Source organism: Vigna angularis, chromosome 11, assembly GCF_016808095.1.
Source record: "Vigna angularis cultivar LongXiaoDou No.4 chromosome 11, ASM1680809v1, whole genome shotgun sequence".
NCBI classification, from domain to species: domain Eukaryota; kingdom Viridiplantae; phylum Streptophyta; class Magnoliopsida; order Fabales; family Fabaceae; genus Vigna; species Vigna angularis.
In genome coordinates, this window is record NC_068980.1 from 18,353,727 (window position 1) to 18,405,481 (window position 51,755).

Below are 51,755 nucleotides of genomic sequence, written 5' to 3' on the forward strand. Positions count from 1 at the left end.
GTTAGCCTAACTGCCTAGGTAGTTAGGGAGAGCGGGAAGAAACTTGTATAAATAGTTTTGGGTCTAATTGTAGAGGGAGTTTTGGGAGAATAAGAGTTTTGTCAGAAACTTGTTGTCTTGAGAGGGGGAGGTTAAGCTCTTTGTATTCGTTTCTTTGATTGAAAGTCAATACGAAGAGGTTATACATCATTCTGTGTTGTGTGATTTGGGTGTATAGAGTGTGTTTTTCCATAGGTTCTTGATTAAAGAACCTATCATTTGGTCCGACCTACCGGATCAGAAAAGGGCGGGAATCAGCGATGGGGAGCGAAACGGAGGGGAGACTAGATAATCTTGAGATCACCGTGGAGGGAATAAAAGAGGAGACGACGGCTATACGACGCGACTTACAACAAATGATGAGATTGATGAGCGGAGGGCAGAATAATCAGGACGGAGGTTCTGAAAGGAGTAGTAGGTCGGTGAATGATAACCACGAGAGACACGATAATGGGGGCATACAACATAATTGGCGGAAGAGAGTAGACTTACCGGGGTTTGAGGGCCAAGAACCACAAAGCTGGATCAACAGGGCAGAGCGCTTCTTTGACATACATAATGTGTCGGAGGAGGATAAGGTGGAGCTTACTTATATTAGTATGGAGGGTAGTGCAACTTATTGGTTCAAAATCTGGAAAGATAAAACCAAGAACCGTTCTTGGCGGGGTTTGAAGGTAGAACTGATAAATCATTTCGGAGGGGGATGTCGTGGGATTGTGTATGAACAATTAGCGACTCTGTGTGAAGAAGGATCGGTGGAGGAATTTACCAGAAGCTACGAGATGTTATTGGGACAGACGCAAGGCTTGTAGGAGGAACTTTCATTAGGCTTTTTCTTGGCAGGATTACGTGATGACATTAAGGGCCAAGTACATATTAGAGATCCCAAAGAATTAGAGGGTGCGATAACGATCGCACGTGATGTGGAGGACGAGATATCTAGAGCGAGAGGAGGAGGTTGGAACGGCGTAAAGCTAAACGCCGTGGGTCCGCGAACTTCGACCACTGTTGTTGAAGAGGAGGTTGACCGACAACTGCTGAACCGTTCTGGAGGAATGGAGGGAAGTGGGTTGAACCGAAGGGAGGTCCCATTGACGAAGAATAACAACAGAGGGGGAACAGCCGGAGGGGGCGATAATCGCGGAAGGATGGTAAGGAATTTGCCTTATCCCGAATTCCTTAAAAGACGAGAGGAGGGACGATGTTTTCGTTGCAGGGGCCCTTTCGCCCCAGGTCACCGTTGTTTGGAGAAGAGCTTGCGAGTACTGCTCTTGGCGGAAGACGAGGAGGACGAAGTGACCAAAGGAGGGAATCCAGAGGAGAAGCCCCTAGAACTATCAGCGTGTTCAGCGGAGGGGCTGTCACCACCCAAGACCATGAAACTGACGGGGATGATCGGCGATAGGAGAGTAGTGGTTCTCATCGACAGTGGGGCCAACCATAATTTTGTTAGTCGAAGGGTGGCAGAGGAATTGAAGTTGCCAGTGACCGACACACCACCTTACGCAGTGAGCCTTGGGGACGGACATCGGAGAATGTTGAGGGGACGCTGCGAGAAGGTTCAAATATGCTTGGGGAAAGCTACGGTGGTGGAAGATTTGTACGTGTTCGAGCTTGGAGGCGTAGATATTATATTGGGAATCGTTTGGCTGGCACAGCTTGGGGAAGTGGTAATAAACTGGACGGAGATGTCCATGGCTTATACAGTGGAGGGTAAGAAGGTACGGGTACAGGGGGACCCAGCGTTGTCCAGACAGCTGGTGGAACCCAAGGCTTTGTTAAAATTAGTGGATGTTGAGTCATGGGTCTTAGTGTGGGATTTGGGCCAGGTGGAGCAACAAGGGTGCGACGAGTGTGTTGGGGAATTGACAGGGGAACAGCAGGCTGACTTGAGGGCAGTGTTGCAGGCGCACTATGGGGTATTTCAGGAAAGATAAGGTCTACCCCCGTCTTGAGAAATGGAGCACCGAATCACCCTTAAAGAAGGAGTGAACCCCGTCAACGTCCGGCCCTATAGATACCCCTATTTGATGAAGGAAGAAATAGAAAAACAAGTGGCTGATATGTTGAAAGTTGGGATCATCAGGCCAAGCAAGAGCTCATACTCCAGCCCGGTGATATTGGTAAAGAAGAAAAACGGAAGTTGGCGCTTTTGTGTTGACTACCGGGCCCTGAACAAAGCAACCGTTCCCGATAAATACCTCATTCCCGTGATAGAGGAGCTATTAGACGGACTACATGGTGCCAAATACTTCTCCAAGATCGACCTGAAGGCTGGGTATCATCAAATACGGATGGAAGATAAGGATGTTCCTAAAACGGCGTTCCGCACACACCAAGGCCACTTTGAGTTTCTAGTGATGCCCTTTGGGCTCACTAACGCACCTGCAACGTTCCAAAATGCGATGAATAATCTGATGCAGCCCTTCCTTAGGGGTGTGTACTAATCTTCTTCGACGACATTTTAGTGTACAGTCCTACGTGGAAGGATCATATGGAACAGCTGGGACAGGTGTTGCAGTTATTGGGGCAACAGAGGTGGGTAGCTAATCAAAGAAATGTGAATTTGGAAGGCAGCAGATTGGATATCTAGGCCACATAATATCTGGAAGGGGTGTTGAGATGGACAAGGAGAAGATCAAGGCGGTGTTGGAGTGGGGAGAACCGAAAAATCTGAAGGCCTTGAGGGGGTTTTTGTGCTTAACCGGTTACTATCGGAGGTTTGTGCAAGGATATGGGAAAATAGCCAAGCCTCTAACCGAATTACTTAAGAAAGGGAAGTTTGAGTGGTCGGAAGCAGCCAGAACAGCGATGGAAGCACTCAAGACAGCCATTACAACAGCACCAGTATTGACTCTGCCTTATTTCAAGCAGGAGTTCCATTTGGAATGCGATGCATCGGGAGTTGGTGTGGGGGCGATGCTCATGCAGAACAAGAAACCCATTTCTTTTTTTAGCAAAGCTCTATCGGAGGGGTCGTTAAGTAAATCCATATATGAAAAAGACCTTATGGTCGTGGTAATGGCCATTCAACATTGGAGGCCATATCTGCTGGGTCGGCGATTTGTGGTGCATACCGATCAACGTAGCTTGAAGTATTTGTTGGAACAGAGAATTACCACGCACAATCAACAAAACAGGATAGCCAAACTCATGGGGTACGACTTTGACATTGTATATAAAATAGGAAGCTCGAATAAGGTTGCTGACGCCCTTTCGAGAAAGGGGGAAGGAGGTTTAGATGAACTCGAGTTGCAGGCTATCTCTAGACCGTATTAGCATGATTTTCGAGAAATATTGGAAGAAGTAGGAGAGGATGAGGCACTCAAGAAAATAGTTGATGACCTTAAGAAGGACCCGAATTGCCACGCGTCGTATACATTAGAGAATGACCGGCTCCACTACAAAGGAAGGATAGTGCTTTCGGCTAAATCTATTTGGATCCCCAAATTGTTAGCGGAGTTCCATGTAACAAGCACAAGTGGGTATTCAGGGGTGTTTCGAACTTATAGAATGATAGTGCAGTCATTCTATTGGGAGGGAATGAAGAACACGATAACAGAGTTTGTGGCTGGGTGTGTGATATGCCAGCAACATAAATATATGGCTGCGTCTCCCTAAGGTCTATTACAGCCCCTCCCTATTTCGCAGGCAGTGTGGGAAGAAGTGAGTATCGATTTCATCGTAAAATTGCCTAAATCTCAGAGCTTTGATGCAATATTGGTGGTTGTGGATAGATTAAGCAAATATGGCCATTTTACAGCGCTGAAACATCCCTACTCAGCGAGAACGGTAGCAGAGATTTTCGTTCAGGAGATAGTCAGGTTGCACGACATCCCTTTGTCAATTGTAAGTGACAGGGATCCCCTATTTCTTAGTATGTTTTGGAAAGAACTCTTTAAGATGCAGGGAACCCAACTGAAAATGAGCACTGCCTACCATCCAGAAACTGATGGTCAAACGGAGGTCTTGAACCGCATTGTAGAAGGATATTTGAGATGTTTCTGCTCCGAGCAGCCCAAAAATTGGAAGACGATGTTACCTTAGGCGGAATACTGGTACAACACCAGTTATCAGGGGGCGGCAAGGTGCTCTCCGTTCGAGATCGTGTATGGACGGCCTCCTCCGTCCTTGAGTAGGTTCGTTCCAGGGGAGACAACGGTGGAAACGGTGGCACAGGATTTAATAACGAGAGACAAGGCTCTAAGACAATTAAAATTCCATCTACGTAGGGCCCAGGAGGTAATGTCTAATCAAGCGAATAAAAAGAGGATAGAAGTGGATATAAAAGTAGGAGATTGGGTCTACTTAAAAATTAGACCTCATAGACAAGCTTCTATGCCCGTGCGGTTGCATCCCAAGCTAGCAGCTCGATATTATGGACCCTTCCAGGTGATTTAGCAAATTGGGAAGGTTGCTTATCGCCTACAGCTGCCAGAAACAGCCATGATACATCCTGTCTTTCATGTTTCCCAATTAAAGAAAGCGGTGGGGGAAAAGAGAATAGAAAAGGAGCTGTCAACTGAGCTACAGGCAGAAGGACCCAGCTATTGGCCAGTGAGGATTCTTGAGAAGAGAACAAGGCAGCAGAGGGAAGAAACAATGCAGCAAGTCTTGGTGGAGTGGCAAGACGGAGGGAGAGAGGAAGCTACGTGGGAAGACGTGGAAACCATGCAGGATCAATACCCTGAGTTCAACCTTGGGGACAAGGTTGTTGAAGGAGGGAGGAGTAATGTTAGGCCGTTATTAGTGTATGAGAGAAGGAAGAGATATTAGTTATCCTAATTGCCTAGGCAGTTAGGGAGAGCGGGAAGAAACTTGTATAAATAGTTTTGGGTCTAATTGTAGAGGGAGTTTTGGGAGAATAAGAGTTTTGTCAAGAACTTGTTGTCCTGAGAGGGGGAGGTTAAGCTCTCTGTATTCGTTTCTTTGATTGAAAGTCAATACGAAGAGATTATACAACATTCTGTGTTGTGTGATTTGGGTGTATAGAGCGTGTTTTTCCATAGGTTCTTGATTAAAGAACCTATCATAAATTCAGTGCCTTAGTTTGTGTATACAGAGCTATCGACTAGTATTTGTTCTTCGCTCAAAAGAAAAGATTGCATACACTAAACAAAGAAATATAAAGTGAAAGGACATTTTAAGTGGCAGCTCACCATATGCCTCTGAAGTTGTTTTATGCACTTCATGAAATTGAGGCAAAACTCGCAAAAGTACAGTCTCAAACAGTCATTGTATTCTGGTGGGAATGGGGAGAAGTACCATGTCTCGATCTCATATCTTCCTAGCTCAATAGTAGCTTATGAAAATTGTTAGAAATTCAGCTTATGATGTTCAAATTTTTATAGAGGAAATAACTTCTCCGAAATAAGTGAAAAAAAAAAACCGGAGCTTATGATTATAAATCACATTTTATGACAGGTAAAAATGACCTATTATAACAAGTGGACTGGGGTCATTGTTCTTACAGTTATAATAGGTCTGTGTTTTTTTATGACATAACATAAAAATAGCCTATTATGACGACTTTCTGTCACCTGTCATAATATGTCAAAGACAAAATTTCATTTATCAATCATAATAAATAGAATTTTTTATAACGTAACTGGATTTACCTGTCATAATATTTGAATTTTTATGATCGTAGATATTTTTACCTATCATAATCTGATATGACAGATAATTGTTCACATGTCATAATACATGTTTTTGAAAATTAACTTATTAAAGTATACATTATCATATACGTTATAAAAACTTGTTTAAAAAAATCGTAATTACATCAAATCAATTTTCTGTATTATCATTTCATCCAATCAAATCAAATTTATAATCAATATATCATGAAATCACCATATTCAATTGTACTAATAAAATAGAATTCATTTCAAACATTAAATTGTCTAATAATATTTAATACATTATTTATATATATAAATATATATTAAATCCAAATATTACATTATATACTAGTAAATTGTAGCTAAGTTTCTACAATTTACTAACACTTAAAACAAAAAAAGTTCACTTAGTTCTAATATCTTTCATGTCAGGATCTTCCAAAGAGCAATGCTTCCCAACATCCAAATAATTATTGCACGGACAACAGCAACTTTGATTTTATCCAAGCAACAGACTAACTGAATTATAACCTTTTAAAATTTTTAAAATGCAAAAGTATAAAGTTCATTCATCAATGAACAAGCAATGTACCAAAAGATTGCAAGTGCTAATCACTTGAAATCTCATACACGAGACAATCCATATTGTATCTAGAATCAAGTTTTAACTCAAAATAATAATAATAATAATAATAATAATAATAATAATAATAATAATAATAATAATAATAATAATAATAATAATAATGAATATCATGTGGGAGATGATATTGTACAAAACAATACCTTCTTATAACTAGATGGTTCTAATTTTATAATTGATTTGATAGATGTAATTGCCTGAATTAGCACACCCTGTTCTGCACCAAGGATCTAATAACCTACAATTACTAACACTGGAATGTCTCCTACAACTTGTAATAACGATTCTGCGTTTAGTTGAAAGGATGGTTTCGGATGATAATTTACCAATCTCATGAAGTTACATATAAAAGACTAGTTCATACGTTTCTGAATCTATAAAGAATACTCAGAAAAATATAAAGAAACACAGGAAAAAAGGATAATGTGAACAAGTTGCAGACTATATTGTAATATCATGTTAACAATGCTCAATAAAAATTGATTCCCTCAGAAAAAATGAAAAAGGTATTCAACATAAGCATAAAACTAAAATCATTATACAAATTTGTGATAGCTCGTTAATATTTATACAGGATTCGTTTCATAGAGTTTATTTTACTTCACAAATTGAAGCTCAAAATACTGAGCAGTTCTTATTTATATCATGCAAATAAAGCTTAAGGGATACAGGCATACCTTGTAAAGTATGGAATAGAACCCTTTTCACATCAACCTGAATGGACACAAAATAGATTAAAAGTATGGAATTTTATCAAAAGTAAATTTTTATCTTTTTATGCATCCAATAATTTATTTATTTACACAAATAGAAGGCCTTAATACTAGGTATAGATTTGGTAAGGTATAGATTTTTTAAATGAGTATTTATTTTATAGAAAGTTATATTTTCATTGGTACCTGCAGATGCCATAGATGTCAATGTGAGAATAACTTTAGCTAAGGTCATATGGTTTCCATTAATACCTGCAACCCATAAATCCCTTCACTGAAACCCTCACAATGCTAGAGTTCATCACAATTAATAAAACAATTGTAATTCTAGATTCTCATTTATATGTCAATTGTTGATTCATATTTTATTGTCAATACCCAAAAACACACTCAATCAACAATACAGTTATAATATTTTGGAATATAATATACTCATCACATTCAAGTAATTGAGGGCTAATCTCATTGTTCTTTTAAGTGTTCGGCGTATAGAAGAAAAGTAAAATAGTAGAGGAGCAAAAGATGGAACATGGTGGAACTTTGCGTAACTTTTCAGAACGAAGGAAAGGAACTTATTTTATTCAATATAGCAATAGTACATTTATAATAATTTAAATAAAACAAAAAACACCCATGTAACCAAGATTTCAGCAAAATGTGGATAGAAAAACTGACTTGCTCCTAAAGTGTAAGAACCAACTTATTGACTTAGTCCTATCTAATAAATTGAAATAAATTAAAACAAATTAAGGCAGTTACAAAAACATAACTTTAACACTCCTCCTTGCCTTTCGTACTGCAAATTCCAATATTCTGTCTTAAGAATTCAAATTTGCTGATTGGAAGTGGCTTTGTAAACATGTCAGCTAATTGATCTTCTGATTTGCAGTAAACAATGTTTACTTCTCCATTTTCCTGCATCTCCCTCAAAAAATAGAGCTTGATGTTGAAATGTTTAGCTTTTCCATGACACACTGAATTATTTGCAATTACAATTGTTGCATAGTTGTCAACAAAAATCTCAGTTTTATTCTTCAGTTGAATACATGAATCACATAAAATCTTTTTTAGCCATAAAACTAGATTTACAGTTGTTGTTGCTGCTATGAATTCAGTCTTTGCATAAAATTGTGCTACAATCTCTTGCTTCTTTGTACACCATGAGAAAACTCTTGAACCTAGGCTAAAACAATATCCTGAAGTACTTTTCATGTCATCATTAGATCCAACCCAATCACTATCAGAAAATCCATACAACATAAATTCTTTACACTTCTTAAATTTAATACCATAATCAACAATGCCTTTTACATACCTCAGTATTCTTTTTGCTGCTCTTAAATGCATTTCACTAGCACAATGCATAAACCGAGATAAGAGACTTACAACAAATAGAATGTTTGGCCTTGTTGCGGTGAGATACATTAGACATTCAATCAAGCTACTAAAGTATCCTTCATCAGCTTTATCAGCACCATCTTCCTTGGTGAACTTTTCCCTTTGATTCATTGGTGTGTTATTGCTTTGCACTCCTCCATTTTAAATTTCTTCAATATTTCCTTTGCATATTTTCTTTGGCAAATGAACACTTCATCCTTACTTTGTGTGATCTCAAGTCCAAGAAAATAGGACATGAGACCAAAATCTGTCATTTCAAAGGCTTGCATCATTTCTTGCTTGAACTCCTCAACTAGCTTTGTGCCATCTCTTGTCACCAAAAGATCATCAACATAGAGGGAAACTATGAGAAGGCTATTTCCCTTATGTTTCACATAAAGAGTGGACTCAGATAAGCCTTTTGTGAAGCCTATGTTTAATAGGTGATAATTTATCCTACTATACCAGGTCCTTGGCGCTTGTTTTAGCTCATATAGGGCCTTTTTAAGTAGATAAACTTTATCTTCTTCACCATGCTTCACAAATCCCCGGCTGCTGCACATATATTTCTTCTTGTAGAACTCCATTTAAGAAGGCTGATTTGACATCTAATTGGAATATTTTCCAGCCTTTTTGCACAGCTACAGTTAGCACCAATCTGATTGTATCTAATGTAGGCACATGAACAAACGTGTCAGAATAATCAACACCAAAAATTTGTGCATACCCTTTAATGACGAGCCTAGCCTTGTATTTTTTGATTCTGCAATTTGCATTAAACTTTGTTCTAAAAACCCATTTGACCCCAATGAATTTTCTGTTTTTAGGCCTGTCAACCAGTTCCTACGTTTTGTTTTTTTGTATCATAGACATCTCCTTCTCCATTACATTTTTCCATTTTGGGAGTTTTAGTGCTTCCAAACAGCTAGCAGGTTCACAAATCGCTACATTACATCTTTGATTGTGCCCCTAATTGGAGGTTCATCTTTCAATTCATTCTGCAACAGCTTTGTGGTTTGCTCTTCAGGATGATTATCTCGTATATTGTGAAAGGATTCAGTTGTGCTTTGTGAGTTCTTCCATTCCCATTGCTGACCTTCATTGAAATGTACATCTCTAGTGATAGTCATCTTTCCAATTTGAGGATGATACACTTTGTAGGCTTTTGAAACTATACTATATCCCACAAAGATGCCCGGAATTGCCTTCTTGTCAAGTTTATCACGCTTAACCTGAGGAACATGTGCAAAAAAAACACAACCAAATACTTTAAGAATGGTTAGAGAAGGCTTATACTCATACCAAGCCTCAAATGAAGTTTTGTCTTTCAAGGCTTTAGTTGGAAGCTAGTTTTGCAAGTAAATTGTTGTATTAGCTGCCTCTTCCCAAAATGTTTTAGGTGGCTCCTTCTCATGCAACATGCATCTAGTGATCTCCATTACCGATATGTTTCTCCTTTCACTAACCCCATTTTGTTGAGGAGTGTAAGGAGTTGTTAATTGATCCTTCTTAGGAAGTTAAAGGTATACGTCAGAAGGAATAAAAGGGGAGGAAATTAAAGGTGGGAAAGGAGGTTAGTTTGTTAGTAGAGAGAGAGAGTATAAATAAGAAACATAATAGAGGGAGAGAGGGTTATCAGATATTTTTGCTTGGGTATAGACTGGACATCTTTTCCAACGGAGGAAGGAAGGCTTCCTTGGGGAGAGACACTTGTATTTCTTCTTTCTATACATTACAGATTGAATAAAATACATATACATACATTTTATCTTCTGTTGTTTAGAGTGTGTGTGAGAAGAAAGAATTTTGTTTTAGCTCCCTGAATAAAGGAACCTAACAAATTTGGTCTGACCTGGTAGATCTGTATTGGAGGGAAGAAGAGCGAGGAGAGAGAGGTAGAGAAGAAGAATGAAAGGACGAGTGATGGCAATTGAGTAGATGGTGGAAGAATTGAAGGCGGAGATGTGATCGGTGACTCACGAACTTTAATCGTTTAGCCGCGCTCTCGGACAACGCTCCAAGAACCAGGATCGGAGCTTCGAAGGAAATCGCGATTCCGTCAATGCCGAACGTGAGAAACGACCACCGGAAAGCTCGGAGGATGAGTCAAAAGATGATCGAGGCGAAGTACAACGCACTTGGATGAAGTGCGTTGAACTAGATCTGTCAAAACAAGTAACCCTAAAATGATATTAAACTCCAAAGACAATTCAAAATAAAAAAATTAGCATACAATCCAAGCATAATCCAAAAACAAGCACAAAAGGCGAATAAATAAGTTTTAAATATTGATAATTTTTGTATCACTTGTCCATTTATAATATTAGAGTCTTGAATAGACAAATCTATAATATTTTTCTCTCTTGAAACATCTTTTGTTTATTCCCATCTACATATAATAAAAAAATGCTAACTAATAATATTGAAACACAAAATAATAAATAATTAAATTAAATTAGGTGGGTTGGTGAGAGAACCCAGCTCACCACGGGTTCAACCTGGGTGAGCCAGGTTCTAAGTGAGCCGGGTTGAAAACTAACCCGCATAAAAAGAAATTACATTTTTTTAAAACCCAACCCGGCTCAAACCCATGGTAGGTCAGGTTGGCTCGCGGGTTACAACCTATTTTGACAACACTACGTTGAACTACCTACATTTGAAAGTATTGATCCTATGGGTTGGATCGCAAAAGCTGAGAAGTTCTTCGACCTCCAGAGCGTGCCGGAGAAGGAGAAGATGAAGCTCGTTTATATCTGTATGGAGAGAGGCACTAGTTACTAGTTCCGCTTTTGACGAAAGAAAACCAGACATCCAACTTGGAAGTTGTTCATCAATGCGCTGACGCGGAGATTTGGCGAACTGAATAGGGGCACCGTTTTTTAGAAATTGGCCGTCGTGCGAGAGAAAGGGAGCGTTGACGAATAATCCAGGAGTTCGAAATCCTAGTGGCGCAAGCATCGGGAGTAAGTGAAGAACAAGTTCTAGGATACTTTTTTGCTGGATTGCAGGAGGGACTGCACAATATGGTGAGACCGCACGATCCACGCGACTTGTTGATGGCAATAGAACGAGCTCGAGACGTAGAACAAGTTGGGCTGGTATCGCGAGGGAGTGGCGGAATGGTAGGAAAAGGAGGGGCGACTCTAGAAGCACTTCTAAAGGAAAAGGGAATTGAAGTCATGGCGTTAGTTTGGAGCTTGAGCCAAAACTAAATTGATGGAAGGGGAGACAGAAGGGAGTGGCTTATCTCATGGTGAGGAGGCAAAGTTGGAGCAAATTCTAAGTAATTTTGAGGGGGTATTTAAGGACCCCCATGGATTGTCGCCTGAGAGGAGAGTAGATCATAGAATTCCATTGAAAGAAGGCAGTAAACCTATAAACGTGAGGTCATACCGTTACCCCTATGGGATGACAACTGAAATAGAGAGACAGGTGGAGGAGATGTTGAATCTGAGCATTATTAGACCCAATAGTAGCTCTTATCCTAGCCTTGTAATATTGGTGAAAAAGAAGGATGGAAGTTGGAGGTTTTGTGTGGATTATAGGGCATTAAATAAAGTAGTAGTGGCTGAAAAATATCCTATCCTAGTCATTGAGGAGTTGCTGGATGAACTCTAAGGAGCATCTTATTTTTCAAAATTGGATTTGAAGGTTGGGTATCATCAAATAAGGATGAAGAGTGTGAAGATATTTCTAAGACTGTCTTTAGGACTTATAAGGGGCATTATGAATTTCGTGTTATGCCTTTTGGGCTAACAAATGCCTCAGCCACCTTCCAAGACATGATGAATTCAGTTTTAAGACCCTTTTTTAGGAGATTTGTATTGGTATTCTTTGATGATATACTTGACTATAACAAAACATGGGAGTAGCACTCACAACATCTAGTGAAATTCTTGCAAGTGTTGGCTGAGCATAATCTCTTTTCCAATAAGAAGAAATGTGAATTTGGCAAGAAACAAGTGAGATATTTAGGGCACAAAATATCTGCAGTAGGGGTTTAGATGGACAGAGAAAAGATTGCAACTGTTTTGGAATGGCTAGAGCCCAAAGATATCAAGGAGCTACGAGGTTTCCTTGGGCTGACTGGGTATTATAGAAGATTTATGAGAGACTATGGGAGGATGGCTAGACCTCTAACTGATATGCTGAAAAAGGGAATGTTTAAGTGGTCCACATAGGAGCAGAAGCCATGCAAAAGCTTAAAGAAGCTGTAACTACAGCCTCGATATTGGCTCTGTCTGATTTCAATCAAACCTTCTATGTAGAGTGTGATGCCTCTGGTACTGGAGTTGGGGCAGTTATGTCATTGAGAAAAAAACCTATAGCCTTCTTTAGTAAGGCTTTATCTGAATCTTCTCTGACCAAGTCCATCTATGAGAAGGAGTTGATGGCGCTTGTGCTTTCTATACAACATTGGAGGCCATACTTATTGGGTCAGAAATTTGTTTTTTGTACTGATCAAAGGAGCTTAAGATATTTACTAGAACAACATATTACAACCCAAAGCCATCAAAATTGGCTAGCTAAGCTCCTTGGGTATGACTTTGAAATAAAATACAAGACAAGGGCTTTCAATCAGGTGGCTGATGGGTTATCAAGAAAAGGGGAGGAATGACAGGAAGGAGACAAAGTCTTACATATGATATCCAGACCATATCGATTTGAATTTCAAGAAATCATGGAGGAGGTGGAAAAGAATGATTGTTTAAAGAAGATTTTGGAGGAAATAAGGGTGAATCCTAATTCCCATCCTACATATACCTTGGAGCATGGGAGATTACATTAAAAGAGGAGGTTGGTTTTATCGGCACAATATGTCTGGATACCTAGATTATTGGCAGAATTTCACAGTCACAAGAGGACATTCAGGGGTCTATACGACCTATAGGAGGGTGGCACAATCTTTGCATTGGGTGGGAATGAAGAAGACAATTACAGATTTTGTGGTTGAATGCCTCGTATGTCAACAACATAAATACTTGGCAGCATCTCCCCAAGGTCTTTTGCAGTCATTACCCATCCCGAAAGCAATATGGGAGGAGATTAGTATGGACTTTGTAGTGAAATTACCCAAGTCTTATGGGTTTGACACTATATTAGTGGTGGTGGACAGAATCAGTAAGTATGGACATTTTATCCCAATTAAACACCCTCATACAGCAAGATCAATAGTTGAAGTGTTTGTGAAGGAAGTGATTAGACTTCATGGGTGTCAACACCCAATTTCGTCCGGGTGACTAAATAATATAGTTTTGATGAAATTTATTTTGTTTTATTTTATGTTATTCTAATTTTATTTTATGATTATTTTACTTTGTTATTTTGAGTTATTGTATTTGAGTATGTTATTTTGAGTTATTGTATTTGAGTCTATTTTATTATACTGTGTTTTATTTCATTTATTTTATTTTAATCTTATTTCAAAAAGAAACAAAAAAAAGAATGTCAAAGTTCAACTTTCTCGGTCTGCTTTCTTTTTCCACGCTATCTCCCATTCTTGTGCAAATCTTCTGCTGCGCCATGCATGCATCGACACTGCCTTTAGCTAGCTTACCTTAAGAGGAATCACAGCAGGGTAGAGTAGGGGCTGTTGCAGGAAGCGACCATTGAACAGGCCACGCTTTTGGCTTTGGTTTGATCTGACCCGTGAAGATAGCTAAGGGGGAGAGCCATTTTGGGGAGGATCACAGTTCATCTTGGGACTTCCATATCGCGTCTCACACATCATTATACCGGAGCCGAACTTCAAACTCTTGGAGGCGGCTCACTTCCAACACCATTCCCCCAACCTTCACCCTCATGCACTCATTTTCCTAGCCTCTGTCCACTCCAACCCTTTGTCTTACTCGCAAGCCACCATCAACCGCTTGAGTCTCAACTAGGCCTTGACTCCCCTCACCCAAATCAACATCCTGTTCAACTCCACCCATCGATCACCAAAAACCCCAAGAGCCACACCCAATCAAAGCACGGAAACTGAGGGAGACCTCATCGCCACGGCCTAAAGGCAACACTGGGAACACTTTACTCTTGATTCTCACCACCATAATCATCTACAAAAGGATTTGAGGCACGAGGTTAACAAAGAGCAAAGAGCAAACCAAGCTTCAAGAGGTAAACATTGTCTTGCGCATCTACCATCATGTTTTAGTGAATTTGCTGCATTTGATCTCTTAGCTTTTACTTGTTGTTGTGCACATTACTTGCTATGTTGTGTATGATTGTTGTGTGAATCCATTCTCCATCACCCAATCTTCAATCATCATCCATCCCCTACTGCAACTCTCACTCGCCTAAGCTCCAAGAGAATCGGAAAATCCCTCATACAATCCTGATTCCATTCCTCTGCAAGATAAGAAATCTAACCCCAATCATCCCGAGTTGATTATAGCTACCATAAGTCGAAACAGACTAGGAAACTAAGCCTTCACACCTCCTTTCATCTCCAATCACCAACGAAGGAGTTGAATCCTTGAGCAGGAAACACATACACAACAGAAACCAGAAAACCTATCCTTTGCTGATTCATCATCTTCCTAGCCCAAATCCTTCCTGTTAGAGAAAATCCCAGCAACCTCTACCCATAAGTCAATTTTCATTGGTGGTGACGGGATTGCAACACCGTAAACGGCGACCTTGGCGGTGAGGGCGGTGAGCCTTCGAACTTAGGGTTCGATCCACAAGAGGAGGAGAGGGTGAATGTTTGAACAGATGTGAATGGGCACGATTCCTCCCAGCATAGGATCGCAGAGTTTGGCTTTGTGAGCAGCGGCGACGACAGTCGGTTTCGTTGGCGGCAGCAACGGCCCTCACTGGCAGCAGCGAGGATGCATCGCGGAGGAACGAGAATGCTTCCTCCCTCGCGCGCGAAGAAGCGGAGAAGAAAGGGAGAGCAGAAGCATGGCGCGGCAACCGGTGGGGTCTGTGGTGGCGATCGGCCCACTGGTGGCGTCCTGGTTTTGCGGTTGGCGGCGGCCGGTTTGGCGGAGGTGTTGGCGCATGTGTAGAGGAAGCAAACCCCTCCCTAGGTCATTGTCTTCGAAGCGAGAAGAGAGGGAGGGCGAAGGCGTTGCGGCCAACGGTGGCCACGGTGAGGCGAGGTCTCGCTGACGACGTCGAGACGAGGTGTCGCCAGTGGCGCGGTGGCCGGTTTCGGCTGAAGAGGTGGTGAGCCTGCGGAGAGAGTAAGAGACCTTGGGTCCCTGGAGAGTGCGTGAGCTGAGGGAGTGAGCTTACGGGAAAGTGTGGGATCTGAGTGGGTGAGGAATGGAAGGGAAATGCTGAAACCCTAGGAAATTCTAGGTCAGAAAAGCCACCCCGGGCCAGTGCTAGGCCAAGCCCAGAGATAAACGCTCGTTTTTCAGCCTTTAACGAACGCTCGTTATTCCCCTTGTCCGAACGCTCGTTATTCAGCCTTTTCCGAACGCTCGTTATTCCCCTTGTTCGAACGATCGTTATTCAGCCTTTAACGAACGCTCGTTATTCCGCTTGTTCGAATGCTCGTTATTCAGCCTTTAACGAACGCTCGTCATTCCGCTTGTTCGAACGCTCGTTATTTAGCCTTTAACGAACGCTCGTTATTCAGCCTTTTCCGAGCGCTCGTTATTCCCCTTGTTCGAATGCTCGTTATTCAGCCTTTAACGAACGCTCGCTATTCCCCTTGTTCGAACGCTCGTTATTCAGCCTTTAACGAACGCTCGTTATTCTGCCTTTTTCGAACACTCGTTATTCGGCCTCCTTTCACCTCGCCCGTTCGTCGTCTCCCCAAAGAGCGCTTGTCATTCAGCCTCCTTTCCCAACGTCCGCTCGTCATTCTGAATCCTTTACCAGCGTCCGTTCGGCACTCACTTGGGCCCCCCGTTATTTGCTTTATTTACTTATTTGTTTTTTTTATTATTTCTTTCATTTTGTTTATCTTATTTCATTTGTTTTTCTTATTTTGTTTCATTTTTTTATTTAGTTATTTTATTTTTATTTTTATTTTTATTTTGTATTTTGTATTTATTTTATTTTTATTATTTTTTTATTTTTATTTTAATAATACAACGTTTATAGCTTAAATAAAAGAAAAAACAAAAATATATTTTTAAGGTTTAGGCACATGTGTGATCGTTCGCATCGTCCTTGTGCTAAAACCTTTTCTTCTTCTTTTCTCAAATAATAATAAAATATTTTTAAGGTTTAGGCACATGTGTGATCGCACGCATCGTCCTTGTGCTAAAACCTTTTCTTCTTCTTTTCTCAAATAAAATAATAAAATATTTTAAAGGTTTAGGCACATGTGTGATCGCACGCATCGTCCTTGTGCTAAAACCTTTTCTTCTTCTTTTCTCAAATAAAGTACAAAAATACGTTTTAAAGGTTAAGCACACGTGTGGTCGCTCGCATCGTCGTTGTGCTAAAAACCTTTTCTCTTTCTTAAATAAAAAATACCAAAAAATATAAAATCTACAAAAACTATAAATATCAATACTTTCAAACGAACAAATAATATTGCTAGCCAGAACTACGTGATCCTTGATTCTCCATCAAAAGTGGAGATACGTAGGAGCAAGGCTAGTCTTTGTCAGGTTCACTTCCCCAAAAATCCAAATTTATCCATCATCAATTTCTCAAACAATTCATCAAACAAAATTTTCAAGCAGTTTCTAAAAGAACTACGTAACCCTGATTTCTCGTTCTAAATTAGAATACGTAGGAGCAAGGTTAATCCTTGTCGGGCCCAAAAAACAAAAAAAATATATTTTGTTTATTTAGAATTTTATTTTAGGGGATAGTTAAACATTTTGAAAACCACATCATATTCGTGCATTTAGTTAAAGGTACTGCCTTAGGGCAGGCGTTGTAGGGTGCTAACACCTTCCCTACGCGTAACCGACTCCCGAACCTAGAATCTGGTTTTCGTGGACCGTGTCTTATCATTTTATGGTTTTTCCGTACTTTTCCAAAATAAACTATGGTGGCGACTCCAAATCTCTTTTTCTAAAACCCGTTTTCTTTTTTGGATTGTCGTCCCGTCGCGATTTCCGGTTGCGACAGATGGCGACTCCACTGGGGACTTTTAGAGAGTCAAGCCATTTAATTAGATATGCTAATTTGATGTGGTTTTTCTTTCTGTTTTCCTTTCCTTTTTCTTTATCTATGTTTGATATTTATAATAATTGAATGTGAGTTGTTTTACTTGTTCTTTGAAAGAATTGTTGAATTTGGAACCCTAGGGTAGAAAACATGTTTATATCTGCCTGGGAATTTTTCTGGTTGTTTTGCAGGTGAGGATTTGGGTATGCATTGCATTCTCCCTTCACACACACACTTTGTGCATATCATGAGTGGGGCCCTATACCGGGTCTGAGCGTAACTTAGAATTAGAGGAGTTGTGTAGCGGTGTCACTCTAGGATGTACTTCCTGTTTGGCTATCGTGAGAACTCCAGCTAGAGTCTGTTCTCTTCACTTATGTCTCCTCATCTAGTTGATTACTCGACTGTTGTGGAGATGCTATGAAGGGGGCCATAGCTCTAGTGACCATAGACCTCTAAGCTCAGGGAACCATCCTTGTGAGATTGCATGTACCTAACCTTGAATCTTGACCGTTGAACCTTCCTAGGGCACAAAGGGAAGTGTGTGTTGTCTTGTAACCGTTATTTTTGCTTAATAAAATTAAACGCTTTGTACATATCATTATGCGTCTTTCTCATGCATTTTTATGGTCTTGCTGTTGGTTCTAGGCAGGAAGTTATAAATTTGTGACTAAGCCCTTGAGGTAAAATGGAAATTAACATGAGATTGGAAGTTGACCGGCCTTCAAGTTCAAACATTTTAAAGGAAAGGTTAGCCATTGAAGCAGAAGAAGGAAATATGAATGGTCTGAGAGAACTGGTAAAGAAAATGAAGACATCCCAAAAGGATGCATTCAAGAAAGAGTATGGGAATTTGTTGAGCCTATTAGAGGTGGAGGTCCAAACATCAGCAATTACTACTTTAGCCCAATACTATGATCCATCACTGAGATGTTTCACTTTTCGGGATTTCCAATTGGTGCCAACAGTGGAAGAATTCGAGCAAATCTTAAATATACCTCTCGAGGGAAAAGCCCCATACAACTACCTTGGGCAGTATACCCCTGTCTTGCCGCTAGCGAGGATCATGAAAGTACATCCTATGGAGTTGGAGAGCAAGTTCACAATCAAGGGCAAAGTGAGGGGCCTTCCTCAAGGATACCTAAAGGGATACTTGCATCGTTTGGCTGAAGAGGAAAACTGGGAAACATTTATGGATGTATTGGCTCTTCTCCTCTATGGTGTCATGCTTTTTTCTAATGTCAAGGATTTCGTCGACTATGCCGCCATGAACGCATTTGTGGGATACAAAGAGTGCTGTGAGAATCCAGTCACTGCTATCCTGGCTGAAGTTTATGGGACCCTTAATCGTTGTTATGAGTTAAAGGGAGGAAAAATGTTATGCTCTCTACTAGTGTTGTATACGTGGTTCATCTCCCGTGTGAGTGAGGACGCCTTGAATGCCACGTGTCCCATGGATGAGCTACTGCAATGTAAACCAAATGTGAAAGGGGCAAATGAATGGGCGCAACTTTGTGCAAGTTTAAATGAGGAGCAATTAAATGGTGTGTCCCTTGGCAGCGTAGATCGCAAATCATATATCATTGCGGGAGGTACCCTAATGTACCCCTCATGGGTATCAGGTGTTGTATTAATTACAATCCTGTGTTAGCACAAAGGCAATATGGGCGTCCTATGAGAGGATCACATACACCTGCATCTCTTGCCATATTGCAGATCTATTATGAGGAAGGAACCTTTCTTGAAATGCTTCATCAAGTTAGGAATGCTTGGGGCAACATTGTTCGTGCAGAAAGGGACCCCAGACCATGGACTATTGATGAAGGAATTCCTTACAGTCATTGGATTGCAGAGAGGGTTAGGACAGTGAAGTTGCCTTTCGAGTTAATTTCTCCTAACCTAGATTATGGAAAACAGTTTCATGAGGCTGAAAATGAGGAAGTAAAACTGTTGAAGGCAAAACTCGAGCAAATGAAACTAGAAAATATCAAGTTGACCAGTAATCTTCAGAACCTACAACATGATTACGTGAATCTCAAGCAAGATAGTGTGGAAAACAGCGAAGCATACGAGGAGTTGTTAAGAAGACAAAAGCAAGAGCTGGTAGCGGCCAACATCGAGCTGACCTTGAAAGACCGGGAATATGGTATAATTGAGATATCAGAGCGTGTTATGAAGCAATTGTGTGACCAATTCCAGAGGGACAAGCAAAAAGCACTAGAGGAGCTGCACAAAATGCATATTAGAATGGACGACGCCGAACAACAGGCGAAAGCAGCGGTGACAAAACTGAAGAAGGAACGTTGGCACCGGGCTGAATCAGAGAAGAAACATCAAGAGTTGATGAATCAGATGAAGGAGTATACCGTTGAACAAGGGCGAGTTATAGAAAACTGGAGGCGAAGTTTCTCACAACTAGCCTCCCTTGCTAATGAAGCCATTAAGGATATCCCTAAGTTATTAGCTGATGCTGAATCTGTAATGCCGATCTTTAACCCGCCTAAGAAGGTCGAAACTTTCCTCAATTACTGCAAGAAATTGATGAGAGAAATGAGGAATGTGATGGCTAAAGCTCATGATAGTTGATCATGTCGTTGTGTACCTCACATGTGGTGAACTTAAATGTTGTGAATGAAATGTACTATTGACTTTGTTTCATGTTAATTTCCAGATTATACATTTGGCAATGTTTTCACATCTTTATAACTTCTTACTGTAGTAATTGCGTTACTTTGTCTTTTCTCTATTTCTTTTCGTTAATTTTTTTCTTTTTCTTAATTTATTTCATCTAATGAAATTCAGTTTTAAAAATAACAATACGGCTAAGTCTCCAAGACACCCTAAAGGACACGAACCAGTGGCAAAATCATGGAGAACCAAGGAGAAGTTCAAGAGGGGGTGGAAGCTGATATCCAACAACTAAAGGGGCAAATGAGCCAAATCCTAGAGACCCTAAATTCTCTACAAAGCTCGGGAGATTTGTGTGCACCACGACCACAACAAAGAGTTCCAGAGGCACAAACTTTCCCTTCTTATGGTCTTCCCCCGAATTACACTCCACCCTCAGGAGTGGACTTGGGACATCTTGACACTCAAAAGGCTGAAGATAACGCCGTTGAAGTAGAAGACGAGTTTGGGGCAACCACTTTCACAATTCCTGGGAAGACGATCCAACCAGGTATTGAGAGCATGATAATGAAAAAACAACCCGAGACAAAGTCTTCTTCATCTTAGGTCGTTACACCAACAGATTTTAAGGACGACAAGAGCAAATTAGAAGTCTTTGAGAAGAGGTTGAGAGCCATAGAGGGCGAAGGAAGTTTTGAAGTTGGAGATGCTAGAAAACTATGCTTGGTTCCTGATGTTGTGATACCTCCAAAGTTCAAGTTGCCAGAGTTTGAGAAATATCGGGGAAATACTTGCCCAAAGAGCCACATAACCATGTACTGTAGAAAAATGGCAGCTTATGCCCATGATGAAAAACTTTTGATTCACTTCTTCCAAGAAAGTTTAACTGGCGTGGCTCTAACTTGGTACATGCGCTTAGAAACAACTCACATCTACTCATGGAAAGATCTGGTTGATGCATTCCTAAGGCAATATGAATATAATAAAGATCTGACACCTGACAGAGTACAACTGCAGAATATGGTGAAGAAAGAGTCTGAATCATTCAGAGAATATGCCCAAAGGTGGAGAGAAATTGCTGCTCAAGTAGAACCTCCTCTGAATGACAAGGAGATGACTACCATATTTCTAAATACTCTACAACCACCATTTTATGAACTCATGATAAGCAGTGTCTCCTTGAGTTTTGCTGATATAGTAGTAATTGGAGAAAGAGTTGAGGGCAGCATGAGAAATGGAAAAATTGCACTAGGTCCAAATCTGGTAGCGAATTTGAATGAGTATGGTCCTAAGCATAAGCAAAATAGAGAACCAAAAGCAAATTCGCATTTTACTGCCTATTCCCAGATGTCGCGTGCCTATGGGTCCAATCGAGCCATGGAGTAGAGAAATTACAATCGGAATGAGAAGGTCGTCAATTTCACTCCTATCCCCATGACCTACACTGAGCTACTGCCGAATCTTCTCCGCAATAACCTCATAGAGGTTTGTCCAACCAGGCTCGTACGACCTCCATACCTAAAGAACTATGACACAAATGTTAGGTGTGATTATCATGAAGGAGCATGTGGACATTCAACAGAGGCATGCAGGGCTCTAAAGCATAAAGTGCAATCTTTGATCGATTCAGGATGTTTAAAGTTTGAAGAAAGTCAATCCAGCCCTGAGGCAAGACGTGAGTTCCCCTCTACAAATGCCATGGACAAATAAAGAGGACGCTAGGACTATATAGGAAAGCATAGGTTATTGTAAAAGGTGAAATTGATGTTGTTTGGCTCATGTTTTGAATTTTCTTGCTATGAGGGCTATGCTCATTGATATCACGTTTCCATCCATTACTTTTAATGTGAACTTTCATTACGAGGTATCTCTAAGGTCTACTGGAAATCATGTCCAAATAGGGTGTCACGGAGAAAACAAAAGCTGCAAACAACAAAATAAAAAAAAATGAAGGCAATCTTGAGTCACTCGTCTTTCTTGTAAATTGTCAAACTCTTATTTTTCGAAAAATAGCAAAAAAAAGGAAAAAATGATAAATCAAAAACAAAAGTTGCAGTGTCAGATTTTTCCGAGGTCAAATGTTGAATCAAAAATAACAATTTGACGTTTTTTTCGAGACATTTGTGCGCATGTTGCTTGAAAACTTTCACCCTTCACTTTTCCAAAATAAAGGATCTTCCCTAATAAACATTGTCACTGCCCTCAGTAACAAAAACCTTTACACTGGGGCAGATTGGCATGGCCAACATTATCCTCGTTTGCGCTAGTTGAGTGATCCCTGAATCCATTGAGGCAAACAAAAGAACAAAAGAATTTTTAAAAAAAAAGAATAAGTCCCCTAGATTAAAAACCCGAAAGGGCGGTCTAAAAAAAAGGGAAAAGAAAAAACGACTCACGTTGAGGTCATCCAGTCGTGGAGTTAATCTTTTGAAAATAAAGCAATCAGAGTTCAAAATGATGTGTGGCCTTCTTCTTGTCTTTATCTAAAAGAAAAAAATATATCCATTGTCACTCCGTTTGAGCCAAAAACAAATTCTTTTTCAAAAAAAATTTCCCAAGCAAGGGTTATCGTCAGTAGGAGTCAACTCGGTGTGCAAATAATGAGCACTCAATGATCAAATGAAGGGTTTTTCATCAACCCATACCACAATAAACGAAAAAAAAAATAAAACGGAAAGAATCACAAAGTGTTGAAACGAATGAAAAAACGAAGTTCAAGAAAAAAAAGCAAAGTGCTCAAAAAGTCAAATAACTGATGCGATGCCTAGATGATAACCCTTGTTTCAAAAAATAACCGACAAACATTCATTTGGGCCTTTATATCTTTTCTTTCAATACCTTTTAGCCCCTAGCCACGTTACAAGCCTAATAAAGTCCACATAGATTGGATAATGTTTGCTTAAATTTTCATAAAGCTTAATTTTGGGAGAAGGCGAAATGACTTTCAGTGTGTCGTAAAAAAAAAGTTGAAAATGAATGAATGAAAACTAAAAAAAAAGAGAAAAAAGTAATGTCTCAAGAATAGGGGATCTTCCTACCAACCAGTCAGATGCATACCAAAGAAAATGAAACCAATTTGGGCCATCCTTTTGGCCGATCCTTTCATGCCCACCGCCTCTTCCAAACGGAACCCCATGCCAAACACAAAAAATAACAACAACAACAAAAAATGGGGAAGCTTGGTGGACCTCACCACGCATTTTTCCTTGAAATTTATCAACCCATAATCTCAAAACTGGGGCAGCTTTGCAGATCTTACTTGAATTTTTCACCCAAATTATCATGGATTCATCATCATACTCATTATACCAAACCGGGGCAACTTTTTAGATACCTCGTGTTTCGCTTTGGCACTCATCTTCTTTAAGGAGTGTATGAGGTGACAAGCCCGCATGGCTATCCCATTCTCTTCTGAACCATTCTAAACAGCTCCCATTCTTCACTTGTCAGTAAATTCAAGCATGTGTGCGTTGATGTCTCGGAAGAAAAACTCAAAATGTAATAATCTCAAAGTTAGATCTCAGATGTATGACATTCCTCACTTTTATAAAGCGTTGAAAATAATGACCAGTTTGATGATTGCAAGTAAGACAATTACGAAAAAAAAAAACAAAGCAGATGTTTTTCATATGTGCATAACATCAGTTGCCATCAATCCATCAAAAAAAAATTTCGGATCGAAACTCTCTGCATTCATATGAATGGTTGTCGATTTCTTCTTCAAAAATACAAAAAGAATAAGATTCAGATGTTCTCTTTCAAGCCATATTGTTTCATGTCGATCAAGCTTTTTCTCTCATATTAGAGTCTTGACATCCTAATCCTGCAATGAAGGTTTTCAACACCTTGATGTCTTTTCAAAAATCAAATTTCTGTCAAAATTACAAAACATTTCACAAATTTACAAGTTTCAAGAATTTCAAAATTTGAAAGCCCAGTTTCACCTGGCCCCCAAGCCTAGTTTCCATACTGGCCCACCAAGCCCAGCTCGCCTGGCCCCCAAAAGCCCAGTTTTCACACTAGCCCACCAAGCCCAGCTCGCCTGGCCCCAAAGTCCAGTTTCCACACTGGCCCCAAAGCCCAGTTTTCACACTGGCCCCAAAGCCCAGTTTCTACATTGGCCCACAAAGCCCGGTTTCTACACTGGCCCACAAAGCCCAGTTTCCATACTGGCCCCCAAAGCCCAGTTTCCACAGTGGCCCATAAAGCCCAGCTCGCCTGGCCCCAAAGCCTAATTTTCACATTGGCCTCAAGCCCAGTTTTCACACTAGCCCCCAAAGCCCAGTTTCCACACTGGCCCCCAAAGCCCAATTTTCACACTGGCCCCAAAGCCCAGTTTTCACACTGGCCCCAAAGCCCAGTTTCCACACTGGCCCCAAAGCCCAGTTTTCACACTGGCCCCAAAGCCCAGTTTCCACACTGGCCCCCAAAGCCCAGTTTTCACACTGGCCCCAAAGCCCAGTTTTCACACTAGCCCCAAAGCCCAGTTTCCACACTGGCCCCAAATAAGGATGAAGAGTGTGAATATATTTCTAAGACTGTCTTTAGGACTTATAAGGGGCTTTATGAATTTCGTGTTATGCCTTTTGGGCTAACAAATGCCTCAGCCACCTTCCAAGACATGATGAATTCAGTTTTAAGACCCTTTTTTAGGAGATTTGTATTGGTATTCTTTGATGATATACTTAACTATAACAAAACATGGGAGTAGCACTCACAACATCTAGTGAAATTCTTGCAAGTGTTGGCTGAGCATAATCTCTTTTCCAATAAGAAGAAATGTGAATTTGGCAAGAAACAAGTGAGATATTTAGGGCACAAAATATCTGCAGTAGGGGTTTAGATGGACAGAGAAAAGATTGCAACTGTTTTGGAATGGCTAGAGCCCAAAGATATCAAGGAGCTACGAGGTTTCCTTGGGCTGACTGGGTATTATAGAAGATTTATGAGAGACTATGGGAGGATGGCTAGACCTCTAACTGATATGCTGAAAAAGGGAATGTTTAAGTGGTCCACATAGGAGCAGAAGCCATGCAAAAGCTTAAAGAAGCTGTAACTACAGCCTCGATATTGGCTCTGTCTGATTTCAATCAAACCTTCTATGTAGAGTATGATGCCTTTGGTACTGGAGTTGGGGCAGTTATGTCATTGAGAAAAAAACCTATAGCCTTCTTTAGTAAGGCTTTATCTGAATCTTCTCTGACCAAGTCCATCTATGAGAAGGAGTTGATGGCGCTTGTGCTTTCTATACAACATTGGAGGCCATACTTATTGGGTCAGAAATTTGTTTTTTGTACTGATCAAAGGAGCTTAAGATATTTACTAGAACAACATATTACAACCCAAAGCCATCAAAATTGGCTAGCTAAGCTCCTTGGGTATGACTTTGAAATAAAATACAAGACAAGGGCTTTCAATCAGGTGGCTGATGGGTTATCAAGAAAAGGGGAGGAATGACAGGAAGGAGACAAAGTCTTACATATGATATCCAGACCATATCGATTTGAATTTCAAGAAATCATGAAGGAGGTGGAAAAGAATGATTGTTTAAAGAAGATTTTGGAGGAAATAAGGGTGAATCCTAATTCCCATCCTACATATACCTTGGAGCATGGGAGATTACATTAAAAGAGGAGGTTGGTTTTATCGGCACAATATGTCTGGATACCTAGATTATTGGCAGAATTTCACAGTCACAAGAGGACATTCAGGGGTCTATACGACCTATAGGAGGGTGGCACAATCTTTGCATTGGGTGGGAATGAAGAAGACAATTACAGATTTTGTGGTTGAATGCCTCGTATGTCAACAACATAAATACTTGGCAGCATCTCCCCAAGGTCTTTTGCAGTCATTACCCATCCCGAAAGCAATATGGGAGGAGATTAGTATGGACTTTGTAGTGAAATTACCCAAGTCTTATGGGTTTGACACTATATTAGTGGTGGTGGACAGAATCAGTAAGTATGGACATTTTATCCCAATTAAACACCCTCATACAGCAAGATCAATAGTTGAAGTGTTTGTGAAGGAAGTGATTAGACTTCATGGGTGTCAACACCCAATTTCGTCCGGGTGACTAAATAATATAGTTTTGATGAAATTTATTTTGTTTTATTTTATGTTATTCTAATTTTATTTTATGATTATTTTACTTTGTTATTTTGAGTTATTGTATTTGAGTATGTTATTTTGAGTTATTGTATTTGAGTCTATTTTATTATACTGTGTTTTATTTCATTTATTTTATTTTAATCTTATTTCAAAAAGAAACAAAAAAAAGAATGTCAAAGTTCAACTTTCTCGGTCTGCTTTCTTTTTCCACGCTATCTCCCATTCTTGTGCAAATCTTCTGCTGCGCCATGCATGCATCGACACTGCCTTTAGCTAGCTTACCTTAAGAGGAATCACAGCAGGGTAGAGTAGGGGCTGTTGCAGGAAGCGACCATTGAACAGGCCACGCTTTTGGCTTTGGTTTGATCTGACCCGTGAAGATAGCTAAGGGGGAGAGCCATTTTGGGGAGGATCACAGTTCATCTTGGGACTTCCATATCGCGTCTCACACATCATTATACCGGAGCCGAACTTCAAACTCTTGGACGCGGCTCACTTCCAACACCATTCCCCCAACCTTCACCCTCATGCACTCATTTTCCTAGCCTCTGTCCACTACAACCCTTTGTCTTACTCGCAAGCCACCATCAACCGCTTGAGTCTCAACTAGGCCTTGACTCCCCTCACCCAAATCAACATCATGTTCAACTCCACCCATCGATCACCAAAAACCCCAAGAGCCACACCCAATCAAAGCACGGAAACTGAGGGAGACCTCATCGCCACGGCCTAAAGGCAGCACTGGGAACACTTTACTCAAACAAAAGGATCTGAGGCACGAGGTTAACAAAGAGCAAAGAGCAAACCAAGCTTCAAGAGGTAAACATTGTCTTGCGCATCTGCCATCATGTTTTAGTGAATTTGCTGCATTTGATCTCTTAGCTTTTACTTGCTGTTGTGCACATTACTTGCTATGTTGTGTATGATTGTTGTGTGAATCCATTCTCCATCACCCAATCTTCAATCATCATCCATCCCCTACTGCAACTCTCACTCGCCTAAGCTCCAAGAGAATCGGAAAATCCCTCATACAATCCTGATTCCATTCATCTGCAAGATAAGAAATCTAACCCCAATCATCCCGAGTTGATTATAGCTACCATAAGTCGAAACAGACTAGGAAACTAAGCCTTCACACCTCCTTTCATCTCCAATCACCAACGAAGGAGTTGAATCCTTGAGCAGGAAACACATACACAACAGAAACCAGAAAACCCATCCTTTGCTGATTCATCATCTTCCTAGCCCAAATCCTTCCTGTTAAAGAAAATCCCAGCAACCTCTACCCATAAGTCAATTTTCATTGGTGGTGACGGGATTGCAACACCGTAAACGGCGACCTTGGCGGTGAGGGCGGTGAGGGCGGTGAGCCTTCGAACTTAGGGTTCGATCCACAAGAGGAGGAGAGGGTGAATGTTTGAACAGATCTGAATGGGCACGATTCCTCCCGGCATAGGATCGCAGAGTTTGGCTTTGTGAGCAGCGGCGACGGCAGTCGGTTTCGTTGGCGGCAGCAACGGCCCTCACTGGCAGCAGCGAGGATGCATCGCGGAGGAACGAGAATGCTTCCTCCCTCGCGCGCGAAGAAGCGGAGAAGAAAGGGAGAGCAGAAGCCTGGCGCGGCAACCGGTGGGGTCTGTGGTGGCGATCGGCCCAGTGGTGGCGTCCTGGTTTTGCGGTTGGCGGCGGCCGGTTTGGCGGAGGTGTTGGCGCATGTGTAGAGGAAGCAAACCCCTCCCTGGGTCATTGTCTTCGAAGCGAGAAGAGAGGGAGGGCGAAGGCGTTGCGGCCAACAGTGGCCACGGTGAGGCGAGGTGTCGCCGACGACGTCGAGACGAGGTGTCGCCAGTGGCGCGGTGGCCGGTTTCGGCTGAAGAGGTGGTGAGCCTGCGGAGAGAGTAAGAGACCTTGGGTCCCTGGAGAGTGCGTGAGTTGAGGGAGTGAGCTTACGGGAAAGTGTGGGATCTGAGTGGGTGAGGAATGGAAGGGAAATGCTGAACCCCTAGGAAATTCTAGGTCAGAAAAGCCACCCCGGGCCAGTGCTAGGCCAAGCCCAGAGATAAACGCTCGTTTTTCAGCCTTTAACGAACGCTCGTTATTCCCCTTGTCCGAACGCTCGTTATTCAGCCTTTTCCGAACGCTCGTTATTCCCCTTGTTCGAACGATCGTTATTCAGCCTTTAACGAACGCTCGTTATTCCGCTTGTTCGAACGCTCGTTATTCAGCCTTTAACGAACGCTCGTCATTCCGCTTGTTTGAACGCTCGTTATTCAGCCTTTAACGAACGCTCGTTATTCAGCCTTTTCCGAGCGCTCGTTATTCCGCTTGTTCGAACGCTCGTTATTCAGCCTTTAACGAACGCTCGTTATGCCCCTTGTTCGAACGCTCGTTATTCAGCCTTTAACGAAGGCTCGTTATTCTGCCTTTTTCGAACGCTCGTTATTCGGCCTCCTTTCACCTCGCCCGTTCGTCGTCTCCCCAAAGAGCGCTCGTCATTCAGCCTCCTTTCCCAACGTCCGCTCGTCATTCTGAATCCTTTACCAGCGTCTGTTCGGCACTCCCTTGGGCCCCCCGTTATTTGCTTTATTTACTTATTTGTTTTTTTTATTATTTCTTTCATTTTGTTTATCTTATTTCATTTGTTTTTCTTATTTTGTTTCATTTTTTTATTTAGTTATTTTATTTTTATTTTTATTTTTATTTTGTATTTTGTATTTATTTTATTTTTATTATTTTTTTATTTTTAATAATACAACGTTTAGAGCTTAAATAAAAGAAAAAACAAAAATATATTTTTAAGGTTTAGGCACATGTGTGATCGTTCGCATCGTCCTTGTGCTAAAACCTTTTCTTCTTCTTTTCTCAAATAATAATAAAATATTTTTAAGGTTTAGGCACATGTGTGATCGCACGCATCGTCCTTGTGCTAAAACCTTTTCTTCTTCTTTTCTCAAATAAAATAATAAAATATTTTAAAGGTTTAGGCACATGTGTGATCGCACGCATCGTCCTTGTGCTAAAACCTTTTCTTTTTCTTTTCTCAAATAAAGTACAAAAATACGTTTTAAAGGTTAAGCACACGTGTGATCGCACGCATCGTCCTTGTGCTAAAAACCTTTTCTCTTTCTTAAATAAAAAATACCAAAAAATATAAAATCTACAAAAACTATAAATATCAATACTTTCAAACGAACAAACAATATTGCTAGCCAGAACTACGTGATCCTTGATTCTCCATCAAAAGTGGAGATACGTAGGAGCAAGGCTAGTCTTTGTCAGGTTCACTTCCCCAAAAATCCAAATTTATCCATCATCAATTTCTCAAACAATTCATCAAACAAAATTTTCAAGCAGTTTCTAAAAGAACTACGTAACCCTGATTTCTCGTTCTGAATGAGAATACGTAGGAGCAAGGTTAATCCTTGTCGGGCTCAAAAAACAAAAAAAAAAATACTTTGTTTATTTAGAATTTTATTTTAGGGGATAGTTAAACATTTTGAAAACCACATCATATTCGTGCATTTAGTTAAAGGTACTACCTTAGGGCAGGCGTTGTAGGGTGCTAACACCTTCCCTACGCGTAACCGACTTCCGAACCTAGAATCTGGTTTTCGTGGACCGTGTCTTATCATTTTATGGTTTTTCCGTAGTTTTCCAAAATAAATTATGGTGGCGACTCCAAATCTCTTTTTCTAAAACCCGTTTTCTTTTTTGGATCGTCGTCCCGTTGCGATTTCCGATTGCGACAATGGGATACCTATAACCATTGTTAGTGACCAAGATTCCACCTTTTTTAGTGGATTTTGGAAGGACATTTTTCACTTGCAGGGACCACGACTGAGGATGAGCACTGCCTATCATCCAGAAACGGATGGGCAGACTGAAGTGTTGAATAGGGTGTTGGGAACATATTTGCGTTGTTTTAGTTTCGAACAGCCCAAGAGTTGGAGTTTGGTCTTCCCTCTGGCTGAATATTAGTACAACATCATTTACTAAGGAGCATCCAAGTGCACACCCTTTGAAACAGTGTATGGAAGACCCCCTCCCACAGTGACACGCTTCATACCTGGAGAAACAGTGGTAGAAGTAGTTGCCCAGGACTTGTAAACACATGATGAGACTTTGAAGCAACTCACATATCATATGGCCAGAGCTCAAGACCAGATGACACACTATGCCAATAAGAAGAGGGTGGAGGCCAAGATCAAGGAGGGAGATTGAGTATTCCTTAAAATCAGACCTTATAGACAAATGTCTATGTCTACAAGACTACACCCTAAGCTCTCAACAAGGTATTATGGACCAATCCTGGTGGAGAAACAAATAGGACCTGTTGCTTTTCGGTTGCAGCTACCAGAAACATCAAGAATACACCCTATATTCCATGTTTCCCCGCTAAAGTTAGCTATAGGAGAACATCAGGTTAAAGGAGCCCTACCAACTGAACTACAGGATGACAGACCCATATACACATCTCTAAAAGTGCTACAGCGAAGAAATCAGCAATAGTAAGGGGAGGAGATAGCCCAAGTCTTAATACAATCGCAAGAGGGCAGTTTGGAAGGTGCCACTTAGGAGGAGGAACACTACATCCGACAGCAGTTCCCTGACTTCAACCTTCAGGACAAGGTTGATGTTAGAGAGGAGGGCAATGTTAGGAAGTTAAAGGTATACGTGAGAGGAATAAAGGGGGCGGATTAAAGGCGGGAAAGGAGGTTAGTTTGTTAGTAGAGAGAGAGAGATTATAAATAAGAAACATAATAAAAGGAGAGAGGGTTATCAGATATTTTTGGTTGGGTATAAACTGGACATCTTTTCCAATGGAGGAAGGGAGACTTCCTTGGAGGGGAGGACACTTACTTGTATTTTTTTTTTCTATACATTACAGATTGAATAAAATACATATACATACATTTTATCTTTTATTGTTTAGAGTGTGAGTGAGAAGAGAGAAATATGTTTTGGTTCCCTGAATAAAGGAACCTTACAATGCTCAATCCTTGCTTCTTTACAAAATTGATTGAATTTTGTTGATGTATATTCCTTCCCATTGTCTGATCTTAGAATTGAATCTTGTAGCCACTTTGAGTTTCTACCATTTTCTTGAACTTCATAAATACTCCAATCACTTCATGCTTGAATTTTAAGAAAAAAATACAACATATTCTTGTAAAATCATCTATGAATAATAGAGACTACCTTGTAGTGATGGTGTTCTTTGAGGTCCTGCTACATCAGTGTGAATTAGCTGCAACTTTTGAGAGGCTCTCCAAGCTGATTTGGGAAAAGTCTTTATGTTTTGATTACCAAATGAACAAGCATTACAATTTGGCAAATTATCATAAAGTATTGGTACACCTGTTGACATGTCATTCTTCCTTATTTTTAGCATTCTTTCAAGGTGACAATGACCAAGTCTCTTACGCCAGAGTTCTGTGGGACTGAATTGAGTGTAATAGGTTACTTGCTCCTCCTCTATTAGTTCACATGAGAAGCTTTTACCTCTCATATGAATCTTAGAACTTCCCGGCCAGCAATGTCATAGATAAGACAATAATGATGTTCAAAGGACACTTTAAATCCCTTTTTCCATCAACTAACCTACACTTAGCAAATTTTGGTCAATGTCAGGTACATAAAGAACATTTGAGATTGTTTTTGTACCTAAGCTCGTTGAAATTACTATGGTTCCTTTTCCTTTTGCAGAAATATAGTTATCATTTCCTATTCTGACCTTCGAGACTTTAGTGGGCTTCACGTCCTTTGGTTGGTACACCCATTGTCAATCAGTCAGCATTCTGAGCTACTCTTTACTGAAAAACACGGTGCAGAAAAAATATGATCTTCTTCATCTTGCTCAACAACTTGGGCATTATCTTCATGTTGTTGAAGTTTGCTTCTACAAATTATAGCTTCATGTCTAAGCTGATTGCATTTACTACACTTTGCGTCTGGTCTTTTCCAACATCTAAATGGTGATGTCCCATTTTTCCGCAATGTTGACAAGGTGGATAATTTTTCTTTTTATCCTTGCCTTTGTTTGTCATGTTTTCGGTGCTTGTTGGTTGATTGTTCTTGAAGTTTTTCTTCTGCTAAAGAAATCTTAGACAAATCCTTTGTGGTCTCTAGAGTGGTATGGATGCCTCATATCTTTTTGGCATTGTTACAAGGATTTTTTCGATAATTCTACAATCAGAAAAATTAGTACCAAGTAATCTTACCTTGTTAGCAATGCCAAGTAATTTGTCTGAGTATTCTTTAATTGTCTCAAACTCTTTCATCCTTTGAAGCTCAAATCCCCTCATCAAGTTCAACACTTGCATGCCTCAAATTCTATCATCTCCTGCATATTTTTCCTTTAGATAATCCCAGATTTTTTTTGTTGTATTTAAAGTCATGATTCTAGTAAAAATGGTTGTCGAAACACCACAAAGAGACATATTTTGCCTTTGCTTTCTGGTTTTTTTCTCCTTATGAATTTTGATCTGGGCCATGGTGGGATTGTCTGACAGCAGAAGTACTTCGAAATCCTCTTCAACAGCTTTCCAAAGATCCAAAGCCTTCAGGTAAGCTTCCATTTTTACAACCCAGAGATCATAGTTTCCCATCAAAGACAAGAGGTGTTGCTTGGTTGAAACTTTTTTTAGAACTTATTTTCACATGTTTATAAGAAGACTGCTCTAGATACCAATTTGTTGGGCATATAGAAGAAAAGTAAAATAATAGAGGAGCAAAAGATGGAACACGGTGGAACTATGCGTAACTTTTCAAAATGAAGGAAATGAACTTATTTTATTCAATATAGCAATAATACATTTATAATAATTCAAATAAAACAGAAAACACCCATGTAAGCAAGATTTCAGCAAAACGTAGAAAACTGACTTGCTCCTAAATTGTAGGAACCAAGTTATTGACTTAGTCCTATCTAATAAATTGAAATAAATTAAGGGAGTTAAGATAACTTTAACATTAAGATATATGTTGGACCCCATTCATCCTCTCAAAATAATCCTTGATGGGCTCTGTCTGGATGACTCATGAATCTTTGTCCAGATATATTTATGGAACAACCATTCTAACCATATTCTATTTGGATAAGATAAATAAAAATATCATTTTACATTTGGATGAAAATCAATAAACGATGTTGTTGCAGAATGGGTTTCTTGTTTAAGTTTATTCATAAAACAAAAAACAACAAAAAAAAATAAAGAGAATTACTAATGGTGCAGTGAAAGGTTTGGATGAAATAATAAATAATTGCTTGGTATGGTGCATTCAGTTGTAATAATTGAAAAGGCTGCACCAATACTATTTTCCTATGGTTCTCTCACGGTTTTATACCAATGGAAAAGTTGCTCTAGCCATTTTGAAATGACTGAAAGAGTCAAGTTTCTCTCCTTATAATGTAGGTCCATACATAAAATTAGGTCCTTATTATTTAATCCATGAAAGCATAGTAGGGACTTGTGGACAAGGATGAAAAGAAAACAAAACAGCATTGTCTCATCCCTTCTAAGCTTTCATGAGAATAACACTAGCATGGCCAAAGAAGATGTTTATGCGATCAAGGGTCATGAACATATCTGTACCAGATGGACCGGGCGGTCATAATGATATGGGATAGTTAATCTGGCTGGACGATCATAGAATTATCTTCACTCTGACCGGACGGTCAAGAACGAACGACTGTAAAAACTCTGTAGTCATTTACGCAAAGATTAAGGTAAACAACGATTAAAGTCATTGGACTGAAATTGGGCCATGATTAACATCTCACTAATCCCATATCCATGGCGAAAACTATAAATACAGGTCAAAGGTAAGAGATAGATGGTTCGCATTTAATGTGCATTTATTACTGTTACATTGAATTGTCGAACGGTACACATACTGACTTTGACATCGGAGAACCTTTAACATGTACACCTCCAGACGGAAGAGCGAGACAGGGGACCTAGGAGCGAAACCGGACAATGAAAGACAGCAAATTGTGAAAGTCTTTGGTAACTCGACCTTGCAACTAAAACAATATCCAAGCAGAAATTTCTCTGCACATATATCATACTTTAAACTAGATTTGAAGGTTGTTGTTAGTAGAAGAAGATTTTACTTCAATTTCTTTTGCTTCAAGTCTTTAGTTTATGAACTGGTATGATGGCCATAGTTCAATGATGAATGAGAACCAAAATTCTTTAGTATTCCACGGCTAGAATACTGGTTCACTAAATCTACACCTAGTGGAAGAAATGTTGAAAACAAGACAAGTTGATTTGGTGACTCTCTATGAGAAGGAAGTGAAGTACTTTTACCAACAATACCACCCACCTTGACAACAATTAAGTCAATTTGGCTCTCATTGCCATATTTCATAACCTGGTACAGAAAATTATTTACAACCAAATAGAATAACAAAAGGAAGCATACATAAGACCCATTGCACAAGCACCAAACATCAATGTTATGGAAGTATAAACTTTTTACTCAGTGATAAGAACTATATTCAGTGGATTCATGAGAAGTAGCAACAAGAATTCTGAGCATTGATTATGTAATTTTAGTTGTGGCAGGCTTCAAGTTCAATGGAAGGAAATACTATAATCAAACAAACATCTTTAAGATACAGAGTTTCTGTTAACCAGCCAGTCTTATTATTTTTCTTTCTCAAAATAAACAAAAGATAAAACCATCTAAACATTGCACTTACATAAAAAAGATGGTAGACACTTTCACAACCACTAAATGTTTATAAATTATAATAAGCTACATAACATACATGTCTCAGATGGAAATTTCGTCTAAGAATTCGTCAATTAGTGATGTTGTCCGCTTGGGTCTGCATTTTGCTGCTCGAGGAGACCCTTTTCCCTGTGGTGGGGGGATTTGAATGTTCTCCTCTTCAAACTCTTGAAGTTCAAGCGCAGTTGAGATTCTCCACCAGTTCTATCTGTGTGATGGATATAGGCATATAAAAGAAGCAAAATCAAGCATCCTAACAAGCTCAATACTCTGTATCTAAATACTATAACAACTTCCACCAATTAATCATTCTAATCAACAGATTTACACCCTCATGTGTCAGATCATTAAAAAGAAAAACCTAATAGGTACACAATAAAAGCAATAGAATAATCAGAAACCAGGGAACAAAGGCAAGTGTGAGAAGAAGGTCTCTGACCTTCTACCACCCGAACTGTGGAACAAGCAAAACACCCCCAACAACCTATATCAGCTTATTTTGTAGGCTACAATTGAGATAGCTGCTATTTTGAAACTTTATATATAACAGGTATCTTCAATTACGAATGATAGAAATCAATCAAGATTAATGACATTCATAATTAACAATAAAAATCCATAGGTGTCCTAAACAAAACATCTAAACAAATAGCAAGCAAAGTCAAATAAGTTTCCTAGATAGGAATCCTCAGTTTTCAATCATTATCTTCTAATTCAAGGTTCCTTCTTTACAGTTGTAAATTTCATTTTGCATAATTGAAAACCCAAAATTATGATGCAAAATGTCCTTATGCCTCTCTTCATAGCATGTTTTACAACAACCACACTAAACCACTTCGCTACGCAAAACCCTAGAATAGGTGGAGCCGCACCAGAACATGATGCTACTGTTTCAGAGCTATTAACATCCTAATTTTATTACAGTCCTTCATTTCCAAAATATTATCCTCCACTGCACCGAAAGAATATATAAAAAATGTCTGTGAGCTCATGCAGACATGAGTTCGATTCTTACGTATGAATCCAAAGAACTTGGGTACCTTTGCATTGCGTCCAAGTTGAGACACCTCAAAGTAGAATGAGTACCCAATTCATCACTCTACGTCCCCCACCAATTCCCAACATCACAAACCCAAACACCAGAAAAATACCAACACCAGCCCCTCTTTACCAAAAAATTTTCATCCCTTCCCATGTCTACAGACACCCTTCCGCCGTACTCTTAGAACTCTGCACTTCCCTCAAAGAGCTTCACCAAATCCTCCCCCTTGTCATCAAAATCGGTTTCTACGACGAACATTTTTTCCAGACCAAGCTCATCAGTTTGTTCTGCAAGTTCAGCAGCATCACTGAAGCTGCACGTGTCTTCGAGACTGTGGAACACAAGCTCGACGTGCTTTACCACACCATGCTCAAAGGGTACACGAAAAACTCAGCTTTACGTGATGCCCTGAAGTTTTATGGTAGGATGAGGTATGATGAGGTGAGTCCAGTGGTGTATGACTTCACCTACTTGTTGCAGCTGTGCGGTGACAGTTTGGATCTCAGGAGGGGGAGGGAGGTTCACGGGATGGTCATAACTAATGGGTTTCAGTCAAATTTGTTTGCCATGACTGCTGTGGTGAATTTATATGCCAAGTGCAGGCAGGTCGAGGATGCGTACAAGATGTTTGAGAGAATGCCGCAGCGGGACTTGGTTTCGTGGAACACGGTGGTGGCGGGGTTCGCACAGAATGGCCTTGCCAGGAGGGCTGTGCAGCTGGTTTTGCAGATGCAGGAGGCTGGCCAGAAGCCAGATTCCATCACGTTGGTCACTGTTTTGCCAGCCCTGGCGGATGTCAAGGCTTTGAAGATTGGAAAGTCTGTCCATGGTTATGCTTTCAGAGCTGGCTTTGAGTCTATGGTTAATGTTGGGACAGCGATGCTGGACATGTACTTCAAATGTGGGTCTGTGAAGAATGCAAGGTTGGTGTTTAAGGGGATGAGTGGCAGGAATGTTGTTTCGTGGAATACGATGATTAATGGCTATGAGCAGAATGGGGAATCTGAAGAAGCGTTTTCGACGTTTTTGAAGATGTTGGATGAGGGGGTGGAACCGACTAACGTTAGTATGATGGGGGCTTTGCATGCTTGTGCTAATTTGGGTGATCTAGAACGAGGGAGATTTGTTCATAGATTGTTGGAGGAAAAGAAACTTGGTTCTGACGTGTCAGTTATGAATTCTTTGATATCCATGTATTCAAAGTGTAAGAGGATTGATATTGCAGCATCACTGTTTGGTAATCTGAAACAGAAAACAGTCGTTACATGGAATGCCATGATATTAGGTTATGCACAAAATGGATACATAAATGAAGCTTTAAATCTATTCTGTGAGATGCAATCTCATGACATCAAACCCGATTCCTTTACATTGGTGAGTGTAATTACTGCTCTTGCAGATTTATCAGTTACCCGGCAGGCTAAGTGGATTCATGGACTTGCTATAAGAGCTTTGATGGACAAAAATGTCTTTGTTTGTACAGCACTTGTGGACACCTATGCCAAATGTGGAGCCATTCAAACTGCAAGAAATCTTTTTGACACGATGGAAGAACGACATGTGATAACATGGAATGCAATGATTGATGGATATGGAACACATGGGCATGGAAAAGAAGCACTGGATCTCTTTGATGAAATGCAGAAGGGATCTGTTAAGCCAAATGAGATAACGTTTCTCTCTGTTATAGCAGCTTGTAGTCACTCAGGTTTAGTGGAAGAGGGACTCTATTACTTTGAAAGCATGAAGGAAAACTATGGCTTGAAACCTGCAATGGATCACTATGGTGCGATGGTTGATCTCCTTGGTCGTGCTGGAAGGCTAGATGATGCTTGGGAATTCATCCAGGATATGCCTGTCAAACCAGGAATTACCGTTTTAGGTGCAATGCTAGGTGCATGCAAAATCCATAAAAATGTAGAATTGGGTGAGAAAGTTGCAGATGAACTATTTGAGTTAGACCCAGATGAGGGAGGGTATCATGTGTTGCTTTCCAACATGTATGCATCGGCTTCAATGTGGGAAAAGGTTGCTAAGGTAAGGACAGCCATGGAGAAGAAACGGATCCAGAAAACTCCTGGCTGCAGTTTGGTTGAGTTGAGAAATGAAGTTCATACATTCTACTCAGGAAGTACTAATCATCCTCAATCCAAAAGAATTTATGCATACCTTGACACTCTTGGAGATGAGATCAAGGCTGCTGGGTATGTGCCCGACACTGATTCAATTCATGATGTAGAAGAAGATGTGAAGGAACAATTGGTCAGTAGCCATAGTGAGAGGCTTGCCATTGCATTTGGACTTCTGAATACAAGCCGTGGCACAACAATACAGATTAGGAAGAATCTAAGAGTTTGTGGTGATTGCCATGAAGCCACCAAGTACATTTCACTTGTGACAGGGAGGGAAATAATTGTGCGTGATTTACGACGGTTCCATCATTTCAAGAATGGAAGCTGTTCTTGTAAGGATTACTGGTGAATCAATAGAAACCTTTGTCGTCATCAATTGCTGTGTTAATTTTTTAGCATGAACTGCAATTTGATTTCATGCAGCTTTGCAACATTATTCCTCTGTTCCCTCTTAATGGAATAAATTGTTGTATTCCTACGTACGATACTCATTAATATCTTACCAATAAATTAGTGTTCTCTAGACTTTTTCTTGTATCAATTGAATTTTGTTGCATATGAAGAAAAGATAAGGATAAGCTTAAACGTAAAACTGATCTTGAATATTATCTCACATACCAAACAGACACGACTACTATATATAGGCTCTAAGCCTTCCCCTGTTCAAGCAACAAAAATAGAAAACTAACATCCAGTTGAATAACTGGATGCTTTTTCATCAATATCTCTAATATGATCTCACTGCCAACTCTTCTTGTCCACTCCCAGGTAGGATATATGAGTAACCTTTATTCTGATTTTAGTTCTTCCATCAGTTTCAACTTCTACAGTGTTGAATATGTAATACTTAGGGTGTGTTTGAATTCAATGAAATTTGAGGAAAAAAGCTTCTCTGATATAACCCTTTGTTTTAAAATACTTTTTTGTGCAGTTCTTACTTTTCTCCCGGAAACTAAATTTTGTAAACCGTTTTAAAATTTTAAATGTTTTGTCCTTATAAATAATTCAACTGAACAGGTCCATTATATGTGTTTGTGATTTGATTACTTCATATTCATTAATCACTGTCTAGATAATATGCTGATAGAATGAGTGAGTTATTATTTTGCAGATGTGGATATTAACCGTGGTTATGCAGATTTGTCAAGTGGAGGTACACAAAGGTCAGTTTTTTTCTTTCTTTCTTTAATTTAAACAATGCACGAATAAATGTATCTGTCTTGTTTCATCTATTCCTCGTGCTACATCTGCTAGAAGTTCAATCAACACGATGGTAGTTGAGAAAGGAAATATGGTGAAGGAGCCAATATAATCTTTAGAACATTGCAGGATTGGAACATAAGCTTTATAGGTTATTGAGAGTTTTTCATATCATCTGAGATTAAATGTTTACTACCATAAATCAAAGTAGTTAAACCTTAATAAGAAAAAGAAATTCCTTCATTGATTATACTTTTACTGGAAGTTTTGATCTCACAGAGAGAAAGAGAGAGATGAATCAAATTATACTACCATAAATTACAATTTACATCAGCTTTCAAACCATCAATAACTTTATATAGAATGTGATTTTTATTATTCCAACTACTGGGTATAACTATATATTGGCTTGATTATATCAATTTTTGTCAAAGTTGAATAATTATTTAGAACATAGTCAAACAATTTTTATTTTTATGTTTTAAAAATATATATTACGTTTTGTTTGAAAGATATCAATAGAATATTAAATGTGGATTAATGTATAATAAATTGTAGATATGATTTATTTGATAAAGCATTAATTCAATGATAAATTTTTGAGATAAAGTTATCTAATAAAGTTATGGAATGGTCTAAGAATTCATGCAACTCGTAGTGATGTAATTTGATTCTATGCCCTATTTATGAAATCTTGAAATGTAATTCTAATGTCTGCCTCTTGTACGTGCTACTCCTGTAATCTACCAGAGTTTTAAAAAGGTTTAATGATTCATGTGTTATCTACACATTTATTTCTCTACTTATACTTAAAATCATCTCTAGTTCTTACACGTCATTTTTATCCATTTTGGTTTAGTCCTTACTTTATTTTATTTTATTTTAATAAGATTGGTGATTGCATGATGAAAGGTGTACACATTAACTTAAAATAAAGTATAAATTTTAAAATTTAGTCACAGAAGAAAAAGCCTATTCTTAACATGATTTAACCCTACTCAGCCCCATCCATCAAATTCCCTGTTTAACTCAACCACTCGACCCAACGGAATAAATAATCTCTCTTAAAAGATGTAAACTTTAGTGTTGTTCTCTTTCACTCTACGCACATTAGAATTATCTCAAAAGAATTCAGAATATACTTGAAATAAATTATGAGTGGAAGTTTTCATTTACCAAGTAACTTTTCACTCACATGATGCTAAGCACACCATTATCCAGTAAATAACAAATCGGCTAATATTTTTAAATTATCCTTTCACATCATATGACATTTTGTGAATGAATTCTACAAATCTTATCTCGAGTACAACATCATCAAAGTTAGATCCGTCGGCTCTCCACATTAGAAAATAAGACTCACACAAATGCACCAAATAAATGAACCCTAAGCCCGCTAAGGGTAGACTGCAGCTCTCATCAAGAAAGTGTAAAATCATTTAAGTTAGATGAATTCCACCAACTCCTACAAGCTCCGATAGTCTATCACAGTTACTTCGTCTTCAGGGGCATCCAGATCTTGATAGCTGCACCACCATTTGGAAAAATCAGTAAATGTTTCATACAATCGATAGAAGACAACAAATAAGTAAATGCCCATATCTGGCAAGTGCACAGAGTTATATAATGACATGAAAATCCTTGAACTCCCATCAACTTTTTCCAGAACATAAGCTAATAAAGAAATATCTTGAGTAAAGTAATGAACTTTCCTTACAAAGGGATAAATAAATAAATATGTAACTAGTAAGGCATGAATATCTTTAGCACTGAATAATATGTAACTAGTTCAAAAAGGGCATAGAGAGTTGGGTTGGGTTGCAGATTAAAGTCTGCAGAATAATATGGACAGGAAAGAGGTAATATGATTTGTATCCTGAAAGGGAATGTCTAGGTAAAAAGACAGCATAATAATTACCTTCGCATCCGTCGAGGATCTGGTCTAAAGGATGGAGGGACAGCAATTATAGGCCCTGGTCCACCTATATGAGGACCAGATCGCATCTTCCTTCCTGAGGCATCATACGACGGTCCTCCTTGCTCCCTTAACATCTGCATTGCAACTTCTGGTGGAGCAGGGACAAAGGGTCCCAAAGGCCTGTGTAATTGAAAATTTATTTAAGTACCAACAAATCCTCAATTAAAGAAATAAAGTGGATTGGAATCAGAAAAATGGGAAGGGAAACCAACCCAGCACCAGGTACAGGCATCAAAACTGGCGGAGGAGGGGGCATATCTGAGGTAAATGGAGGTACACCAGGCCCTCCGTAATCATACATTGCTTCATCATGGTTTCCCATTTGCCTTTCATTGGATGGGGAACTATTATCTCCATTCATTTTGTCATTCGCGTCCTGGTCTCGCCTGTTACCACGGTCATCCTTCAATCGGCCCTCCAAACCTCCTAATCTTCGCTTTAGAGACCTATCCTTCTAAAAGCAGAACAAAAAGGCACTGAGCATTTGAAAATCAATCCTTACTGACATTATACAAAAATACACGGGTATACAAAAGCCATAAATTCCTAACAACTGATATATCGGGCTACTTTCCCATATAGCAATAGATATTCATAGGGAAATGCAGAAAACAGTGCAGACCACATCTGTAATGATGCTAAAATGCCTCGATACAGATAAACACTCACCAAAACCTGAACATCAAAACGTTTCTATAACATACTTTGATGGACAACAAAGATAGAGTAATCTTCAAGGTATATAACTGCCTGGTTAACAAAATAACTAGACTACCTGAGGTTGCTGCATGACAGGTGTTCCACCAGGAGCATCAGGATCACTACAATGGAAGAAAGGGCACTGTAAGCGGGTCCACCAACACAAGCAATGCTAACCACTAAATAAAAGAAGCCTTAAATAATACTTACTTCATGTAATTTTGAAAATAAAGATCCTCACGCAATTTTGATGTCAGTTCCATTACAAGCTCGGGATGTTTTAGCTTCAAATGTTTGTACACAAATTCAGCCGCATGAAAAAGCTTTGTGCAGCCCTTAGCTCCACAACCATACTTCCACCCATATTTCTCATCCCTAATTTTTCTAACATATGGATCCAACACATCAGCTGCAGCAGCATCTATCTTCTCCTTGGCAGTCATCAATTCCATTGGATCCTGACCATTCAACCTGTCCTGCCAAAATGAATCAAGTTTTTTCTCCCATTCGGAACCTGATTTACTTGTTTCTTCATGCCCTGCTCCTTCTGGTCTCACATGTCTAAAACCCTTGGCCTCATTATTCTCAACCATTCCATAATAATCAATACCATGAATGCGCCAAAGATATGTAATAAGTGTGTCCAATAGCTCAACACCCTCTAAGCCCTTAACAGATGTTAAGCCTCGGATTATTATTATGGGGCCCACAGATCCACTGTGAGACTTGTCACCATTTCTGTTGTGGTCACTAGTACATAAGATATTATCTTCAATACCCTTCTCCATGTCAAGCTTACGAACAACAGCCTGAGCTTTTAAAATATCTGCTTGTATCCGTCTAGGTTCAGAACTGATAGGGTGAGCCTTGGGTGCAGCTGAGAAATCATTATCTTTATTAGGTCCCCTACCATGTCTTCTTCGCTTAATGCCACCATCTGTTTCTTCCTCTGAATTAGGTTCACTGGCATGCCCTGATTTACTGGACGAAGAGGAATTCAAACCAGGATTTCTGTATTGATTGAAAATTATCATAAGTCAAAATATTAGGAAGAGCAGTCAAAAGCAAACTGTGAGAAAGAGCAAAAACATACAGGTCTAACGTTCCACTCTGCAAGTCAAGAATAAAATCCTTTGCAAGTCGTCGAGCATTTTCATTCCTCCTAAAAGATGATGTGGCAGAGACGATCAATAAAAAAGTATTTCAAAATATTAATTTACCATGATATTTAGTAACCACCCAACTAAATACTCTATTATATGTTCCATCAACGTATAGAGGGTGCTTCACTCAGTTTTGATTAGAAAAATCTGCAAAAACTCACCTTTCAATTACTGTTAGTAAATTTGTTGGATGATACTTATCTTTTAACCTACACAAAAGAATCAAAAGAAGGAAAGATCAGAAGATTGCACACGAAATTGAAGCAGGATGATAACCCAAGAATCAAAATAAAAATGTTAGCAGTTCACCAAGAAAACTCATACCATTCCTCATCCTTATGAGCATTAAAATAAGCTCGTTTTTGGGTAGAAATATACTCCGATTTGTATTCTTGATACCTAAGAAAAATAAATAGCATATAATTAGTCAACAACTATCCAATAAGTTATTTTGTGAGCTTATGCGAAATGAAAAGGATATTATATTCCAACACTTACCTACGCTCAGCTTCAGCTGGCAGTACATCATCTTCGAGCTCCTGAATGAATTGTTTATAGGACATCAACCCCTCTCTGAAATAATTGAAAACATCTAAACTGTAAACAGACTTCCCCGTGAATTAGTAACATAACCAACACTTCAAATAAAAACTGCTATAAATACACTTCAAGAAAGAAAAAAAAAAAAGTAAGAATTTAAATAAATAATAAATTCAATTTTACTTTTTCTATATAGTGATAATTCCCCAAAAGTGGGAGATACAATTAGGTATATTAATTTTGCAAAAGTTAAGCACAAACGCAAAGCACAACTTCCCACAAGGTTGGGAATACAGCATAGGGAAGAAAATAATACTGGTCAGTACATGTGCTAATATGAGACAAAGTATAACTTACAGATTCTTTTTTTTACCATTTAGTATATTTCTATAGCATAATAGAACAGGACACGAGGTTAAAAAAAGTTAAATTTGAATTCACAAAAGAGGGTGGAAACAATAAAAGAGAACAGGAAACTCCATTGCCAAATTGTAATAAGGACAGAATCAATACATAGTGGCATGCTGAAACTTCTTCTGTTGATTATAACAAAATATGCCATCCTTTTGTACCTAAATGGGTAAGAACTCATTGACACGAGGACAAACAATCAAATGTAACTGAATTGTTTTGCAATTTAAAAAAGTAGACTTTAATCTTTAACTCAATCTCACAAAATTGACTAAGGACCACACATCTCAAGCATGAGAATAGAGTGGGATGCAATATCGGTACACATTAAGCCCAACAAACCATGTTAGGATAAGATATGATGCCATTTTAGAAAATAAAATTCAAACCTAATTCAATCTCACATAATAACCTTCTAAGATGAGGTTTGTACTAATTATCTTTAGTCGATGGAACTCCAACATGCATATTTCTAAACTCCGTACAAATAATACAAGTTTGCACAATGTTTCAATACCGTGTGTACAGAAAAAAAAATTAACTCCTTAATTAAATATTACTGCTATTTTTTGCAGGAATAAGATAGGAACCAAATGCAAGTAGAACTTCTACATATCCAAAGGAAAAATAACACATAAAAGCAAGACTAATGAGAATTCTAACAAGATGGAGAAAATAAAAATCAACCGATCAAATAAGAGCATAATTTATGATGGTAGTAAACAACTCCAAGTCAATAAATAGTATTGAATATAAATAACATAAAAAAGTAATTACGGTGTGAAATAGAATGTTTACAATTTACAAAATCTTAAAGAATATTGTTTTAGGGTTTCCTGACCTTTTGTATTCTGCACTACTGTACTCTATAAATACAGGAGAAAATTGTAACAGTAACTTAAGGCAAAAATACATTGTTCACTTAAATCTGAGTTATTCAACTCTTATTAAGGTTTGGCTACTTTCTATGACATTTTTACTCAGTGATTTTCTTTTAACCATTATCCTGTCTGGACTGATTGTTTGTCTGAATATAGTTTTTCTTATAAAGCTCATAATGAATATAGAAGCACCAGTCCTGCAGAAACCAATCTTCACCAACCATCGAAGAAGACTCAGGGCCTGTTTGAAAGAAGTGGAAAAGGAAAAAGGGAGGGAGACCATACGAGTTGTAAGATTTCCCCTCTTTACCAATTCTCCCAAAGAGACCCTTAGTGTTCTCAGACAACAACTGTTCCTGTTCCTTTCCAGAAATTAACTTGCCATAACATCATAGCTTCTTCCTAAACTTTCCTTTGCCAAAAGGTATCTTTGTATTTGAATGCCATTTCAGTCACGGATATTTTAATGCATTACTTCAGTCTTTGCAGAGTGCATTGGAATCCATATTTCAGATGCTTATTTATGGATAAAGGATAACTGAGCTGCACAATATGCACATGCTTGTAACACACATTTCAAATTCCTCTAATAATCACGTCTCCAAATTGCTCAACAAATAGTAGAAGAGATCTCAACTCAGGGCACAAAGTAAACATGTCATCTGCGATGATACAAAAAACTCTCAATAACCTATAATGCTTATGTTCCACTCCTGCAATGTTCTAAAGAGTTTATTGGATCCTTCACCATATTTTCTTTTGTAGCAGATGTAGCACAAGGAATAGATGAAACAAGGCCGGTATATTTATTCGTGCATTGTTTAACTTAAAAAAGAAAAGGCTAACCTTTGTGCACCTCCACTTGACAAATCTGTATAACCACGATTAATATCCACATCTGCAAAATACAGGAACATACTGACAGTAAGCTGACTTCATCTGGGTAAAAACAGAGGAATGTATGTACTTAATAGCATAAAAGTGTTGATCTACAACAAACCTTGAAAGGAAAATATTGTGAAAGAGATTGATTTCTTATATTGAAATGTCTGATTTTATATTTTCTTCAAATGTTAAGGCCAATAGGAGCGTTGTCATGAATTCTCAAAAAGAACAAAGCATAACTGAACTTATACATGTAAAGATATTATTAAACCTTGGAATCAGTTCTGAAAATACTATCAATAATTTGTCAAATTGTAAAAAGGACTGTAAATGTTACAACTTTACCACACAGCAAAATAAACAAATCTAGATAGTTGACTATCAGTAAATTCACTAATGAATAATAAGGCTTCCATAAGCTGGCTCACAATAATAACTCATCCATAATATCAGCATATTCTCCAGACAGAAGTTTTTTTCCTAAAATTTCATTAAACACGCCCTAAGTATTACATATTAAACACTCTAGAAGCTGAAACTGTCTAACTTATGACCATCTTTTTTTCTATAATTAATATTTCAAGACATCTGGCATATTTAAACAAGAAAATAAAAAAAATATGGTGGGAGCTATAAGAACTATTAATATGTATATGATCATTCGCCTCCTCCTTGCAGATGTCAATCTTAGTATTTTAAGAACCTAGAACAATTAACATCAGCATTTTTCACCCGTAGACAGAACAGTTAACTACAATATGTATTGAAGTCAAAGAATCTGATAATTTGTTGCCTGACAAACAAATAAATGTAAACTTGTACACAGAACTTCATGCTGTATGGTGAATGTATCAGCTTATGTTTGACAATAGCACAAAAAGGACACTGAATAAACTAAAAAGCAGCATAGGATACGTAATGAATTGTAGGACAGTAATATTTATTTTTGTTGCAATGGAAGAGATTATATACTATGTATAATTAACATTCTATCTGCACTAATCATGCTGATTCAATGGTACACCTATGGAATAATCTACAAAACAATATGCACATTGTCTACACAAACATGATATAACCAATTTAACTCCCATCATAAGCAACACAAACAAATGAAATTGAAGAGCATAAAAAACTATTATATTATGTGCAGTTATTTTTCAGTATGCAGAGTGGGAAAATGTGTTTAACATAGCTCGATTAGAGAACAAAATTGAAATTTGAGTTATAAATGTCACCTACACTATGAAAGGAAAACCCAAGGGAATTACAAATTAAAAATTATTAACATACCAGACATCCCATTATGATATCCCCCAACAGATCGATGTGCAAGCCTGCCATAAGACTTCTCATCCGCATAACCAGTTCTTCCACCCACTCCCCGTTCATAGCCACCAAAATACTCATACCCAAATCTGCTTTAACCACATTCAATTAATAAATAAACTATCAGCATAAAGTGTGACACATAGCCCATGATAAAAAGAAAGTAAAGCAACAAATTCAAAGGTGAAAAAAAAAAATACTTCCAAAGTATTACCTATAAACAATTTGAATAATTTCACGACAGCATGAAATCACATAACACAGTCAACATATAACCATTCATCTCTGAGAATATTGTGTCCTTTAAACATAAACTTAAATAATAACAGGATAGCATGAATATATCAGCACATCATTTAGTCAACATAAAAACACTCGTCTTTGTGTAATCATGCTACAATAGGTGAAATTAGAAAGTCAGAAAATAGATAAAGTCCAGGGTTCCGCCAAAGAAACCTGAACTCCCTTGTGAATTAGAGGGTTAATTTCCCATCTAACTAAATGTCATTGAGGAAAAAACATATACACTTCCCATCCATGAGGGTTTCTTCATTTTCAGCAACATAAACAATCAATTCAACCAACAGTTCCCACCACAATAAAAACACGACCTTTTACGTCAAAACCCCTAAATTAAAATAAACTACACTAACATACATGACCTAATTCCAATGCTATTTTACTTAGCATGTGCTCAACCCAAACAGTCATTATTAATTATAAATATCTAGCTTGAAAATAAAAAAGACCTAATTCCCTATATTACAAACCAAAATTCCATATACTTCAAAAATGACGGCAAAAGCTGGTATCACCTGTCCTCATTTCCATAACCACGGGGGCTGCCCCTCCGAGACCGCTTGTACGGCGGAGGCGAGCGGCGCGATGGCGGCTGTGGAGAGTAGCGGCGGTCGCGGTAGCCAGGGCTGGGGCTACGGCGGCGCTTGAAGTCCCTGTCGCGGTCGTAGTAATCGCGGCTACGGTTGGGGTGGCGGTCTAATTCCCGATCGTCGCGGCGGTCTCGGCGGCGCGGCGGAGGAGGGTCATCTTCGGCGGCGGAAGTGGCTGGTGGAGGGGGTTGAGGAGGAGCGGAAGCAGAGGGAGATTGATCGAGAGATTCGGGGGGCATGTTGATGACTTCAGCCATGGTTGAGAGAAGAGGAATCGATGGAGAGAAAAACCTAATCCCAATTCAATTGAAGATTGAAGATTTAGGTTTTGGTTTGGTTTTGTTGCAAATGAGATTAAGATGAGTGTGGTGTGTCGTTGGGAGAAGAAAGTGAAAGATGCAGTGAATTGGTGGTTCACATACAAATCGTAAATTGGATATCAAAAGGCATTTAGTACGAGATAATTAATTAGGGTTTATATATATCTTTTAAGTTTATTTTTACAGAAATCAAAAAGATAATAATACTTAATTAAACAAGAACGAGATAAATTAATAATATTATAAATTTCAATCATATCAAATGTTTATTAATATATATATATATATATATATATATATATATATATATATATATATATATATACCAGACTATAAAGCAGAAATACGATTATATCTTCTTCTGTCTATATGTATATGTATATTTGTATGTTTTTTATGTATATAAAGGGGATTTGTTTTTTATGATTTCTTTTCCTTTTAATTTTATTGTTTATATAACCGTTATTTTAAATTGAATTAATGCATTATCAATAAACAAAAATAATATAAACATTTAAAAAATACATTTTTTTTTAATTTATTAAGTATAATTGAATTTTGTAATTTGAGATAACCATTAAATTATTTATATTATTTACTATTCTTCGTTTCAACCCAATCGCTTAACAAATACGAATTAATAGAGTCAACCACATTTTTTATTATTTTTATGTGAAAAGATTTGTAAGTAAAATATGTTACTTTACACAATTCACCTCTCTCTGATATGTGAGAGCTCTTCATGTTTTATAATGAACAAAATGTGAGTTGAGTTTTATAGTGATATGACTGAACGATGAAGGCATGTGGTGGTTGTTGGTGTAGGTGACATCATGGTGGCACTGGGTGGAGGTGATGTTGTGGTGAAATTTTTGAGATAGTTTGGCTATGGAAATAGCCAAGCTGTGAAGATAATTATACCATAAAGATAAGAGTAGTAATAGGGTGACACGCCTACGTGTCACTTACACTCATTTGACACGGTCCACGTCAGCTTTTTTCAAAAAAAACTGCAAAGTGATGGAGGGTAAAAGTGGAAAAACACCTACTAGGGTTTGTTTTTTCAGAATCGAAATCCCCATTTGAGTTTTCTTAAGAAACTCGATTTCCACCACTGTCATATGGTTCTCAGCTTCATCTTTCAGACACCTTAGTCGTTTGTTGTGAACGTTATTGAGGCGCTTCATTGGTTTATTGTGGAGGCGTGTGCTTGGTGTATCGATTTGTGTCGCGCGTTTCGTCTTCGGATTTTACGGTACAGGTTTTTGATTTTTTATTTTCTGTCTTAGGCTGTGTAGTTTTTGTCGCAATGTAATTTTTTGCTACATCGGTTTATTGATGTGGGGTTGTGGGGGACCAATCTCTGATTTTTGGGTTGATGGGAGGTGGGGTTGGTTTGTTGGTGATGTGTTCTATGTTGGAGGTGGGGTTGGGGTTGCTTTGCTGGTAACGTGTTTTATGTAGGAGCTTTATGTGTGGTGCGACAGGAAGCAGAGTAGTAAAAAGGTTGAGACTTTTGAGTTTCATTTTGACCCTAGGGTGTAGGCGTGATACGGGGTCCATTTGGTTTAAAATTGGGGAGGTGGTTTTTTACACTTTTGAGTTTGTTTTTGTCGCTATGTCGTTGACTGAGGTGGGTTTTTAAGACCCTTTATGCATGCATGAGTTGAGTAATGAGCTGCAGTAAGTGGTTATGTTGTTAATCCTATGTGGTTATTTGTAAATCTGGTTTTGTACTCCCGTAGAAGTTTTTTATATTCAATGAGACAATGAGAGCCTTAGAAACAATGAGACCCTTCACAACCTGCTAAGCCAGTGAGCTTGCAGGACAACCTTTTCTTCCACTCCCAAACGAAATCAGATTGCAATATTCTCCCTGCAGTAGCTGGTTATCTTGTTAGTCGGATGTGGTTATTTGTAAATCAGTTTTTGTACATCTGTAGTAGTTTTTATATACAATATCAATGTCCACATTTTAAAGTGCAATAAGTGGTGTTATGGTTAGTTATGCATGCATTAGTTAGATACATTGTATTTTTTGGTACAGTAAGTGGTCAATGTTGAAATTTTAATATCACGATTCCACTTTATGCATGCATTAGTTTGATAAATTGTATTTAACCAATTTATTAATTTGAACATGTGACTGTCAAGTGAGATGGTAAGTATGGACAAAGAAGTCAATGAAATGGTAAGTATGGTGTATATTTATTAATTTACTATTAAATATGCACATTGTTGTATTGAATTAAGTAACATATGGTTTGATTTATACTTGCAGGCCTCACTTAGAGTTAGGCATCGAGTCCAGACACAACATATAGTTCAAGTGAACGGTTGCCTATCATCCTTTCAAAAGGAACGTTTAAAGTCAACACCTTTCAAGTGGTTGGTGGATATGGTTGATGATATGGTTATTTCTAGCCCTATTCTTATAGAGTTAATCAGTAGGTGGGACGTGGTTCATAAGGCGTTTAGGATTAGGGAGAATTTAGTGCCTTTTAGAGTTGATGAAGTTTGTTTTTTTTTAGGTTTACCTAATGTTGGTGAGAGTGTTAATTTAGAGAATGATGTCGGTGGCATTGTCAATGACTTGTTTAAGGATGAGGACATCACAATTTTAAGTATAATGGAAAAGATGAAGCATAAGACATTTAAATCCAAAAGAAGTGTTGACATGTTTTGCAGGTTGTATATTTTGTTAGGTTTTGGAGCATTTTATTTTCCTAGGAATAGTAATGTGATAAACAGTGTCCCTTTTAGTAAACTAGATAACATTAATGGTCTAAATATATACAATTGGGGTGATGCTGTACATGGTTTGATAGTAAGTAGTTTGAATCGGGCATGCAATAAATACAATAGCAGATCTTACCACGAAGTTATACACATGGCTGGGTGTGCAACAGTTTTGCAGGTATGTTTATACATTCATTTATTTAACTGTTACAAAATAAATAATGATATTTTTTGAAAGAGATATAACTATTGTAATGAACTTTACAGTTGTGGGTTGTTGAACACATCAGTTTGTATCATCTTGATGGACGATGTATTTATCCCCGATTTCTTCATTGGGTTGTTATTAAAGATAAAAGGAAAAAAATCAAATTAACTTTTCAACAAACAGAGGTAATTCCATACTTTTTTATATAATGCTTACATTTGTTGTGTTATTTTGATTAATATGATTTATTAGCGTTGTTAAAATTTCTATTTTGTTTTGAAGATATTGTGGGAATGCAACTTGTCTGAAGAGCAATTACAAAATGATGAAATGAAGGAATCACAAACTTATGGTGGGAAAAGTAATCCTGAGTCAAA

General features: G+C 38.6%; 3 protein-coding genes across 13 annotated transcripts; 2 read left to right on the forward strand and 1 right to left on the reverse strand.

The window, feature by feature from the left end:
• Positions 1-35,592: 35,592 nt before the first annotated feature.
• Positions 35,593-38,654, forward strand: LOC108332433 (pentatricopeptide repeat-containing protein At1g11290, chloroplastic). Its single transcript, XM_017567696.2, has one exon. It carries the CDS (start codon positions 36,040-36,042, stop codon positions 38,482-38,484), a length of 2,445 nt encoding a protein of 814 aa, XP_017423185.1. The 5' UTR covers positions 35,593-36,039; the 3' UTR covers positions 38,485-38,654.
• A 123-nt stretch (positions 38,655-38,777) lies between these two features.
• LOC128194717 (uncharacterized) lies at positions 38,778-45,757 on the forward strand. 10 transcript variants are annotated; one of them, XR_008246049.1, is made up of 5 exons: positions 38,778-38,903; positions 39,247-39,298; positions 45,005-45,078; positions 45,164-45,297; positions 45,488-45,757. XR_008246049.1 is itself a non-coding variant. In XM_052870407.1 (5 exons), the coding sequence occupies exons 1-5, from the start codon at positions 38,868-38,870 to the stop codon at positions 45,536-45,538; spliced, it is 333 nt and encodes a 110-aa protein (XP_052726367.1). In that variant the 5' UTR covers positions 38,778-38,867; the 3' UTR covers positions 45,539-45,757. The 10 variants fall into 10 exon arrangements, 4 of the variants coding, with proteins under 4 accessions (XP_052726367.1, XP_052726368.1, XP_052726369.1 ...); XR_008246051.1 differs by having other exon boundaries at positions 45,194-45,297; XM_052870407.1 differs by having other exon boundaries at positions 45,178-45,297.
• LOC108334186 (serrate RNA effector molecule) lies at positions 40,552-48,558 on the reverse strand. 2 transcript variants are annotated; one of them, XM_017569889.2, is made up of 12 exons: positions 48,037-48,558; positions 47,186-47,310; positions 45,854-45,905; positions 43,674-43,748; positions 43,500-43,574; positions 43,337-43,384; positions 43,106-43,174; positions 42,223-43,023; positions 42,089-42,134; positions 41,526-41,767; positions 41,254-41,433; positions 40,552-40,861 (listed from the first exon to the last, which is right to left on the reverse strand). In XM_017569889.2, exons 1-12 carry the CDS (start codon positions 48,366-48,368, stop codon positions 40,801-40,803), a joined length of 2,106 nt encoding a protein of 701 aa, XP_017425378.1. In that variant the 5' UTR covers positions 48,369-48,558; the 3' UTR covers positions 40,552-40,800. The 2 variants fall into 2 exon arrangements, with proteins under 2 accessions (XP_017425378.1, XP_052726366.1); XM_052870406.1 differs by having other exon boundaries at positions 47,186-47,313; positions 48,037-48,551.
• Between the last annotated feature and the right edge of the window lie 3,197 nt (positions 48,559-51,755).

Excerpts from the sequence above, each read along its gene's own strand:
- LOC108332433 (XM_017567696.2), top strand. The coding sequence starts at position 36,040 with ATGAGTACCCAATTCATCACTCTACGTCCCCCACCAATTCCCAACATC.
- LOC128194717 (XM_052870407.1), top strand. The coding sequence starts at position 38,868 with ATGATCTCACTGCCAACTCTTCTTGTCCACTCCCAG. Across the intron at positions 38,904-39,246 it reads CTCTTCTTGTCCACTCCCAG|ATGTGGATATTAACCGTGGT; the intron begins GTAGGATATATG and ends ATTATTTTGCAG. Across the intron at positions 39,299-45,004 it reads TCAAGTGGAGGTACACAAAG|GAGAAAATTGTAACAGTAAC; the intron begins GTCAGTTTTTTT and ends CTATAAATACAG.
- LOC108334186 (XM_052870406.1), bottom strand. The coding sequence starts at position 48,368 with ATGGCTGAAGTCATCAACATGCCCCCCGAATCTCTCGATCAATCTCCC. Across the intron at positions 43,175-43,336 it reads TTACTAACAGTAATTGAAAG|GAGGAATGAAAATGCTCGAC; the intron begins GTGAGTTTTTGC and ends ATCATCTTTTAG. Across the intron at positions 41,768-42,088 it reads CTGTCATGCAGCAACCTCAG|AAGGATAGGTCTCTAAAGCG; the intron begins GTAGTCTAGTTA and ends TTCTGCTTTTAG.